Raw genomic sequence first — 72,089 nt, 5'->3', positions numbered from 1 at the left:
AGAGAGTCAGGACTTGGGTGAACCCCTGGATCCATCCTCAGACCTCTCAGTTATGATTAATAAACCTCTTTTCCCCCTGAGCTAGTTTGAAATGGTCTCTTCGCTTGCAACAGGAATTCTTCCCAATTTCACACTTGATGTTAATGATAGATGGGAACAGCAGCCAATGTCCAAATGCAGAAGCTGATTGCCCCATTTCAGTGGTTGCAAAGCCTTCTTCAGACACACTTCAGAGCTAAACTGCCTGGCTTCAGTCTCACCGTTGCCATTTCCTAGCTGTATGATGTTGGGCCTGTTACTTTAGCTTCTCTAGGCTTCCATTGTCTCATCTGTAAAATAGAACTAATTATATAGTTCCATGCTCATGGGGCTGGCATGATGTTAGTTAACGTTACATTCTTAGCATAATGACCAGCACGGGGTAAGATCTCCCTGAGTGTCTATTACTTATCATTATTTTATTACTTATTCCTATTACTTATCATTATTTTATTATTTTACCTCCAAAAAAACCCCTCAAACTACTATTATTATTTTTATCCTCATTCCCACTTTGTAGACAAGAAGACTGAAAAGGATTACGTGACAACCCATTTAGTAAATGATATTGACGAGATAACTTCAAGCCTCCTGATGAAATGATCTATAACTATCTTCCCCAAACCATAATGCATAGACTGTTACAATGTTGTCTTTTATTATTTAGTTGTTTTATTGCTACACCAATTTTAATGTGTATATCCTCTTTCTTGGTTTGAATGGATCCCACAAAAGCTCATGTGTTGGAAACTTGATCCCCAAATTCTTATGGTATTTGGATGTGCAGCCTTTGAAGGAAATCAGACTAAAGTCATCAAAACTGGGACCCCATGATGGCACCAGTGACTTTATAAGAGAGACTTGATCTAGCATGTCTGCTCTGTCTTGCCATGTGACACCCTCTGCCACAAGAAGGCCCTCACCAAATGTCCATGACATGCTTTTGGACTTCCCAGCCTCAGAACCATGAGCCAAATAAATGTCTATTCTATATAAATTTCTTGGCCCCAGGCTATAAATTTTGTTATAGCAACAGAAAATAAACAAAGACAGTCCACTACCTAAATTGTAAGTTTTTTTTTCTTCTTTTGTGGTGCTGAGGATTGAACCCAAAGCCTTATGCATGCAAGGCTAGCACTCTACCAACTGAGCTGTATCCCCAGCCCCTAAATTGTAACCTTGACATTAGGAATGCTGATTAGTATCTTTAAAAATCCCTCAGCAAGTAGCATGATAGCTCCAGGTAGTACACAAATACCCACTGGTATATTTAAGGGGCTAGAAATTCATTTAATTAATCTTTTTAATGGAGTAGTTTATAAAACAGTATATATTATGGTACCCCATTGTTATCAAAAATTATTTCTCTATGTATTATCCTATATTGTGACAGAAAAAAAATGCCCGAAAAAATTTACATAGAAACATTAACAAGGTTATTTCTGGGTAGTATGCTATGAATACCTTGGTTTTTGTGTGTGTCTAGGATTTTAATCAAGAGGCTCTCAATAACTCAAAATCTGGTAGCTGTGGGGTAAGGGGGTTCTCTCACCTCCATCCTTCCCAGCTACCTGAGGGCTAAGTCCAAGTCATCACCTACCTGAGTACTGAGAGATTGGTTATGATTTGGATCTGGAATGTGTTCCCAAAGATTCATGATGAAAGGATGAAAGGATGGGTTGAAAGGATGGTCCCAAAGGCAACAAGGTCCAGAGCTTTTAGACAATGATTGGATAATGAGGCCTCTGACCTCATCAGTGGATTAACCCATTGATAGCTGCATGGACTCTGGGAGGTTGGACCTACTTGGAGGAAGCAGATCATTAGGGCCATAACCTGTTCATATTCTCCCCAGTTCTCCCCACTCCACTTCTCCCTCTATCTGTCCTTCTAGACTGTCATGAGCCAAACAGCTTTCCTCCTTCATGCCCTTCTGCCATGATGTTTCTGCCTTGGGGCCAGCTGACTATGGACTGAAGCCTCGAAAACACTGCACCAAAAATAAATCTTTCTCCTCTAAGTTTTTCTTGTCAGGTGTTTTGGTCACAGCAATGAAAATAGGACTAACACAGGAATCTTCTTGAAACCAGAGTCTACATTTATCAATATCCCATCTCAGTCCACTTTATATTACTATAATAGAAAACCTGAGACTGGGTAACTTATAAAGGAAAGAAGTCTATTTAGCTTATGATCCATAGGTTGATAAGTTCAAGAAAGCATGGCTGAATCTAGTAAGATCCTTGTGCTGCCTCATAATATGGCAGAAATTGGAAAAGAGATGAGGCTCAGCCATGAGAGAAAAGGAGGCCGAACCTCCCTTGATTGTTAACCCATTCTTGTAAGAAAGACATAAATCTATTCATGACCTCCATGTGACCCAGAAGTCCTCACCTCCTGACACTGCTGTGTGGAGAGATTAAGGTTCTAACACATGGACTTTTGGGGAACACAGTCAAACCATAACAACCACCTTGCATAGGCTCCTGTCCCACTGTCCCTCGGCTGGATCCCAGGATGCTGGAAGGAAGGCCCCAGTTCCAGGACTGTCATAAAACTCCCTTTTGTTTCCCTCTGCTATCTTCTCAGTAAAAGATTGTCAGAAGACATAAAAACCACTTGGACTTTATTTGGGTGCTTCCTCCAAAAGGAGATAGAAGAATCCAGGCAGTCCTCTGAGGGAGGAGAGAGTTTCCATGCAGGTGAACATTCCACATCTGTTACTATCAACATGCATCTTATAATACAGTAAAATATATTTTAAAGCAAATATTTGTCCAACAAAAGAATTGAAACGTGTGGAAAATACACTGCAAAGTGTCATTTGACTATCTCAATCTTGCCAAGCTTGCTGGTATTGAGAATATTCTTTTCCTAGTGTATGTTTACTTGATAGTCGTATTTTCTATATGCTTTCCTAGTACTGGTATTTCTTTGGGGATTTTTAAAAGTTAATCAGCTTTGTATTGTCCATCTGGATTCTTTAATCTACACAACTTTATTTTCTGGGCTGATGGCACACTTATACTCTGGCTAACATAGAACAGCCATAAGAATTTGTAAGCCTATATTACTAAAAGTACTTATTTCTTTTTAATTTTTTTTCCTTTAAATATTTCAGTGAGTCAAAACTCAGGAAACTACAGAGTGAGTCCGAACCCTCTTTATCACTTAGCAAATATTTGCTTGACGCCTACTAGGGGATAGGCCCTAAAGATAAAACAATGAATTAAAACATACACTTATGGCCCTTCAGGATCTTAGAATCTAGTGGACATAAATCCCACTCAGCTCTGGAAGATGTTTCTTTCCTCAATATAGTCCTCCTATGACTATATTGAGGAAAGAAATATAGTCAATATATTGACTCAATATAGTCATCTATGCTAAATTCTCTATATTTTTTTCAAAATCAAAGCTTTTCAAACACACCAAGGAGAGAGGAGACTCACAGGGAATGGTATTAGGAGGGGGAGAAGTATCTTCACATTTTACCTTCCTAATTGTTGGTTGAATGTCTGGTCTTATACCTGAATTACAAAGTCCATGAGGGCAAGAACCATATCTTCCTATTTACAGCTTTATCTCCAACACCTAGAACAGTATCTGGCACTTAGAAGGCACTCTCATCAAATATTGATTGACTAAACCTAGGACTATTACCTGGCAGGTGGTAGGTACTCAATTGTGAAGTGTTAGATGAATGAATAGGTGGTTTTGCAAATGAGCAGACAAGTATGGAGTTGAGTTAATAGTGAACGGGTAGGTGAAAGGGTGGGAAAGCCAATGGGTGGGTGAATGGATGGATGGGGTGGTGGGTGGATGGGTGGCCAAGCAAGTGAACAAGTGGATGTCTGGATTGGTATGTGAATAGGTAGATGATTTAAAAGATGGAAAGACTCAGTATAAATGACCTGGATATTTGTGATAATGTTCAGATGATATATAAACATGATTTTTTTTCCCAGCATGAAGAAATCACAAAAATACTACAAGCATTTGGATGTGTTTATGGATCAGATCCTGGGACATAGGAGGTGTTTGATAAAAGTTCTGAATAAATGAAATTAAAAGAATAAATAAATAGAGAATGAGCTGAGCCATTAGACCTCTTTGTGTATTTTTCTTTTTTTAAATCTACTTCTTTGACTATGAGTGACTATGAGTGAGGATAAGAAAGGGATGAGAGAATAATTGAGGCAGTTGATGTAACTTCAAAAGCAGATTATCAATGGAAACCACAACCACCAGATATTGCACTCTCTCTCGTTCTCTTCCTCCCTCTCTCTCCACTGTCAAACACCAGACTGGCATACATCTCACAGCTGCTTTGTGGGTTGGCTGCCAACACTCATAGCTGCATCCATTCCCCAAGAAAAGCTCTTGACCAATGGGCACCACCTCCACCCACTGGTTATAACTTCCCTCTCCTGGCAATGACATTCATCCAATGACTTACTAAGGCAGGGCTACAGAAAGCCACCCACTTATCTCAAGGGGGGGACAACTACCAGGCCAATTCCAGACTTAACATAGTTATACCCTTGCTTAGTTTCTTCCCCCACCTCACTCTCTTCTCCCTGAAGGCCCCCCAGTCAATGAACCAAGTGACCCTGCATTTTTGTCTCAGCTTCTAACTCTGGAGGTGACAGCCTAAGACAGTCTGAGATGACTTAACCATTACCTGCATAATATTTTCCAAGCACAAAATAAAACTGGGACTTCGTTTAAATGATGAGGGAGGTCTGTGGACGAGGCATCTATTTTCTAGCATACAGGTCTTGACAGTTCAATTCATGGGTCCCATTTCTGTCTCCTGAGACAGCAGGACAGTATTTTCAGGAAGGGTTTATGATACTTGCCTATACCCAGGACCTCTGTTACATTACCCCTATCTAGGAAGAAAGTCAGTGTTTTGGGGTGAGGAAGAGGGAACAAGATTGCATGATGGCCTGAAACTGAAGCTCCTTAGTCACTGGGCACATCCATAGTTAAGTGCTTTCTCTATGGCTTTTCAGTGGTTATAACAAAGCATATGTACCCATAAGCAGATACTGGGGTAAGAATTCAAGTGTAAGTGTCATGTTTGGATGGCGATCCCAGGGAGCACCCCCAAGAGAATGGGGAAGTGAGACGATGAAGGGAGAAGTCAGTAATGTGTTCATGAGCAGGGTGCTGAGGAAGGAATAGAGAAAGCATCATTTTGTAAATGGGCAAGAGTTAAAGGTAACAGAAAGACCCAGGAAATTCTTCCAAGAGACAGAAGGCCCACCTCACCCATTAGCACTTCTGGTCAGCAGGAAGTGACTTGCATATTCCTGAATCTTCACCCCAGGTCATGGGGCTTCTGCAGCTTGTGGGTTGGTACCAGGGGCATCTCCTGGTTTTGCTGCCCTCAACCACTCTCCTTACTTCGGGTGACAACATCTCTGTGCCATTTGGAGAACCACCAACTCTCCCAAGTACATCCTCATGGCCAGGTGCAGAACCTAACCTGGACCACTCAGATGTTGACACCTGGCAATTGAACTCAGAGCAGAGGGGAATTGTATTTGTTTCATAGAAGTGATATAACCAAGTATCACAAACTGGGTGGCTTAAAACTACGTAGTAATTCTAGAGACCCGAATGAAGGTATCACAGTATCCAAACTATAGAACCAGAAAGAATATATACATAATGGAACTTTATTCATCCCTAAAGAAAAATGAAATTATGTCATTTGAAGGGAAACGGATGGAACTAGAGATCATTATGTCAAGCAAAATAAGTCAAACTCAGAAAGGCAAGGGTCATGTGTTTCCTCTCATATGCGGAAGCTAGAAAGGAAAATGGAAAAAAAATAGGTGAGAGAGAGATGTCATGAAAATCAAAGGGACATCAATAGAGGAAAGGTACCAGGAGGTGAGAGGTGGAGAAGGAGAGGGTAAATGCTGAGGAGTGATACTGGCCAAATTATATTGTGATGTTGTGCACATGTATGAATATGTGACAACAAATCCCATCATTATGTACAACAATAATTCTCCAATTTTAAAAATGTGGTAAAAAAAGAAATTAAGGTTTCAGCAGAGCCAAGATCCCTCCAAAACTACAGGGGAAGCACCTTCTGCTTTGGACAGAATGTTTGTTATCCCCTTCCCAAAATTCATATTGAAATCTAATTCCTTGTCAGGCATAGGGGTGCATGCCTGTAATCCCAATGATTTGGGAGGCTAAGGCAGGAGGATCACAAGTTCAAGGCCAAACTCAGCATCGAAGCAAGGCCCCAAGCAACTTAGTGGGACCCTGTCTCAAAAAAAAAAAAAAAAAAAAACATAGAACAAAAAGGACTGCCGATGTGGCTCAGTGGTTGAATGTCCCTGGTTTCAATCCCCAGTACAAAAAAAAACAAAAGTCTAATTTCTAACATGATGGATTTTGGAAGTGGGTTCTTTTGGAGATACTTAGTTCATGAGGAACACAGGAAGAAGGTGGCCGAGGAAGAAATCATATTAGCTTGGGGCCCATCCTCTGCCAGTATGACCTCCTCTCCTCTTGATTACATCTACAAGACCCTATTTCCAAATAAGGTCACATTCAGACGTACTAGGGATGAAAACTTCAGCATATCATTGGTGGGGGACACAAGTCCACTAATAACATGTGAAGCCTGCTGACTCAGGAAACCCATGCATTACAAAAAAGGAGCCTGCGAGGACACTCTAGGTGACGGATTTTCCTTAATTTCTGTGCTTTCCAAACTCTGACTTGGAGATTTTCTTTAATTCTGTGGATCAAGTCCCAATAGCCTTACCATAAGCTCTTTTTAATTTTGTGTTTATTCCCTTTCTGATACCGAGTTGGTTTATATTGCCTACAACAGAATATCCTAAATAGTTAGACCCAATTCTCCAAGACAAGAGGCTCAATTTGTTGCAGACGACCCCACCCCCAACCTCTCCCACATCCCCTTCTCCATCAGCCTTGAAGCTTGGCAAGAAGAGACCAAGTGGCTCCTTTGTAGACTTGGTGAAAGCAAAATGCTTTCTCCAGTCTCCTTTGTTTAATGAGGTGATGCTCTTCCTCTATGTTTTAGTTGAAGAAGCTTTGCTAGTTTACCTGTTTAGACTATGTCAGTCTTTGCCCTACCTTTAACACAGGGTTATTGTGAGAATTAAGTTGGGAAAAGAATGTGAAAACCAAACACGAACCAACAAGTTCTGGGCAATAGTGAATCTTTTATTTGAGGAGAAGCAAGCAGTAAACTTTAGCTTCAGAACACTCTTTTGGTTTATAATCAACCCCTTACCCTGGTTTATTTCCCTGTTAAAATATTTTTTTTATTACCTGGAATTAGGTTTTATTTGTATCAACATACTTGACTTTTGGTCTTCTTCATAGAAGACAAGTTTCACAAAGCAATGACTTGATTTCACTTACGATGCATCTGAAAAAAAATAAATAAGTGAGTGAAGGAACAAATAAAATGAATAGAAAAACAAGCTCCAAATTGGCTGCATGGTTAGCATTGCAGACAGGTTACTTAACCTGGGTTTTAATTTCCTCCTCATTAAAATACGGATGATAAGATCTACCTGGATAAATTATTATAGGAACTCTGATGAATGAAGGCTAGTTTTTCAAAATGTAGTCTGCACACCAGCTGCATTGGCATCACCTGGGAGCTAGAATGCAGATTCTCAGGTCCCCAGACCTAGAGAGTCAGAAACTGTGTTTTAATAAGGTCCTCAGGAGCTTCATATACCTTTGTTACAGTCTGAAAAGCCTTGAACTAAGGTATGTGAAAATGTTTTTTGTAAACCGTAAAGCAATAAACACATGCATATATTTTCAGTTGTGCGCCATATATTCCCACGCAATCTCACTTACCTGTCCAAAGCTGTGTAATCCAAAGGCCTGGCAGAACACTTCAAATTTTAGTAAAAGACAGCACATGATAACAACAAATAATGATCTCAGAGGAGCTCTGACATACTGCTAAAGAGCATATTACTGAGTACAATCTTTTTGGTTAAAACAAAAAAAAAAGATAATCTAATCACACCAAAACCCTTTAAATACCCATAATCTTTGACCAAGTAATCCTACATGTTTAAAAAAAAAAAGTCATAAGGAAGCAATTAAGCACTTGCACAAAGATTTAGCACAGTGTTAGGTTGGAGGGAAATGGAGATAATTTGAAACAGTAGATTCAATGAATTAAAATAAAGTGGGTACATACGAACAATACAAAGCTTTAAAATTACATTAGGAATTATTAAAATATATTTCTATCACAAGTAAATTGGTTGAACAAGATCACGGAGTACAATTAAAAATTTTTGTTGTTGTTGTTTTGTTTCCCCCTCTGCCTTTTGAGACAGAAAAAAGGGAACATTGGTTTTTATCCTACCAAAGAAAATCAGAACGGCTTTCATCTGGGCCTCTTGTATCTGGAGCCGTGCTCCAGACACGGCTGGCCTTTGGGGGGAAATCTGCTTAGTAACAGATTGTCCAGTTCCATGTAATAATTAAAAGGTCAATCTTCACTCAAAGTTAAAATTTCTCCTTCCTCCAAATACTGTTGTCACAGTCTGGCCTCCTGCAGAGCTGGGTCTTAAAGGAAGATCTGCACATTAGGAATGGATGGGAGGGCAGTCCAGATGCAAGGAACAGTCTAAACAAAGGCAGGAAGCACAGAGCTAACCATCCAGGGAGGCAAAGCCCTCACTGTGACAATAAAGTTTCAGACTCCGCCATAAACTGGACCTCTCCCAACCAGATATAATTGGAAAATGGCATGTGTGTGCAGACAGTCTTATGAGCCCTTGGTTTAGAAGTTAAATGGGAGAATTCAAACCCTTAATTTGCCATTTAGTAGCCTGGCAACCCCAGGCAAATTGTTTAAACTCCCTAAGCTTCAGTATCCTCATCTGTAAAATGCTACCTGAAGTTATAAAATAATGCATGCAAAGAATGAGGCACTGTGCCTGGCACATAGAAAGAACTCACCAAAGGCTTACCTTATAAATGGCTGCTTAGGTGACCCAGGACACTGCAGGCTATACCTCACACCCTCCTGGCCATCAAGGATTGGAAGCAACTGGGCCATATGTAATTCCAAGTAAGCAGTTGTGCCTATCTGCCTCCATTCCCACCTCAGGAACTATCTATCCCCTTCCCAGAATGAAGATGCCAAAGAGGTGCTCATTGTGTGCCTTGGGAGCCACAGGGCTAGCCTCAACTCTGAACTGAGCTCAGAAGAAAGACACTTCTTTCAAGTACGTGTTTAAAGAAGACAGACTCGGGCTGGGGATGTGGCTCAAGCGGTAGTGTGCTCGCCTGGCATGCGTGAGGCCCAGGTTCGATCCTCAGCACCACATACCAACAAAGATTTTGTGTCCGCCGAGAACTAAAAAATAAATATTAAAAAAATTCTCTCTCTCTCCCTCTATCACTCTCTCTTAAAAAAAAAAAAAAAAAGACAGACTTTCAGAGACCAGTGGGAAGTGGAGACAACAGACCCCCTTCCAGAATGCTGTGACTTTCCTAGAATAATCTTGGGATCCTCATGAGTTGGTTGGGGAAAGGATACCCAACAACAGCAGATCACATTTCTTACCATTCCACTGGAAGGAGAAGAAAAAGTATGAGAGAAGCAGTGATGTGAGATATTTTTGAAAAATTAGTTACTTTAAATGTTTTAACAAATTAAACCTTGTGTTTGATTATAAGTAACAGTTCCATACTTAAAGTCCTCTCATTCCATATCCAGTTTCCCCCAAAGGCAACCATTTTTAATTCTTTTAGCTTTTTATATAGTCCACCCTCATGACCAGAAAATTCCACATTTGTGAATCTGTCTGCTAGCTAAATTTTATTTGTAACTCCAAAACCCATCCTCACGGTGCTTTTGCTGTTGGCAGAAAAAATCTTGAGTTGCCCCTACTGTGCTCACGTACCACTGAAGCAACACTCTGCTTTCTGCTTTCATGCAGAGGTGACCAGAAGATGGAGAGCCCAAAGTAGTATAGTGTAAGAAGCTCTGGCTCTGGGCCCATTTGGATGGAATTTGAATCCTATTCTGGTCCCTATTAGTGAGGTGACCTCAGGCCAGCCGCTTAACACTTCTAATCCTTCAACATTTTTTAAAAAGGGGCTCAGGCTGGGAATATAGATCATTAGTCTATATCCTGGCATGCATGAGACCCCGGATTCAATCTCCAGGACCATGGGGGTAGGGAATGGGGATCTACCAGGATGAGCTGTTTGTAGGACCAAGAGTTGTAATCTATATAAAATGTGTGTGTGCACACACATGTGCATATTTCCCTTAGGAGCAATGGTCAGTACTGGCTAATTCCGTGTTTGCAGTAACTTTATGAAAAAAACTACCATGAATAATGAGAATTAAACACAGGACACTGGAGAATACTGGAAGTTTCCCTTGATGATCTTGTGGCTGTTTTGAACAACACACACTATCCATGCATCTGGTACATGGGCTCTTTCAATTACCTTCATAATCATGGCATTACAAAGGTCTGCTATTCATTAGCCTCAAACAGCTGTGTATACCTGCTTTGGTTTGAAGAAAATGGTAGTTTATTCTTTCAGCCCAGATTGTGGAATTCTCAGTCAAGTTGGACCTCTACCTACAGCAGAGAGCCTGCCCTGGCAAAGGAAAATGTCTCCGTCTCTCCCGTCAGCAGTTTGCTTCTGGTCTGGGCACATCCTCTCTATCAAGAATCTGTTGAAAAGGCAAAAAGTCATTCATTCAAATCAACATTGTGAATATTCAGGTTATGTTTCCCTAATGCTCCAGCCTCCTTCAGCTCACAATCCACATCTTGAAGTATTGTATATGGTAGTTTGAGCAAATATTTGCCGCTGCGTAACAAGAATCCACCAGCTTTCCTCCCTGCAATGTTTGTCACCTCTTTGCCCAAAGTCCCATCTGCTCCTCACCTCACTTCTGGGTATGATATTCAGGTACATGTAACAGAACTCACGACAGCCACCAAGGGTAGGTTAAGCCTTGAGTGAAAAATAATAACAATACTCACAGAATTTTTGAGGACAACTAAAGAAAGAGACTTGGAGCTAAGCATCAAGAACAGTGTCACAGTGTCTGGGGCTGACGATGTAGCTCAGTTGGTAGAGTGTTTGCCTAGCAAGCCTGAGGCCATGCATTTGGTCCCCAGCACTGCAATGGGAAAAAATTAAAGGGAAATACCTGTAACAATATTTAGAACTGACATGAGGGAGGAATCACCATTGCAGCATGTGACCTTGACTTCACTACTCTTGCTACTGCTACCAGCCAGTGCTGTCACATGCCTTCTGCATCAGGAAGTCAGCCTCGAGGAAATCACAACAAAAATCACTACCATCCTCACACTCACTCACTCATGCCACAGCCACATCAGAAGAATAGAAGCTCACTTACTTCCAAACTAAAGTCCTTTTGTATCTGAATGAAATCGCCTAGGTCACAGGCCTGTGCCCCAGCTGCAAGGGAATGTGAGTTCTGACTTCTGGACTAGGATAAGAACACAGCCCAAGAGGCCCCAGCAAACTTCCAGGGGGCCCCAGCAAACTTCCAGCTGCCAGCTGATGATTGGCTCACAGCATCCCAGCAAACTTCCAGCTTCCAGCTGATGATTGGCTCACAGCAGCCCCAGCAAACTTCTAGCTGCCAGCTGATTGGCTCCTCTGCGGTGATGCTCATTGGGCTGTTTCCCCGCCCTTTCAGACCACGGAGCTACTCATTGGGGGACTTTTTTTGGCTCCGCCCACAGACCCAGCCAATCGGCCTCAAGAGCAGGAGGAGTGGGGGGGTTGAGAGTGGGGGGGTTGAGAGTGGGGGGGTTGAGAGTGGGGGGGTTGAGAGTGGGGGGTTGAGAGTGGGGGGGGTTGAGAGTGGGGGGGTTGAGAGTGGGGGGGGTTGAGAGTGGGGGAGTTGAGAGTGGGGGAGGGGGGGTTGAGAGGCTTGTGGGAAGCCAGTGGTGGCAGTTGGGCTCTGAGGGAATTCCTGAAGAGCTGTGTGGTGCGTGTGTGTGTTCGTTTCTTTTGACAAGTGGCTCCTGAATTGTGCCCAGCCAGACTGCAGCAAACATAGGTATTTCCATGCATATCAAAAAGGACATTCCAAGGGTGGTGGACAGTTATGAATATGACTGTTGTCTTCTACAATCACCCAAATATATTACAGTGAAAAAAGCATTAATGCAGAGCAATGTTTGGAAATTCTATTACTTGCTTAAGAAGCAAAAATAATCTACATGTATAGACTATCTCTGGAAGGTTCCAGAGAAACAGGCAACTATTATCTCCATGGAAAGGAACTTTATAATTAGCAGGGAGGAAGACTTAATTATCACACTTTGTGTCTTTTGCCTGAGATGGATACACTATAACAAAAGAGAAAGGGCAAAGGAAGAGGAAAAGGAAGGAACTCTGCAGGAGACCCAGAGGGAAGGAGAGTCCTCTTGTGTTTCTTGCTTCTTCATCATGAACAAAGGCTCTAGTACAGCCTTTGGTGAAGCTCTTTTTATTCTTCCCTGCTCTTGCTCACCCTCTTCATCCAGGGGCTGCAGATACATCAGGACACACCCTTTCCACCATGGCAAGAAGAACATTTTAGAACTTGCCTGGGCATTGAGAGTGCTGGTTATCCATGCAGTTGGAAAGGAGAACATAGCTATTATAAGCACATTCCGCTTTCAGCAGAACAAAACATGTTCTCCCTGCACATGAACACAGCCAGCCCATTTTGTGCATCCCAAAGTCTTGATGAAAATAAAAAATACTTTTTAGTTGTCTGTTGCATTTCTTACTTGCAGATATTTAGCATGTTTATTAGCTGAAGACTCAATGGAGACCTTTATATTGGGTAGTACCCCATTTGCTTTGTCAAATGAAACCATCAATCAGAAAAAAAAAAAAAAAAAAAAAACCTCCACCTCCTTCAAGCAGTTTTCTCAGACTAAATTATAGAATACATAGAATTTTTTTTTAACTTTAAAGGTTCATCAAAGATAGTGGGACCGCACTAGTGGAAGAAAGCTACTTGGTTTAACAAGTTGAAGCAGCTGAGACTTTCAAAGACCTTCTACTTATTTATATCCCTTTGGTATTCAAAGGCTATGAACTATGACTATATTTCTCTACTCATGTCTGGCATGATAATGTAGGCATGCCTTTTCTTTTTTTTTTTTTTTTTTTTTTGGCAGTACTAGAAATTGAACTCGGGGGTTCTCCACCCCTGAACTACATTCCCAGCCCTTTTTATGTTTTATTTTGTGACATGGGTCTTTCCAGTTTGCTGAAACTAACCTTGAACTTGTGATCCTCCTATCTTAGGCTCCCAAATAGGACAAGATTTTCCTTTTTGACAGTGTTAATTTCCAAGTCAGTTTATCAGTGTATGGGTAACTAATAATAGATACTATTTCATTATTTGCACCATGAACACAGAAGATTCTTTTTTTCCCACTTTTAGAAATTCATTTAATTATAAATGCATTATTACATAACACCAATCAAAACGAAAAGCTTGAATAACAGAATTATATCTAAAAAAATACAACTATGTAATCTACAGGCTACTATATCTAAGGACACAGACTGAAAGCATAAGGATATAAGAATGTTACATATGAAAGTCGGCAAAAGAAAGCTGGGATAGAAAAATTATGGTATGCAACACATTTTAAAACAAAAAGTTATATGAGATAAAATATCTTAAATTTAAAAATTTTTTTTGGAAAGAGGAAAAGTAGTATTGCATAAAGATAAAAGTAGTATTGCAAAAGAGTTGATACACTTGCAACTCACATCATACTTCCAAAAAATGAAAAGGTAAGATGGAGAGATTTGAATAAAGAAATAGAAAGCAGTACTTTAATACTAAGAGCCACCAATCCCCACTTAGTGTAAAGAAAAATAAAGTCATACAAAATGATAATCTCAAAACAGAAGACCTTGAAAAAAATATTTTAAATGATCTGAATAGCAAAGGGAATATTATAATGGATAGACCAACTTGTAGGGAATGAAACCAATGAAATTCGACAGGAAATTAACAGTCTGGACTGAGTGATGATCCTGAAATGAGCTATCCAGGCGCGGTCCAGACTGCCTCACCAGTATTGGCCTTGGGTCACCAGGGGATCTTCCATCCTTAGGTATCAAATCTTCTTGAGGATTTGCATCACGCCTTACTCAGAGATGAATCCTTTTGTTTTTCCCACGTCGCTGATCACAAGCGCTCCAGGGCTCTTTACAAAAATGAAAGCTGTTCTGACCAGGAAACCGGGATTTTCCAGAGCTGCGCACACCCAGGGGGTGGGGGCAGTTGGTGTACCTTGAGGGAAGGAAAAGTGCAAAACTTCAAGCACTGGGCCGATCCCGGGGGCGGGGGGGGGGGGGGGGGGTGCTGGGAAAATCCGAGGTAGTCTAAGAAAAGAGGGATAAGAGGCAGCAGGAGAGGGCGCAGGGTGAGCACGTGTCCCAGGTCCTCCAGCCATCTTGCCCCAAAGCACCCCTTTAACCACCTTTTGCTCTTAAAAAAAAAAATCCGTAGACTGTGCCTGCTCTCCTGGACCGCAAGACTAGGCAAGCCCGGGACTGGGCGTGCTCTCGCCTGCCCGGCTGCGCTGGCCTTGGCGGTGTAGCTGGGGGCCGCGTACCAAGAAGGTGCACCTGGTACGCAGTGCTGGGCTGCCTGCAGACGCCGAGCCTCTGCGGGAGGTCCCGGAGCAGCTTCGCCAGTGCACCCAAGCCACCTCCCCCTGCCTGCCACAACCGAGCCGAACTGCCGCTGCGACTGCTTGTCCCCGCAAGTTCCACCTCGCTAGCGCGGTCCCCAGCCCCGCCTGGGGTGGTATCTGTCCTGGTCTCTAGGGGTGCACCTTTTCACGTGTCGATCTGCAAGACTGGACGCAACAGGCTCCGGGAAAGAAGGTGGGTGCTCAGGGCTTAGAACTGGGGACAGGGGTTCTGGAGGCTTTGATGCGTGCTGCTGAGTCTTGAGACCGCTGTCCCCTTCACTGGTGCAGCCCTCTTCAGTTAAACGGCTGTTGGATTGAAAATAATGTCGTTGGGGTGCGACCACTTTATTTGGCCTGTGCTTCTGGCTGCGCAAAAACTTTATGTCCAGTCCCAGGTACTGCAGCATTAATGGGTAAAGGGCAGGTTTCTGCCCACCAGGCACCCACCCCAGGACCCCGCAGTGCTAGCGACAAACAGAGCAAATGGCCTTCAGACACTGAGCACCACCTGATCCTCCAGGGAAAGCGTGGGGCTTATCTCCCACTACCTACCCTTTTTCCTCGATTTCTCTCTGGCATTTTCTGTGAAGGGCCACTGAACTTCACCAGGAAAGGCACGTCTCCCGTTGCGTTTTGTTTCTTGTTTGGGTCTCCTAAGATATGTTTTCCCCAGCTAAAGTTTGCTGTTCTCAACAAGTAACAACTTGCTGCAGATGAGAAGTTCATTCAAAAACACAAGGCTCAGAACGATAGGAAAGGAATGTGGGGAAAACAGGTTAGAACCAGGCGGGACTTCGTTGTAAGGAAATCACCATCTATTGCCTATACAAGGGGTGTTTTAATCAACAAGGGTCAGGAAAAGACCTGGTGTCTGATTGTCCGTGGAACAGCCGCAAGGAATCACCTTAAAAGAAAGGTCCTTTTCTTTATGTACCAGGAGTCACCTTAAAAGAAAGGTAATTTTCTTTATGTACAAAACATTTTAAAATGAAAGCTCAGAGCATAGTAATTTAGAAATTATAAGGCTCTTGCAGTCAAGCATTTCAATGCCAAGTTGTGAGTTCACCTATGAAGGGGCTGTCTTTATTGTCTCTCCACTGGGTAAAGATTTGTGTTGATAGAAATACCTGGTAAAGGCTGTGAAAAGTTTCACTCTGTGGTTTTAAGCATTATCTTTCCTATTAATTACCCAGGACATTTCCAAGTGTGGTAGGCAAGTAGGAGTAAGAAAGATGTGGATTAATGTCTGGGCTCCACTATCTAACCTGTGTTACTTCAGACAAGTAGCCTAACTTCTTTGAGCCTGAGTTTCCTCATTTAGAAATGGGAATTGCCCAGAGGGTGAAGGAGGTAACTCAAGGACAATAGTTAATGAACAATGCATTACCCAGAAAATAATACTGCAAAGTAATGATGACAGAAGCCAACAGTGAGGCCTCATATAATCTCTTCAGGGCATTGCTTATGCAAGAGGTTGCCCTGTGAACCTCTGCATTGAAAGGTATATGTGTCTATGTATCGCCGCCTTTGAATCCTCTGGTTATAAAACATTAGGAAATACTCTGAACTCTTGATTGATTCAGACATACTAAATCTGTTCTAAGCCTGTTCAGGTTTGCAGAGCTGTTCTATTTAACTAGATTCTCCTGGCGCTAACAAATGTGGAGTTTCATATAAACTCAAAAGTAGTATGACGTGGATAGGTTCAATTTGATTTGTTATAAAACAGTGTTCCTGGGGCTAGGTTATAGCTCAGGGGTAGAGCGCTTGCCTAGCACGTGTGAGGCACTGGGTTGGGTCCTCAGCACCATATAAAAATAAATAAATAAAATAAATGTATTGTGTCCCTCTACAACTAAAAAAATAAATAAATAAAAACTTTAAAAACAAAAAAAAAAAAAAAAAAAAAAACAGGGTCAAAGCTGATAAAACTGTATATGCAGCACAGAGCCTCCTCAGAAGGACATTACCATAGCAGCTAGGCACTGAGCATGTATTGGTCATCTTACTAGTTCCAGGGAGAAACATTCTTTTTTTTATTTTTTATTTTTTATTTTATTTTATTTTATTTTATTTTTATTGGTTGTTCAAAACATTACATAGTTCTTGATATATCATATTTCACACTTTGATTCAAGTGGGTTATGAACTCCCATTTTTACCCCGTATACAGATTGCAGAATCACATCAGTTACACTTCCACTGATTTACATATTGACATACTCATGTCTGTTGTATTCTGCTGCCTTTCCTATCCTCTACTATCCCCCTCCCCTCCCCTCCCCTCCCCTCTTCTCTCTCTACCCCCTCTACTGTAATTCATTTCTCCCCCTTGTATTATTTTTCCCTTTCCCCTCACTTCCTCTTGTATGTAATTTTGTATAACCCTGAGGGTCTCCTTCCATTTCCAAGCAATTTCCCTTCTCTCTCCCTTTCCCTCCCACCTCTCATCCCTGTTTAATGTTAATCTTCTTCTCATGCTCTTCTTCCCTACTCTGTTCTTAGTTACTCTCCTTATATCAAAGAAGACATTTGGCATTTGTTTTTTAGGGATTGGCTAGCTTCACTTAGCATAATCTGCTCTAATGCCATCCATTTCCCTCCAAATTCTATAATTTTGTCATTTTTTAATGCAGAGTAATACTCCATTGTGTATAAATGCCACATTTTTTTTTATCCATTTGTCTATTGAAGGGCATCTAGGTTGCTTCCACAGTCTTGCTATTGTGAATTGTGCTGCTATGAACATCGATGTAGCAGTGTCCCTGTAGCATGCTCTTTTTAGGTCTTTAGGGAATAGACCCAGAATGGGAATAGCTGGGTCAAATGGTGGTTCCATTCCCAGCTTTCCAAGAAATCTCCAGGGAGAAACATTCTAAGTGTGGAAACAAAGTGCCTGTAACCTTCTAGGAGTTTTCTCACCAGAGGAACACTGCCTTGTACATTTCCACAGCCAGAATCCTTACAAAGCATCACTGGAGCTGTTAGAAATGCAGGGGCCCAGGGCCCTACTCCAGATCAGCTGAATGGAATCTGCATTTTATTTTATTTTATTTTTTAAAGAGAGAGAGAGAGAGAGAAGAGAAGAGAAGAGAGAAGAGAAGAGGAGAGAAGAGAAGAGAAGAGAAGAGAAGAGAAGAGAAGAGAAGAGAATTTTTTAATATTTATTTTTCAGTCTTCGGCGGACACAACATCTTTGTTTGTATGTGGTGCTGAGGACTGAACCCAGGACGCATGCATGCCAGGCGAGTGCGCCACCGCTTGAGCCACATCCCCAGCCCGGAATCTGCATTTTAATAAGATCCCCAAGGGATCTGTGTGCCTACAGTTAGAAAAGAAACCCTGATGTGGAAATATGAGTGCATTGGTTTTTCTCAATGTAGGCCTTATGAAAACATGGATTTCTCATAATGATTTAAATGATCTTAAAACAACCAGGATTTGTAGTATCATTTCTTACTATTTAAAAGACACTGACATCTCAAGTTTTAGTCTTGCCAGTTTTGGATTCGAATGTTCCTATAACCCCTGATACATTTTAGTGTTGATACTGCTTAGTTTCTTCCTTTGAACTAAGAGATTTGAAGTTCCCACCCCCATCTGCACTTTGAAGAGTAAGCTTTTTATGTGTCTCACCCTGTTTTAAAATTATTTGGTCAAAAGTGCATTTACATATCAACTTCTATATGATCTAATACAGTAACTTAAGTAAATCAAATACATGGCACTGATTATTAATGGCCTATATCTTTACTTATATGTGTTTAAAGTAGAATGTGACTGACATAGAAATAAGTTTGCTGTGTTTTTATTTATTTATTTATTTTTTGAGCTTTCATGCCAGAAGACACAGATATTTGGGGAAGGATGTGGTAATACAAATTTATTAAAGATAGAAAAAAGTTTTAATGAAATCTTTTTTTAAAGGCAACTTTGTTGAAGTACAATTTGCTTGCAACAAAATACATCAAACTGTATGTCATTTAAAATCTGCGTGTTTTGTTTTAGGTGAATTGTACCTCAATAATGTTGATTTTTTTAAAAAATATACCATGGAGAATTGACTTTTGTTGGAATAGTTCAGAGAAAGCCGAGAAAACTCAATAGAGAAGGAAAGTAAAAATTGATGTATTAAATGGGCAAACAACAAAACATAGCCAAGGGGTCCTGGAGGTGTGGATGTAGAGAGAAAGATAAAATACATAAATTTAGATGATTTAGGTCCATTTTTATAAGACATTTTGTCTCTACTATTAAGATGCTGAATTTAATGTCTGGGCACCTGGAACGCTGTGGAATCTTTTAAAGACCAGGCAAAAATCAAATACAGAAACAAAAAAGTGTTTTGTTCTGCAGGATCTACTAGCCCTTTCCAGTTCCCTTCTCACCTGTTCTGATCTATGTCCTCATTTTTATTCGACAGACACCTGCCTGTGCCACTATGATCTCATCCAGTGACTTTGCATCTGCATCCTGGGAGCTCATGGTCCAAGTTCACAATCCAAATGAAAAGGAGCCAAGAGACATCACACTGAGAGTGTCCGGAGACCTGCATGTCGGGGGTGTGATGCTCAAGTTGGTAGAAAAGATCAGTAAGTTCCTCTTTCTCGATGGTTTCTGTGTAGTAGAAATGCTCTTTGCTACACCACTGCTGCATAGTTGGTCTAGGTTGCCGGATCATGTAATTTCTTCTGGTCATTCATCTCACAGTTGCCTGTAGAGCACGGCCCTCTTCCTTGTTCCCCAATCTCTTCCAGGACAGAGAGAAATAATGGGTCCTGCAGGAACCTCAAACAAAATCTACCACCTTTGTGAAAACTTGAGTCTTTGGTGACAAACTCATGTTCCCAAATAGGTAGAGTGCTGTACTTCCACATGGACAAAGTCCTTGCCACCAGTGATGTCTAAGATGATTTTAGGTGACATGGCATTAAACCACTGTATCAGTTCTCTGTTAATACTTGATTGATCAATGATAAAGTGCATTTGGTGCCGATGTGTCTTTTAACACTGTGTTAATCAGCCTTCTGTCACTGTGACAAAATACCTGAGGCAATCAACTTTAAAAAGGCAAGGTTTATTTTGGCTTGTGATTTCAGATGTTTTAGTCCACAGCCAGTTGGCTCCATTACTTTGGGTCTGGGGTAAGTCCAAACATTATGGCAGGAGCATGTGGTAGAGGTTACCTCATGGTGGCTAGGAAGTGTGTGTGGGGGGGGGAGAGAACAAGCAGGAAAAATAAACCCTTCAAAGGCATGCCCCCAGTGATCTGCTTCCTACAACTAGACCACCTTCTAAATTTTCCACCACCTCCCAGTACTGTCACCAGCTGGGGACAGACCTTCAACATGTGAGCTTTTGGGGGACATTTCAGACTCAAACTATAAAAACATTTATCTATCATCTGCTACTGTACTTGTTCAAACAGAGAAAGTGGTCTCTTGGGTCAGAGTCTTCACATCAGGAAGTCACCATGTCAACATTATTAGGCCTAAAATTTGATGACATTCTATTTCCTTTGTTTATGAAAAGACTTTGGTAATAGCTTCCCTATTTATGCTAATGAGATAAAGCCTTTTTAAGGAAATTGACTGAAATGTGGAAAAGTACATTTATCATAAGGATATGATTCAATGAATTTTCAGTCATGTAACTAATCACCCAGATTAATAGACCATGACCTGTTTCCTAATCTGTTCCCTGACCCAAATCTGATTTCTCCTAGTTGTTAGTCTACTAAGGGTCACTACTATCCTGGCCTCTAACATCACAGGAACAATTTTGCTTGTTTTTGTTCTTCATATAAATGTAATTATACAGGATATACTCTTACACATCTTTCACCCAACATTGCGTCTGAGGTATTCACTCATGTTATTTCATTTTCCTGCTATATGATATTTTTCCTGCTATATAATATTTCATTGTATGAATCTGCCTCAGGTCTCAAGGAAAGAGAGAGAGAGAGAGACAGGGAGAGAGAAAGAGAGAATGAAAAAAACACTTGCTCAAGGAAGGGGATAAGGACTAGTTATCTCCTTCCCAGACCTGGCCCCAGTGACCCACGTTCTCAACCTAGAATCAGCTGTGAAACCTTCAAGAGATTAATCCATTGATGAGATCAGAGCTCCCAGGATCCAATCACTTGCCCAAATCCCCACCTGTAAACACTGCTACGGTGGGGTCCAAGCCTTCAGCATAAAATCTATGGAGACACTTCATATCCATACAAAAACACTAGCAACCCTGTATCTAGCCGAAAGAATGGTTGAATATTGACTACAAGGTTGTTGAAGGGATTCATCTTTAAGCCAGTGTTGAAGGAGAGGAAAGATTCAATATCAGTGCTAACGTTGAGAGGGAGAAAACATGCAACTCTGATTTTGGTGTAGATGTTTTGAAAATGGGACTGTGGTGCTACTAGAAGACTGGGCCATTATTGAGAGAGGGAAATGTCAGCTTTACTGCACTTCTGTGTGGACTTTGGGGGCTGTTGATATTCCCTTGTGATCCGGAGTGTAAGGATCCATTTCCTGTTTTGTTTTGTTTTGTTTTTTTCTTTTTTGGTACCACAAATTGAACCCAGGGGTGCTTAACCTCTGAGCCACATCCCCAGCCCTTTTGTTTCTATTTTTTTTTTTAAATTTTTGAAGCAGGGTCTCAGTAACTTACTTAGGGCCTCACTATATTGCTGAGACTGGGCTTTGAACTAGCAATCCTCCTGCTCAGCCTCCCGAGCCGCTGGGATTACAGGCATGCGCTGCTGCACCCAGAATAAGGATCTATTTCTGTGAGAGAAATAAGATGCATTAAACAAAGGCACGTGCTTTTGGCCTTCCAGAAAGGACAGTGGCACAGAGGGATTTTAGGAAAAATAACTTCATCATTCGTTAAGAACGAAAATGTCATGCTTCTGCTCTTCCTGCTACTTAAATGTAAATGATGGGAGGGTTCATACATTGTTTTCTCCCTGCCAGGCCTTGGTGACTGTAGAGAAGCCAAGGATTGTTGAGCCTTGAGCTATAAAAAGAGATGGGGAGCCAAAGAGGGTTGTTTATTCCAGGTTTTACACACAGTGAAATGGATTCCGGGGGAGTCTGAACCCTGCAGAGCTCCTTCTACTTCTCCTCATTTTGCCTAATTGTGTCTTCCATCTTTGTAGACATAGCTCAAGACTGGTCAGACTTTGCTCTTTGGTGGGAACAGAAACATTGCTGGCTTCTGAAAACCCACTGGACCCTGGACAAATGTGGGGTTCAGGCAGATGCCAAGCTTCTCTTCACCCCCCAGCACAAAATGCTGCGCCTTCGGCTGCCTAACATGAAGACGGTGAGGTTGCGAGTCAGCTTCTCCGCTGTGGTGTTTAAGGCTGTCAGTGACATCTGCAAAAGCCTGAGTGAGTACCCCAGGGGCCCCTGTGCCCTTTAGACACTAGTGTTTGCTGCTTTCTGCATACCCCGAGTGGCTGATTAGAAAACACCGCTTTTAGGGGCTGGGGATGTGGCTCAAGTGGTAGCGCAATCGCCTGGCATGCGTGCGGCCCGGGTTCGATCCTCAGCACCACATACCAACAAAAATGTTGTGTCCACCAAAAAAAACTGAAAAATAAATATTAAAATTCTCTCTCTCTCTCTCTCTCTCTCTCTCTCTCTCTCTCTCTCTAAAAAAAAAGAAAAAGAAAGAAAGAAAGAAAGAAAGAAAACACCCGCTTTATTGGGAAGTACACCGCAAAGTCCAGATACTGCAGCCATCGCAGTGCAGTTAAACCAAATAGAACATCCTTGACCCACATCAGATTCATTTCCATACAGCTTAAAACTGTTTCAAAAAGACATTTGTAGGGTTGGGGTTGTGGCTCAGTGGTAGAGTGCTCACCTGGCATGTGTTGAGGCACTGGGTTCAATCCTTAGCACCATATAAAAATAAACAAATAAAATAAAGGTATTGTGTGCATCTACAACTAGAAAAAAAATTTTTTTAAGACATTTGTAAAGTAAAAAGGAAAAGAAAAGTTGAGAGACTCTCATGAAGTTCAAAGGGCAATCAATAGAGTAGAGGTAAGGGACCAGGTCAGGGAGGAGAGAACAAAAAGGGGGAATAGTGGGGAGTGATATTGGTCCAATTATGTTGTTATGTTTGCATGTGTTTGCATCTCATTTGCATGTGAAAATATGTAACAGTAAACCCCACTATTATGTACAATAAGAATGCGCCAATAAAAAATAGGGGAAAAAGATAAATAAATAAATCAGTTAAATCTAGGGAGCAAAAACTAAAGAAGACCTTCATAGATAGAAGAGACAAACCACGAAGATTGCTCTGCAAATTCATTTCTTCAAACTATGCTCAAATCATTATTAAATAAACCCCCCCAAAGAATTTCTGTTAAACCCTTCATCACTGAAAGAGCTGACGTATCTTCACTTCTTCTTCTTCTGCTGCTGCTGTCTCCATTACTTCACTAACACCTGACTCCAGCAAATAGCTGTGTTCACACAATTTACCAGTGAGATTTATTTTAAGCAGAAAAGTACACTAATTGTGAATGGAAGCCTAATTCCTTATGGATCTGTGTCCCAAAGTAAAACACTCATAGAGACAACACTATTTAACCCATTTCTTCTTTTTGAGATTCCATAAAAGGAGGAAAACTGGGTCTATGAAGGTGCTCTCCTTTTATATTTTTTTGAAGTGTTTATTTTTGATAGTGTTCATATCAAAGAAGTTTGATACTAAGACCAAAACTCAGTTCTTGAACACCCAATACATAATATATCCTTGAGGAATCTGTCTCCTCCATTCAACTGTGAACAGCATCATTCAACAAATGTTTACTGAGCACTTACTATGTGACAGGCAGCGTGTTGAGCGCTGGGGAGACATTAGTGATAAAGATTGCTAGGTATCCTGCCCTCTAGGTGCTTGCATCCTAGCAGGCAGAGGCAGATAATAGCCAATAAGTGTAATAAGAAAATAATAGAGGATGTTTTAAAAGGGGCGACAATGTAGAGAAAAGAGGGGAAGGGTCAGTAGGATTGGGAATGCCAGTGCTGCACAGGGAGGGCCAGTACAATAGCAGGAGGGCAGAAAGCACTTCATGAGCCAGGTGCAGTGGCACACACCTGTAATTCCTGTGACTCTAAGGCTGAGGCAGGAGGATCTTGAGTTCGAAGCCAGCCTCAGCAACTTAGCAAGACCCTATCTTAAAGAGGGATGGGGATGTAGCTCAGTGTTTTAGTGCCCCAGTACAGTAAAACCCAGGAGGCAAGGAAGGAAGTTGACATTTCCATTCATTGTCTTTTTATATCTGATCAACTGAAGCTAAATCCATTTAGGTTGTATAAGGTCCCCCGTCCCCGACCGCCCCGTGTGTGTCAGTCGGGGGCTGTGGAGGGAGGACACAGATCACGGACTTGGAGATAGAGATGCTGCTATTGATTTTTGTTTAATGCTTACATCTTTAGCCAGGCTTTTTGGTTCATCTCTAGGCTTGTGCATAAATCATGCATTCTGAGTGGCCTCAGGTGTGCTTTGCAACCTGTCAGTCAGACATCCCAGGCTACTGGGGAGAGAATCAAGCTGCACTGCTGGGCTCCACTTTGGTACTAAGCAGTGTATGAACTGATTGGATGAGAGAATCTAACAGGAGCCAGTGAACTAATGCCCAGAAATGTTGCCCAGGGACCCTCGGTCATCACATCCCTTGGCTTGTTCCTGGTGTTATAGCCACTCAGTGTGGTAATGGTTATTGGCAATTCTGATCAGCAATAATGCACATATTGGGTGAATGGCAGGGAAGGGGGCTTATCTTAGTCTGGGATCTATGGAAGCAGACGGAGGAGAGAAGTCAAGTATAAACAGCTTCTTAGCAGATGTTATCAGTAAACACCAGGTGTGGGTGGGGAAGTGAGATTGGAAATATCAAACCATCAACCTCAGCTGTGGGCCACTGGGGACCTCAGACAGTTCAGCCGCAGCCTTGGGGCTTACCACCCTAGGGACAATGTGCTTGTGCACCACTGAGGGATGATTTTGGAGAGCATTGCGTGCCCTGCTGGCCTCCAGAGCAAGCCCTCAGGCAGAGACACAAAGGCTCTGGAAGCAGTGAAATGGCCAGCGCCCAGAAGAGGTGGCAGGGTGTGAAAAGACCTGCTGGACAGTGTATGAGATGAAGGTTTTAGGGGTTTGGGGTCCACAAAGAAAAAAGGAGATGGGCCCTTGATTTTTTTTTTTTAAGACAAAAACAAAACAGAGGGAGGCAGGGAAAAGTTGGTGGCAAATGGAAATCACAACAATGGTACAACGCTAGTAGTGGTTGAGGCTGGCAGTGAAGTGTAGGGAGGAGGATATTATGCTACTTCCTTTGCTTTGAATGTATTTGAAGTATTTTCATAATAAATTAAAAAGCAAACTAGAAATTGTATTAGACTGAATCTTCCTCCACTATTGACCCACAGACACACACAGTTTAGAGAGTCTAAAGACAACTATTCCCCTTTTATGTCTTTAAAAGTGATTCAACTTAGTTCTGTTTACTTCCCGGGGATTTCTGGAGATATGGTGTTAAATGCAGAAAATGGCTCTGAGTCTCGAAATGCTCTTTATCCTGTTTATTTTTCTTCTTTTAAAAAAAATTATTATTTATTATTTTATTTTAGATATTAGAAGATCAGAAGAACTTTCCTTATTAAAGCCTTCTGGTGACTTTTTTAAGAAAAAGAAAAAGAAAGATAAAAATAATAAGGAGCCCATAATTGAAGATATTCTCAACCTGGAGAGTTCTCCAACAGGGTCACCAGGTAAGTAAGATTTGTTTTAATTTGTGAATGTAGTTGAAAACCAAAGAGGGAAAATAGGCCTCTCTCTTCCCCTCAAAGGAGGAATAAAATTTTAGGATCAATGAGATGAGGAAGAGCTACCTAGTTAAGTTTGGAAATAACAAAATTTTATTTCAGACCTTTTTGTTTTCAGCAGATAAGCTTAATAATTCATTGTTGTAATTGCAAATCCTGTGTTTCTGAGAATGGAAAATTTTGGTACAGATGTCCATAAACCGAGGATACAGGGATAAAAGAATATTTAAAAAGGAGATATTTTGGATTACTCAAATATACTTTTCTCTTCCTGATTCTATTTTAGTGCAATTCTTTCCTGAATTCAAGTTCTCATGGGGAATGAGGGGAAATTTCTCCAGGTAAAAATTCTGGAGAGGTATCATAATTTTCTTTTTATATCAAAATAATCAAGTTTCTAGCATGCTTGCAATATTGAGGGCTTTCTTGTGCAGTATATTGCAATGCAAAGAATAAAAGAGGTCTGTGTACCTTATGCAAACTTGAGCCAGATAATTAACTTGCTGTATTCTTAAAATTGGCCAAGCACTGCTATGTGATTCAGGAGTACCTGAAACATATTTTGTACCTGTACTCTGTGAGGTCCCCAGTTCTCTAATAGCATCGAGGCTTCTGTTGAAATAAGAGAGTTTTGAATTAGAAAAATGGTCCCCAACATTTTTTATTTGAGGAAACTTTTATATCTTTGAGTTCCCAGAAACTGAATATACAGTAGACAAGGTCTTTGTCTGTATATAACTGATCTCCTAACCATCATAACTCCTCTGATCATTCTAAATGATATAAACATTGAAAGTCAAATTTCATTTTAGTGTAAGGAATGGTAGTACTTCTTTTTTCTAAAAATTCCCACCTGAATCTCTCATGAGATCCATCTTCCTCTTGCTTTGCAGGAAGTCCTGGCTTATACAGTAAGACCATGACTCCTACCTATGACCCCGTCAATGGAACTCTGGCATCCTCCACCATAACTTGGTTCACTGACAGCCCTTTAACAGAACAAAACTGCAACATCCTCGCATTCAGCCAGCCACCCCCGTCACCAGAGGCACTTGCTGATATGTACCAGCCTCGGTCTCTGATTGATAAAGCCAAGCTTAACGCAGGGTAAGGACGTGACTTCTATTTTGCTTCTCTCTTAGTGAGAGAGTTGTCCCGGAGATCAGGGAGTGTTTAAGTTTTAAGTTAATAGTCCTGGGAATTGTGCTTTCGTAGTTGACTTAAGCAGCAAAAAAAGGCATAAATGCAGACTGTGGTCATTTCAGTACCTTTCAACTGTGATCAAATCTGTGTAATTGGGTAACTCAATGGATTGATATATGTAAATATAATTCTCTTCTGCTCCAGGTGTGCAAAGTGTGCTTTATGGAATGTTGGTGAGTAGTTTATGAGTATGTTGGCTTTCATGAACCAGTTGGGGAGATCCAAGGTGGTCCACCTGGCTCACGTTGTCCCTGTAGGCCTTCTAAGGGCAAGTCCGGGGCCTCTGTTTGAAATGTTCTCAGAAAATACACCCACACGGTTTCTCAAACCACCATTTCTTTTATTTTCCATTGCCCACCAGACAAAGTCAACCTTTTCAACAGCAGTCACTCTCCGTAAGACCTGACTCCCATGGGTGTCTCTGTATCCTACTGTGACCTCCTGTCCCTCAATGTGCTTCATGGGGGGACTGTTTCTGTCACTGCTCCACCTCCTGTCTCTACTTCTCAGTCTCTGAAGGCTCAACCATAGGCCTCTTCCTGAGTATCACTAATCCAGGTTGATCAGTCACTTCCCTGACATATATTACTCCACTGTCACCTTCTTCCTTTATTATAAGTCTTGATCATGGCCTCCCACCCCCCAACCTGGCCAAAGATTGTCATCTCCTTTAGAAAGGAGATTATATCTTGATTATTCTTGCTATTCCACAAGGAGTAATAGAATGGGAGTTCAGGCCACTTCTGTTCAGTGGTATTCAGTGATGCTCAACCCCACAGCATTTTGTTACCAACTTTTAGTCTCCATCCCTCTACCCCTCCCCATTACCCAGCTTTTATTTTTCAACTTGAAAATGAGACCATCAGTACAAGAACCACAAGCCACATAGAAATATTTAAAATCTAAATTTGGGGTAAATTAATTAAAATTAAAATGAGGCATTAACCTCATTTAATGCTCAGCAGCCACAGATGGCTAAAAGTGAATACATTGGACAGCACAAATATGAATATTTCCCTCAATGCAGAAAGCATTAGACAGTAAGATAGGCCTAGCTTTGGAGTGAACTACCTGGTACCAAGGCATTTGGGACAGACTGCCATGCTGGCTTCACCACATGACTGCGACTTTGAACAGATCGCCTAACGTCACCAAGACTCAGTTTCCAGGCAGGTGCCATGATATATGCTTGTAATCCCAGTGGCTCAGGAGGAGGCTGAGGCAGGAATATCACGAGTTCAAAGCCAGCCTCAGCAAAAAAAAAAAAAAAAAAAAAAAACAAGGCACTGAGCAACTCAGTGAGACCCTGTCCCTGTCTCTAAATAAAATAAGAAATACAAAATAGGGCTGGGGATGTGGCTCAGGGGTCGATTGCCCCTGAGTTCAATCCTCAGTATCCAAAAAAAAAAAAAAAAGACTCAGTTTCCACATCTATAAAACTGAGATAGATAATAAAAACTGCCTTTTTACTTCAGTGGATTACTTTAGAGTGTTAATGAGAATGAGAGAAAAAAATATATATATGTATATATAAAACTGCATTTTAAAGTGTTTTAAGGTGACATATATTTAGATGTCATATATACCTCATCTTTACATATACATGTCATGTGTGTGTCATATGTACATAAATGCATATAGTGTATGTCATATATTCATATCTATCACCTTAAAACACTCTAAGATAAAATGTAATTATAAGCTATTATTATGTGCTTACTAGTTTTTTGCAATGTTCTTATTCTGCCTCTTTTCAAGGGTGTATTATGTGTGTGTGTGTGTGTGTGTGTGTGTGTGTGTGTGTATAGTAGTATAATATATAACATAATATAATGAGTACATATGTAAAATTGACTGGCTTTTAAAACCCCTCCTGTTGTTTTCTAGTTGGCTAGATTCTTCACGCTCCCTTATGGAACAAGGAATCCAAGAGGATGAGCAACTGCAGTTACGATTTAAATACTACACTTTCTTTGATTTAAATCCTAAAGTAAGAAAACTTTTCGCAAGAAAATATAAAACTTTTCTCTCTGTGTCCTCTCTCTCTCTCTCTCTCTCTCTCTCTCTCTCTCTCTCTCTCTGAATGCATGGAAGTGTAAAACTGAGTCATTTCATTATCAAAATTAGGACCGATTTGTGGGGTCTCTGGATCTCAGCAGGGTTAGACGACACACATATACTGGTTTCTTAGTTTTCATCTCTTGGTTTTCGGGGGCAGGTCAGCTGTCCCTGAGTTAACAGGAGTCTCCTGGAATCTTTATGGCCTAGCACAGTGGCCCCTGCCCCCCACATTCACAGGAATGAAGAGATAAGAGCAAATGTTTCCCAGCATTGGAGTCCTGATGCCACAGGAAGGAAAGGAGCTGTCAGAGGCCAGGGTCAAGGGCAGGTTCCCATGCATGTCAGAACCACGAGGTGGTGCACACAGGACTGCAGCACTAAGAAGTCTCTGAGAGAAAGTGTCATCTGTACGAAAACTCTAGCTGGCCACCCCCTCACTCTCAGTGCACACCTCCCCCCTGAAATGTATTAGGACACCGAATCAGGGGGGAAATAAGTGCTTTGAAATTCTGCCCTTTCTGTGCTCCAGATGAGCCATTTGTGGGGCTGCGAATCAGCCACTAAATGGCAGAAAATGTAAGCTGGGTGACAGGTCCTCTGAGTGCACAGCCTGAGTGCATCTGTTTCTCCTTCCTTCTTGCTTCTTGCTCTTTTCCTGTCTCCATGGATTTACCTCTTCTGGATAGTTCTTATAAGTGAAATTGTACGATATTTGTCCTTTTACATCTGATTTCATTCAAGGTTCATCCATGTTGTATCATGTATCAGAATTTCGTTACTTTTTAAGGCTGAATAATATTCCATGTGTACATATATCTGCTTATCCATTGATAGGCCCTCAGGTTGCTTCCTTTTTTTGGCTATTGTAGATGATGCTGCTGTTGACTTTGGTATACAAGTATCTGTTTGAGTACCTGCTTTCACTCTTTTGGGGTAGATCCCTAGGAGTGGAATTGCTGAATCATATTCTGTGTTTAACTCTCTAAATACCACCAAACTGTTTTCCATGGAGCCTGCACCATTTACTGCACAAGGGTTCCAATTTCCCCACATCCTCACTAATGCTAGTTCTTATCTTGTAGATTAGAGCCATCATAGTGTGTGTGAGAGGTATCTCATGTGGTTTTGTATATTTAATCTTTAATCCATCTATCATTTATATTTTTGGATGGTGCAAAGCATCATTTTTAAAAAATATTTTTTTCTTTTTAGTTGTCAATGGACCTTCATTTTATTTATTTACATGTGGTGCTGAGGATGGAACCCAGTGCCTCACACATGCTAGGCAAGTGCTCTGCCACTGAGCCAGAATCCCAACCCTCTAAAGTACATTTTTTTGTTTGGGGTTTTGTTCTCCAAATAACTGGGCATTCTCAACATGTATGGTATTTAATTATTCCCTTCCCTACTTGCATACAATGTCACTTTTGTTTTACATTAAATATGGATACATAGATCTATCTCCAGATATCACCCTAACATATACTTTGTCACTATGCTGATGCTATACTATATTAATTGTTTTTAAGATCTGGGAGGACAAATGCCTCCCCCAATATTGTCCTTCTTTTTCAAAATTTTATTGGCAATACTTGAACATCGTATCTTCCAGCTTAACTGAGAATCAGCTTAAAGTTTCATTAAAAATTCCCGTCAGAGTTCACTGATCAGCTTGGGCTCCCTCTTCATCACAGTACTTACAGTGTAAACTATTTTTGTTGTCTGTTTTTACTACCCATAGAAAAATAATAGAGAGATGGGAAATAATGGAATCTAAGACAGGCTAGTTTGGCTCTTTGAAGAAGCTCTGGAAAATATTTAGAGAAAATTAAGTTCTGAGTTCAGGACCAAAATGAGCAGGAGCAATGGAAAGACAGAGCTGCTCTTCTCAGTTACCTGAACTAAGGTTTAGTGCATCTGATTCACAGAGAATGGATTCAGTTATTCCAGAATTTTTGTATTGTAGAATATGAAAAAAAGCCTTTATATATACATATACACACACATCTGTTTATTTCTCTAGTATGATGCTGTCCGAATAAACCAACTCTATGAACAAGCCAGGTGGGCTATTCTCTTAGAAGAAATTGACTGCACAGAAGAAGAAATGCTGATCTTTGCAGCACTACAGGTAGAGATCTTGGGTTCTCATAACTGGAAAGAAACTAGGTTTCTTCTGCTTAAAGCTTCCCATTCTTTATACTATGTGTTTCTTTTGCTTTTTTTTTTTTTTTTTTTTTTTTTTTGATGCTAGGGATTGAAACCAGGGGTGGTGCTTTACCACAGAGAAATGTGCCCAGCTTTTTTTATTTTTTACTTTGAAACAGGGCCTCACTAAGTTGCAGAGGCTGGCCTCAGCCTCCCGAGTCACTGGGATTACAGGTGTGCACCACCATGCCTAGCATTGTTTGTTTCTTTGGTGAAAGAAATAAAAATGAGGAGAGTCCATTTAAATTTAAGATGTTCCTCATAGTCCACATATACGCACATCCTATGTAAAGCATTCATCTTGCAAATCTGATCTCTCCTCTACCACCAGTCCCATCAGTGATGGGAAAGAATCAAGTTTGAACAGGACTAACTATAAGTCTCAGAATTAGTCCAATTAAAATGTCATTTTCCCTGCATAGGCAGGAGACTCCCTTATAAGAGATGTGCAACATTCCAGGGGAATTGATTGAAAGAAGAAATGACTAATGGTCCTTTCACATTTATAACATTTCTAAAATCTCTATTTTCGTTTCAGTATCACATCAGCAAATTGTCGATGTCAGCTGAGGTACAGGATTTTACAAATGAGTCTGAAGTTGACGAAGTGGAAGCTGCCCTTTCTAATTTGGAAGTGACCCTAGAAGGTGGAAAAGCAGACAGCACTTTGGTATGAACTTTCTTCTGTTAGCCCAGCATTGTGGTTTTGTTCCTACTGACTGACAGGTGGGGATGGATGCTTTAAAATTAGAAAGAAGAGAATATGTTATCTTATTTTGAAAAAAGTGGGGGGGGGGGAATATGCTCTTCATGGGACAAGCTTAAACTTAGCAAGAACTGACTAGCTTTTATCGAGTTAGTTCTACAAGGGACTATAAGATATTTTCATCACAACTAATGACAATACTTTTTGTATTGTCTTCCTTCCCGGGTGTAAGTTGGCATGGCGTGAGGAGAAGGCTGCTGAGAACTCCACTTCACTAACATGGAACATGGCATTGATCTCTTAAGTCTAAAAGAACCACCCTGTCTGTGGCTTGGGGCAGCTGTGAGAATAGAGGCAATGATTTGCAGATCTAGTCTTCTTATCTGTTTACTTGGTTATATATTTCCACTGGGCAAGATTGACAGAAATTAGGACCTTTCACTGGGGCATTTTCAAACATTCCTGAACCTTTTCGATTGCAGGAAATAAATAAAACAAAAACTTTCCAGGAAAACATAAAGAAATAAAACTCACGTATGACCCCTTGCTTTTTAACTCTGAAACGTGGCTGAATGGCAGCTTTATAATTATAATCTCCACCCTCCATCCCCAGTTTGATTCATTCATGGAGTGGCACCTTTTGTTTAACTTCTTTAATCATGGGAGTAATTTTCATTTAATCACATTTAATCAGAAAGGTGGGTCCATTGTAATTGGATCTAAATAGGAAGAATGAATAAGAGTGAGTGAACTATATTCTTTCACATTCATTCACTCTGTGTTCTCTTATCGTTAAATGCTTTAACAGGAAAGTGTGTCATGCAAGAGCAAATACCTAAAACAACTAAATGCCAAGGTTCTGTGGAGATGCAGGGCTCTGTCTCACACAGACCCCATGAAATTAGAGATCTTTTTTGTCTCCTTTCTGTGCTGAATAAATGCAAAAGGCAAGTGATCCTTCTTGGATTAAATGGAAAATTCCTTCCTTCCTCCCTCAGTCTGTGGCACTAAACAATAGGCTTCTCAGTTTTAAAACAGTCACCAACCTCATGGCAGAATGAACTTTGAACCCAGTTCTTTTTTTTTTTTTTTAAGAGAGGGAGAGAATTTTTAATATTTATTTTTTAGTTCTCGGTGGACACAACATCTTTGTTGGTATGTGGTGCTGAGGATCGAACCCAGGCCGCACGCATGCCAGGCGAGCGCGCTACCGCTTGAGCCACATCCCCAGCCCCTTAAACCCAGTTCTTTTGTACATAAATCAGTGACTTAGATGTGTAGCCAATTGCTTTATCACAAAATTACAAAATATTTTGCACATAAAAGTAGTCATTTCCGGCTGGCATTGTGGTTCAGTGGTAGCGCATCACCTAGCAAGCTCGAGGCCCTGAGTTCGATCCTCAGCACCACATAGAAACAAATAAAGGTATTGTGTCCAACTACAACTAAAAAGTAAATATTAAAAAAAAAAGTAGTCATTTCTAACTCAAATTTTCAACTTGAATAATGGATACAGAGAACGTTGGTGAAGTTTCTGAATCGTCTTTTTACATAGAGAAAAGTGAAAAACATCTCAATGTACAGGTTAACAAATGAGTGTCAAATTATCACCCAAGTCAACACCTGAATCAAGAAATAGAAATTTACCAGCCCCTCAGGAGCCCCCAATTTATCATCCCACTCCCAACCTTCCCCTCCCCTTTAAAGGTAACTACTGGAAATTTGGCTACTGTGACTAAAGGACAGAGCTTTATCGTTTGATTTTATTTTTATTTTTTGGCACCAGGCATTGAACCTAGGGGCTTTTAACCCCTGAGCCACATCCTCAGCCCATTTTATATTTTATTAGAGTCTTGATAAGTTGCTTAGAGCCTCAATAAGTTGCTGAGGCTGGCTTTGAACTTGCGATCCTCCTGCTTTGGCCTCCCAAACCACTGGGATTACAGGTGTGCACCACTACACCTGGCTATCATTTTGTTTCATTTCAATTCATTCAAATTTAAAAATCTATCTGTGGCAAGGGCTACTATATAGGACAGTGCAGATGTAGAGGATCAGAACCACCTATGGAATTCCTGCTTGTGAAATGTGATCTATTTTCCCTAGGAGGACATTACTGACATCCCCAAGCTTGCAGACAATCTCAAATTGTTTAGGTAAGTAGCTTTTAAGGAGAAAAGGAATTCCCCATAACAAAGCCTTGCAGGTAGAGTTCAGAAGTGTAAATTGCACATCTGTTAGCCAAGTTCATCATTCAAAGGTAAGATTATAGACTTCGGTGTCACATAGTCGACCACGTGCACTAGCCAGGTGACTTGGGGTATTTTCATGCCTCTGAGTCTCAGTTTCCTGAGCTATAAGATGGGAATATAACTCCTGTTAGGTTCTTTGGGAGGATTCAATAAAATTTTGTAAATGAAGCATTTTAACATGGTTACCTGGCTTTTAGTACTTACTCACTAAACAGTGGTGTAAACATCACCAGCATCAGTAATAATGAACATACATACCAGGTTAGCATTTCTAGCAGGTTCCACCCGGTAGGCTCAGGACTCTGACACCATTTGACACAGTACTGTGGCAGAACTTTGATCCTGCCCTTATAGAGAGAGTGGTTAACTTTGTTTATCTCCTCTCCCTTGTGAAAATGGTAGTTGATTTGAAACTGTTAAAAAGGCAGAGGGGCCCTGCATAGTGGTGGGTGCCTGTAATCTCACATACTCAGGAGACTGAGGCAGGAGGATCAGGAGTTCAAGACCAGCCTGGACCACTTAGTGAGACTCTGTCTCAAAATTAAATTTTAAAAAGGCCTGGGTGGTGGGTCAGTGGTGGAGTGCCCCTACCTTCAATGCCCAGTACCAGGGGGGTAAAAAAAAGGCAGAGAAAGTTAACATTTTGTTTTGTTTGTTTTGTTTTCATGGAAAGAAAAACCGCCACCTTTATGGATACCTAGGCATGTTAGGATGAAAGAAATAAGGCCTTTTGAAGGTCTATCAGTTACTTAAGTCACTCAATGGTTTGTTGACTTTTCTTAACAAACCAACACTTCATTGAGGGCAGCTGGCTTTAAAAGACCTGCAAGCTACTTTTGATAATACATGATGCAAACAAAAACTTGGAAAGAAGAACCATGAACCAGGCATAAACGAGTAACAAGAGTCCAAAGGTAACTGTAAGATCAGGCAAAGGCGGGCGGCAATCAAAGGAGGCGGATTTAAAAAGGCCACTGAATGAGGCTTTATTGGGGATATCACTCCCAGGCGGAACTCGATCAGACAGACAGTGGACAGGAGAAGGGTCTGAGGAGAAACCCCGTGGGAGCTTGACTGGACTGGGATTTTATGGGGCTCACGACAGGAAGGGGTTGGGACAGGAAAGGGGATTTTTAGGGTCCCTTGTCCCGCTGGGGTTGGTCAGGGGAGCTGGCTGAACTCCAGGATTGGCCAGGGGTTCTGTTGATTGACAGGCGTTAGTTAGGAGATCCCGCTGATTGACAGGCGTTCCCCCCCCCCCCAGTATTTGCCACTGGATTTCCACAGTTTGTTTGTTTAGGTTTTTTGGTTTTTGTTTTTTTACTGTAATTGTAGGTATGGCCTCAAACAATAAGGTCATTCATTTATTATCTGTCATATAAATATTTGTAACCATAACTGACTTATTGGTATTGTCAAGAGTGGCAAAGAAAAAATAATTATTTGAAACCACAAATATGCCTTGATATAATATTCATAATTGTTCTATAATGAAACTGAAAGGCCATACTCTCTTTGTAGAATAAACCTAGCTCTTCATAACCAAATGATGACAGGACCCTTCCTGAAGGTGTTCTAGATGTTTCAGTGAAGGAGATGATAGGTTGGAGTTAAGTCCTCACATCTGCTTCACCTATGCTACCCGAATAGCGTTTGGTGTGACAGTTACACTCAATTCACAAAATTGCCATTGTATCTGACCCATGGGCACTTTATCTACCAGAGGTCTCAAGACCCCGGATGTAATGTATAATACAATTCATGGGAGGAAGACATGAAGAAAGAAAGCAGAGGGGGAGTGGGAGATAAGAGGAGAGGAGGGGAGGGGATTGGGAGAATAGCTCTATTCCTAGGAAGAATGTGGACACTAGCAGGTCCTTCATCTCCCTGGGCTTCTTTCCTTTTCACAATGAGAGTATTGGACTAGTACTTTTATTTATTTATTTATTTTCATTTGCAATAAAGCTCTTTCTTTTTTTCAAAATAAAATCTACAGAACCCATCCACATGTGGGCTTCGGTTTCCAACCACATGACATCAGGTCTAATGCAATCCCCTATCCTGCTATAATGACATAGAAATGCTGGAGGAAATAAAAGAATCGTAAATACAATATGGATCATAAAGAAACTGAGAAATGTCAGGTTTTCAGAAAATCAGGAGGGGACCCGATTCTCCAAGTGAAGCCTCAGCCACACAGGAGGATTTAAGGGCATGGATAGAGGTTCTCCTGGCTTGGGGCTGATACTTTATTTCCATGTAGGGATAGGAAATAAACGTTATGGCCTACATGAAGCAGGAAGCCTGGTGAAGCACCTGCCTAATAGTGCAGACTTTCAGTAGCTGTTTTCTCTATTTAATGGGGAATAGAAAAATTACCATCAGCCCAAGAAAGCAGGAAGGAAGTTCATCCTTGCACTGAGTTCTGTGCGGGAAATGAAAAGTCTACCTTGAGAAATCAGAGCCAAGTCTTATGACACACACAGATGTAGGTATTAATTGAAATGTCTTATACGATAAGGGAAAATTAAATAGAAACTGGTCTGGGATCACAAAATCTAGGAAGCCTTAGCAAATGCAGCTGTAAAAATATTCAGAAGGAAATATCCACAACCAGGAATGCACACACAGGGTTCTATAGAAAACATTAATTACCTAAAAAATGAGGTCCTGCTGGACGCAGTGGCACATACCTGTTATCCCAGCAACTCTGGAGGCTGAGGCAAGAGGATTGAAAGTTCAAAGCCAGCCTTGGTAACTTATTGAGAACCTGCTTCAAACTAAAATTTTTTAAAAAAGAAAGAAAGAAAGAACTGGGGGCCGGGCACAGTGGCACATGCCTATAATTTCTGCGGCTCAGGAGGCTGAGGTAGAAGGATCACAAGTTCAAAGCCAGCCTCAGCAAAAAGCAAGGCAGCAACTCAGCGGGACCCTATCCCTAAATAAAATACAAAATAGGGCTGGGAATGTGGCTCGGTGGTGAAGTGCCCCTGAGTTCAATCCCCAGTACCAAAAAAATAATAATAATACTAAAATAAAAGTTAAGGGCTGAGGCTCTAACTCCGTGGTAAAGTACTTGCCTCGCATGTGTGAGGCACTGGGTTCAATCCTCAGTACCACATAAAAATACATAAAGATACTGTGTGTTCATCTACAACTAAATAAATATTTTAAAAAATAATAAAACAAAAGTATTTTTTAAAGGAAGCACTAGGGATGTAGCTCAGTGGTACAGTACCCCTGGATTTAATTAATCCCCAGTGCCAAAATATTTTCTAAAAATTAAAAATAAGCTCCCAATAAAAATGAGAACCATAGGCTGGAGTTGTGGCTCAGTGGTAGAGTACTTGCCTTACACGTGTGAGGCATGGCTTCAATTATAAGCAGCACATATAAATAAATAAATAAAAGTCCATCAACAACTAAAAAAATATTTTTAATAAAGATGATGACCATGGAGATAGTCAAAGAAGTTTAAGATCTTTTGATACTCTCAAAGATCAATTAAAATGGAAAAGAAGGATTTCATTCTTGATTTGTTGTTTTTCTGGGTTCTGGGGATTGAACCTGGGCCTCCAGAGTTCCAGGAAGTATGCTATACCACTGAGCTATATCCCCAGCCCTCTTTATTTTTGAGACAAGTCTCATTAAGTTGCTGAATCTGGCCTTGAACTTAGGATCCTTCTTCCTCAGCCTCCCAGGCCTGTACCACCATGCCCTGATGTACTTAATTCTAAAGAGAAATAATTAGATACCTAGGATTAAACTAAGACTTTGGGATCTTCATCTTTTGGTTATAAGATGTGTTTTTAGATTTTATTTTGAAAATACCATCAGACACTAAGAATCTGAATATTAAACAAATAGTCTTTTGAGTTTTTTTCTGCAGAATTATATTAGCTACATCTCACAGCATGATAAATACTGTTTTAATATAGTAGTTTTTCTTAGTCCTGGTTGTGTTAATTCTGTAGAATGATCTTCACATTTGTTTCATATTTTTTACACACTATTCCCCTTTAGTACATTGAGGTTTTTGTTTGTTTGTTTGTTTTAAGATGAACATATTCTCCCTTAACTTTGTACTAAGGCTAACACATTTAGCTAAGGGAAGACTAGTACTGACATATTAAAAGACTTGACCTGCTAAGCATGGTAAATAGACATGCCTATAATACCAGCAATTTGGGAGGTTGAGGCTGGAGGATCCCAAATTTGAAGCCAGCCTCTGCAACTTAGCAAGACCCTGTCTCAAAATAAAAAATAAAAAGGACTGCAATGTAGCTCAGTGGTTGAACATCCCTGGATTCAATCCCCTGCTACTACCAAAAAAAAAGAAAAAAAAAAAAAAAGCAAAGACTTTCCCAAAATTCTGCAGGAGAACATTAACATCATGCTCTTTCTCTTTCTCTCTCTCTCTCTCTCTCTCTCTCTCTCTCTCTCTCTCTTAATACCAAGAACTGAACCCAGGGTCACTTTATCACTGAGCTATATCCCTAGTCCTTTTTATTTTTTTTATTTTCAGACAGGGCCTCAAACTTTCAATCCTCCTGCTTCAGCCTCCTGAGTTGCTGGAATTACAGGCAGGCACCACCACACCCAGCCTCCTGCTCCCATTTTTGAATACAGAAGTCTACTCCCAGCATGAGATACCTGGTCTAATCCCAAAGGCCAAGATTGTTCTGCTGAACCAGCTATAACTCTTACTTTCTTTTCTTTGCCTATCTATATACTCTTTTCTACCTCCAGCTCTCACTCATATTAACTATTCTGAATAACACAACCATCAGGCCTGCTGTTGGCAATCCTGACCTTGTCTAGCCCAAGCCACAAACTTTTCTGACCCTAACAGATGCCACTATAGAACATCTTTCTCCAAAATATGTTCTATTCTAATTTATTATGGATGACAGCAGAATGCATTACAATTCATATTACACAGAGCACAATTTTATATATCTCTGGTTGTACATAAAGTAAAATCACACCATTCGTGTCTTCATACATGTACTTAGGGTAATGATGTCCATCTCATTCCATATCTTTCCTACACCCATGCCCCCTCCCTTATCCGCCCTCCCCTTTGCTCTATCTAGAGTTCGTCTAATCCTCCCATGCTTCCCCCACCAACCTCATTGTGAATCAGCCTCCTTATATCAGAGATAACATTCAGCATTTGGTTTTTTGGGATTGGCTAACTTCACTTAGCATTATTTTCTCCAACTCCGTCCATTTACCTGAAAATGCCATGATTTTATTCTCTTTTATTGCTGAGTAATATTCCATTGTGTATATATACCACATTATCTTTATCCATTCATCCACTGAAGGGCATCTAGGTTGGCTCCACAGTTTAGCTATTGTGAATTGTGCTGCTATAAATATTGATGTAGCTGCGTCCCTGTAATATGCTGTGTTTAAGTCCTTTGGGGTATAGACCAAGGAGTGGGAGAGCTGGGTCAAATGGTAGTTCCATTCCCAGTTTGCCAAGGAATCTCCATATTACTTTCTATACAGAAATGAGCTCTAGACTTTGGTGATCTCCATGCTTTCCTGGGCATTTTCTGTTTGTTTCTCTTAAGGGTTAGGAGAAAACTGTGCAGAAAAAGTGGCTTACTTTTGTTATGTCTGTTAACATGAGGCTTGTACTGATGGTATCAACCCTTCTCTTCAGCTCCAGGAAGTATGCAGTGAATTCAAATGTTGCCCGAGTCACATGGGACAAATTACATCAAAGTAATTTGTCAAGTATTTCCCTTGAGCCTTATCTCAGGCACTGAGATAAGCACTTCATAATGCTGTGTGAATTTGAAATTGCCCTCATCACAGAGGGGCAGTACAGGACCAGGCAGGTGGGATAGCTTTCTCAGGAACACAAGATAAGGCTGTAGCAGAGCCACAATGTGGATCCAAGAGGTCTAACTCCTGAGCCTTTGTATTAACTTGTGCCTAGCAAAGCCACACCCTGTTACTAGCTTTTAGAAATGAGTTAGTGAGGGGCTGGAGCTGTAGTTCAGCGGTAGCACACTTGCCTGGCATGTGTGAGGCACTGGGTTCGATTCTCAGCACCACATATAAATAAATAAAAATAAAGATCTATCAACAATTAAAAAAAAAGAAATGAGTTAGTGAGCTGGGCATGCAGCTCAGTGGTAGAGCACATATTTAGAGAGAGAGAGAGAGAGAGAGAGAGAGAGAGAGAGAGAGAGAACGAGCAAATTGTTATTAAAAAAAAAAAAAGAATATGTTGCCCACGGGGTCTTGAAAGCACCTGCACTGTGTTTTGCAGCTCCGGATAGTGACTGAAATGTTGACTGTACTTTAACTTGCAGGCCAAAGAAGCTATTATTAAAAGCTTTCAAACAATATTGGTTCGTCTTTAAAGACACATCTATAACCTACTTTAAAAATGCGGAACTTGAACAAGGAGAACCCATAGAAAAACTCAATCTTAGAGGTAAGAGCATCCCTTCACTCACAGTGGTTTGCAGATAGAAGGCAAGATTCCCACAGAATGCTCACGGTTTACTTCTGGAGGGACCTCTGATATCACCATATTCCATGTGGCAGCTCCTCTTCCAGATGGAACGTGAACATTGGGTGTGGTCTAGTCAACATGGATATTCATATTCTGCTGCCCCTTCTTTCCGACTGTGTCCAGAGTCTGTGAAGTGTGAGAGTTGGTATCCATGAGACACTGTAAGATCCTGAAAAGCTTTCTAAGTTTAAGAACAGTCTGGGCTGGGGCTGGGGCTCAGTGGTTGTTCATCTGCTTAAAATGGAGAAAGCATTAGGTTCAAGCCCCAGCCCCACATCAATGATGGGTGTGTGGCACATGCCTATAATTCCAGCAACTCAGGAGGCTGAGGCAGGAGGATGGCAGGTTTGAGGCCAGTGTTGACAACTTATGGAGACCTTGTTTCAAATTTTTTTAAAAAATAAAAAGAACTATGGATGGAGCTCAGTGGTTAAGCACCCCTGGATTCAGTGGCCAGAACCAAAAATAAATAAATAAATAGATTTTTTAAAGCCAAGAACAGTCAAGTATGATTCAATGTCTGTCAGTGCCCATTCTAATCTCTGAAACCATATATTAATTGAAATATTTAATTAACCAGTGCACTTACCTCTCATCATGGTAGCAATCAGAGAACTACCTCTGCTTTGATTTCTTTTTAAGTCCATATCCATAATTGTTCCTAAGAGTTAGGATAGCCATCATCCTCCAGAAAAAAAAAAAAAGAATGAATTCAGCTTTTTTTAATTTAAGAAAATCATTTTTCTTTATCCATGCTTTATTTTTCTTTATCCATGCTAATTCTTTATAAGTTTTATTTTGTTCTCCTCTAATTAATGGCATCACTTGCTCCTCCGTGTTCAGAAGAGAACCAGATGTGAAAGCCTTGGTTTCGGATGCCATGCCTGATATTGATGCAACAGATTCCTCACAACTGAGTTTTGTCCCTGTCTTTTGTATTCAGGCTGTGAAGTTGCACCAGACGTGAATGTAGCAGGCAGAAAATTTGGAATCAAGTTACTAATCCCAGTTGCTGATGGTATGAACGAAGTGTATTTGAGATGTGACCACGTAAGTAAAGCTACAAAACTCTTACCTCACTTTGCCTTTGTTAAGCCTGTGAACAAAACATGTTTCTTGACTTATCCTAAACTGAAAAGATTATTAAGTTGAAAATGCACTTAATTATACCTAATCTACAAATATTCTAGCTTAGCCTACCTTAAATGTGTTCAGAACCTTAGATTAGCCTATAGTTGGCAATATCATCAAGCACAAAGCCTATGTTATAGTAAAAAGCTAAATATCATATATATTTTATTGAATATTGTGCTAAAAATGAAAAACAGATTGTTGTATGGTATGCTTTCACACCATCCTAAAATGGAAAATTCTTAGTTAAATTATACTAGATCAGGGAACATCTATCAGATGTTTTTCTCAAATTAAAGCACAATTGAGTCAGTCAGCTATTGTTTTGTAACAAAAATCACATCATAACAAAATCTCAGTGACATTCAAAAATAAACATTTGTTTCTGGAAGATCTGCAGGTTGGCTAGGAATCTGATCTTCTAAGCTGGTATCAGTTGATCAGATGTGTTTTAAGCCACAAGCCTGGCTAGGCTTATCTCCTTACCAGGGGTTGAGCTGATATATGTGTATTTTTTTATTCTGAGTCCCAGGCTGCCTGAAGGAAGCTCTTCTCATAGTGATGGGAGAAGTGCAAGAGGGCACCTGACAACATGGGTGGCCTCCTAAAGTTTGGACTTGAAATTGACTTACTGTAACTCCCACCCACATTCTATCGACCAAAGCAAATCACATGAGTGTGGGTGGAGGTCAAGGGATGGAAATATATTCAGTTTCAGGTGGGATGCACTATGCAGTTAGATGGCAAAGGGTATGGATACCAGGAGGTTGGAACTTGAGGCCAGTATCTCAATCTACCACACCTACTATTGCTCTGAAGAATTCTGTTTAACTATACCTTTCAGCTGCTGGGGACCACACCTGTTCTCTCTCAAAGTGAAAAATGAGCTCAGACATTAAGGGACATTAGAAAAACTACCACTAACTGATTCAGATCCCATCCATGGCTCTGATTGCTATCTTGTGATTAGAATCTTTACTAAAGTTAGGCCAGGGACAAATAATGCAGGGAATCAGGGAATGATTTTTCTTTTCATTGTCTTCTTTTTTCATAGAGATGAGACATAATATGAAAATAGCAATATGGGACTGGGCTTGGGGCTCAGTGGTAGAGTATTTGCCTATCACATGTGAGACACTGGGTTCAATTCTCAGCACCACATAAAAATAAATAAAGGTCCACCAACAACTAATAAAATATTTTTTAAAAAAGGAGGAGGAGGAGAATAAAGAAAATAACAAGGCTCTCTGGGGAGGAGGAGGAGGAGGGGGAGGAGGAGGGGGAGGAGGAGGAGGGGGGGAGGAGGAGGAGGGGGGGAGGAGGAGGAGGAGGGGGGGAGGAGAAGGAGGAGGAGGAAGAAAATAACAAGGCTCTCTGGTAGTTTGGACTTTCACCTGCCTGTGTGAAATTCAAGTTCCTGTCCTCTAGCCCCTTAGCATCTAGACGGTCAACACAGCTATTGTTGGGTGCTTTAGACGGTTAACAGCCACTCAGAAAGTGCCAATTCACATCTCTCCTTGTGCAGAGAGTGTTGGTTTGGGGTTATGGAGCCGAAGTTCTGTGTTTATAACAAGGTTGACTTTGGACTGGACTTGAACTTGCTTCTCAGCTCTCTGGCTTTATTGCAGGAGAATCAATATGCCCAATGGATGGCTGCCTGCATCTTAGCATCAAAGGGCAAAACCATGGCAGACAGCTCCTACCAGCCAGAGGTCCTCAACATCCTTTCGTTTCTGAGGATGAAAAACCGGAAGTCCTCAATTCAGTTGACTTCCAGTCTCGAAAGCATGGACATGAACCCAGAATGTTTTGTGTCACCTCGGTGTGCAAAAAAACACAAATCTAAGCAGGTACTGCTCATCTTGACGAGACATTCATTTGTGTAAATTCTTTATGTTCTGAAACAAAAACTGATTAGGGTCATTATCAGGAAAAAAAATAGGTTGATGGGGAAATTTGACTATGTACTGGGTATTAGTTAGAAGCTGCTATGAAATTACTGTTACTTTTTTTTTTTTTTTTTTTTGGTACCAGGGATTGAAGCCAGAGGCACTTAACCACTGAGCCACATCCCCAGTCCTTTTTTAAATATATATTTTAAAGACAGGGTCTCTCTGAGTTTCTTAGGACCTTACTACGTTGCTGAGGCTGGCTTTGAACTCATGATCCTCATGCCTCAGCCCTAAGCTACTGGGACTACACAGGTGTACACTACCACACTCAGCTAAATTACTGTTAATTTTATTAATAGGTTGATAGTTCCAGATTGAACTTAATTAGCAATAAAATGATTTAGTTCCTACAAATTGAAAATTAAAATTATGTTTCCAATAAGAGTAGATTAAAAGTTGGGCAGATGAGAGGAGAGAAAGGGGAAATAAAGTTGACCAAATTATGCTGTGTGCATGTATGAATATATCACAGCGCATTCCAATTTTACATATAACTATAGTGCATCAATTAAAAAATAAACAAACAAATAGAAGGAAGGCCAGTAAAGTAGAGGAAAGGGCTCAAAGGAAGGGAGGAGGGAACAGAAGAGAATAGTACTGGGGGTCGAAAATGGAGAAAACTATGTTGCATGCGTTTATGAAGATGTCCAAATGAACCCCACTATTATGTGTAACGACAATGCACTAGAAATAAAATAATTTTAAAAAATTGGACAGATGAGCTTATTGTCCATGGACACACTGGAGACCCCAGAAAAGGGATGTAAAACTCTCCATCTGCATGAAAATTAGAAGCTTATTCATTGGCTGATCTTAGTCCTCCTTCTCCCTAGTGATTTTCATATTTTCTAAGAAAAAGAAGGAGAAAGAGAGAGAAAGTGTGTGTGTGAGTGAATGAGATTGAACAGTCTCTGTGGATCTGCAGTTGGGCCTGGCATTTATTGTTGTCACTGGGAATCTGGAGGGGATGCTGACAGGCAGGTGGGAATGCAGCAGAAGCTGATGTCTCCTCTTTCTTCATAGCTGGCTGCGCGGATCATGGAAGCCCATCAGAACGTGGCCACGATGCCCCTGGTTGAAGCCAAGCTGCGGTTCATCCAGGCATGGCAGTCCCTACCTGAATTCGGCCTCACCTACTACCTTGTCAGGTGATCACGGCGTTCACGTGCCTCTCTCCCTTTCCCTCCAGTGTTAGGTGGTGTTCTGGAAGCCCAGTGTATTCGCACTGAGAATGCAGAACTCTTATTTTAGAATGTTACCCTTTTACAGATGGCCCACATGTTTTCAAATGCTCATAAAAATCGTCCATGAACCAGAACTACCCACCACCCAAACTCAGCAAAATGTTGAAAAGGAAATGTTAAAACATTAAAAATAGATGTTCCTTCTCTTAGGAGAATAACTACCTTTGTAAAACCAGAAGGAGAGAGACAGCTATTGATTTTATGAAATCTGGGATTCCTTTCTTGTCCATCTCCTCTTCCTTACTGTGTATCTCACACTGTGTCTCATGTGTGGCTTTGCACAGTTTTCCAGTTTCCATACAGAGGCCCCTAAAAATCCTGTGTCTTAGGTTCACCCAGCCTTATCAAGTAGCAACCTTGTTTCTGCATCTGAAGTCCTGTAGGTGGTCCATCCATTGCCCTCGTGTATCTGACTAATGAGAACACTGAGCTATAGGGAAAAAGCTTAAGGGACTCCAAGTTCATCTCCTAGGCAGGGGCAGGCCTTGGCCTAGAATCCAGTGTCCTCATTGGTAATCTCCAGCGAGCATGATGGTTCTGCCTCACCATATAATAAATTATTTCCCAAAATGCATCCACAAGCATGCTTGCAAATCAAATTTGATTTTTTTTCATTTAATAAGAAAGGCTGGTGTTTAAGCAAAATTTGCATTTAATCCTGCAGGATAGTGTCACTTTCTCATTTTATAACTTGGGAATTGGAAGATTGGTTTGTATTTTTAAAGCATTGACTTATATGAAAATGTTTTTATTATTTCTTGGCTCTCTCCAAAGACCCTGTTTCTCCCATATCTGCTAGCAGGGAAGTTTACTCAAACATTTTTATTCCCTGAAACACTTCCTTTAACTTCTTTCCCTGATATTTGTCCCCCCAAAAAAGCAACTCTTTCTTCTTTATTTACCTCAGCAAAAGAGCAAGGGAGGACAGAGTCATACAGGACACCAATGTATATGCATGCATGTGTGTTAATACACACACACACACACACACACACACACACACATACACACCTCATCTATAATTCTATTTTATTTTTCTTCATTGGGGATTGAACCCAGGGGTTCTCTATTATTGAATTACATCTCCTGCCCTTTTCATTTTTTATTTTGAGACAGGATCTCAATAAGTTGCTTAGGAACTTGCTAAGTTGCTGAGACTGGCCTTGACTTTCGATCCTCCTGCCTCAGCCTCCTGAATCGCTGGGATCATAGGCGTGCACTACTGCTCCTGTCCCCTCACCTATAATTCTACAAGTCAGCCCCACATAGTGGAGAGAAAATGGACACTTGAGACAAACAGATCCAACTTCCAGTCCCACCTTTGCCCCTGCTAGCTCTGGGACCTCGGGCATTTCATTGATGCACTTGCTCGGTGGACATCCTGAACATGCATTGTTGAGAGAATCCTGTGAAACAGCCGGATAAATTGTAAAGTGCAGAGGGGCCCTGAACAATCTTCCAGTGACCATCACTCCTTTACACTGTTTCCCCCTTCACTTCCCTCCACCTGTAATGTCACCTTCAGCATCTGTTTATGGAGGTGAGGCTTTGAGGCAGCAGTCCCAGGCTGAGTAAAGTTCTGCCTTTTCCCAGATCTGCAAGGACTAGAGCAGACCTCCCGGTGTAGGGTGGCAGGTGGCTGTAGGAATCTCCCCATGCCAAGAAACCTGGACCAGTGCTTCACAACTCCCTGGAGGCTGTAGAGCAACTCAAGGAAGAAAGAAGCAGGTGAAGCAAGAAGTGGGTCAATGCCAGGCAGGGTGGCATGCATCTGTAATCCCAGCAGCTTGGGAGGCTGAGGTAGAGGATCGCAAATGCAAGGCCAGCCTCAACAACTTAGCAAGTTGTCTCAAGATAAAAAGTAAAAAGGTCTGTGGATGGATGTAGCTCAGTGGTAGAGTGCTCCTGGATTCTCACACACAACACAAAGAACAAGGGCGGGGGGTGGTTATCGTGATGTTAAGTATTAAGGTAGCAGAGTAAACAACAGAAGGTGTGGGAATGATTCTAGAAAAGTAAACATTAAGAGCAACATGAAGACATTTTTATAAAAAAAAAAAAAAAAAAGATGTGATGGGGCTGGAGATGTGGCTCAAGTGGTAGTGCGCTCGCCTGGCATGCGTGCGGCCCGGGTTCGATCCTCAGCACCACATACCAACAAAGATGTTGTGTCCACCGAAAAAACTAAAAAAAATAAATAAAATTCTCTCTCTCTCTCTCTCTCTCTCTCTTTCTCTCTCTCTCTCTTTAAAAAAAAAGATGTGACAAGCTGTATGTGGTGACATGCAGGTGTCATTCCAGCTACTCGGGAGGCTAAGGAAGGAGGATTGCAAGTTCAAAGCCAAAATAAGCAACATAGTGAGACCCTGTCTCAAAAAAAAAAGTGGGGGGGGGGAGTGTGGAAAGTGGCTTATTGAACTAGGATTTTTTTTTTCCTTATCTTACCATGTCCCGAACTCCTGATCTTTCCCTCTAAAACCTGCCCCCTCCTTTGCATTACTCTGCATTTCAGCCTATGGCAGACCTTCCCTAGAGAGGCACAGGCCAGGTCCCTTGGAGTCATTCTGACTCAGCTGTCTCTTTTGCACTGACATCCTGTCTACTGCAAATCCCCCTGGCCCGGCTTTTAAAACAAACACACTGTTGTGTCACTGGGGACCAGGTCCAGAGTGATCCTATCTGGTCTCCCTACCTACCCTTGTCCCTCAAGTTCTCAACTTAGCATCCCTACTGATCCTTTTAAAATCTGTGTCAAGCTTACACTTGACCAGCAGCTTAGGAGGCTGAGGCAGGAGGATCTTGAGTTCAAAGCCAGCCTCAGCAATTTATAGAGGCCCTACTAAGCAATTCAGTGAGACCCTGTCTCTTAAAAAAAAAAAAAATTAAAAAGGGGCTAAGGATGTGGCTCAATGGTTAAGCACTCCTGAGTTCAATCCCCAGTACCAAATAAACAAATAAATAAAATCTAGGTCAGACTACGTATTTTAGTCAGGTTTTTCACCATAGTGACCAAAAGACCTGACAAGAACAATTTTAGAAGGGGAAAAGTTTATTTAGGGGCTCTCAGTTTCAAAGGGCCGACTCCAGTACTCTGGGCCAGAGGCAAGGCAGTGCAGTGGTGGAAAGATGTGGCAGAGGAAAACAGCTCAGAACAGGTCAAACAGGAAACACAGAGCCCTGCTCACCAGGTACAAAATACAAACCCCTAAGGCATATCCATAGAGACCGGCCTCCTGCAGCCACACCCGACCTGCCCACACTTTTTCACTCAGTTCATCCATTCATGTGATTCACTGATTAGCTTAAGGCTCTCCTAACCCAATCATTTCGCCTCTACCCTTTTCTCACACATGGGCTTTTGGGGGACAGCTCATATGGAAACCATAACATTATGTCAAGTCTCTGCTCCAAACCACCTCACAGCTTCTGTTGCACTCAGAACAAACACACCAAATCCTGAAAATGGCCTGCAAGACCTTCGCTCTCTGACCTCACATTTCCTCTCCCCTCCTTCACTGTGCCAACCACACGGGCCTCCTGCCAGGTTCTTGAGCATGAAAAAAGAATTTTTCTAAAGTGCTTGGGCCCTCTGCTTGGAAAACTCTTTCCCCAGATATCCACGTGGATCACTCCCTCAGGGGCATCAACTGTTCAATCCAATGTCATCTTCTCGCCAAGACCTTCCCTGACCTTCTGTTTAAAATTATAACAACCATGGTCTGGGGTTGTGGCTCAGCCGTAGAGTGCTCACCTAACATGTGCGAGGCCCTGGGTTCAATCTCAGCACCACATAAAAAAATAAATAAATGATAACAACCTCATTCCCAGTAATCCCCGTCTGTATTCCATTTTCTTTCAAGATCTTATCTGGCGTGTGTATATTTTATATACTCATGATTCTCATTCCCCACTATTCAGGAATATTCTCTCAGTGTAGTTTGCTTTCCAGTGCCTAGAAGGGTACCCAGAACACATACTTGGTGCTAACTTTGTATAAAATGATTCGACTCCCTCTTATTTTACTTTCCTCTGACATCAGTGTCACTTTTTAGTTATCTTCAGGATAGCTTTTATTATCTCCATCTTCCTAGTCCCCATTCCTTCCTATAAAAACATCCTCCTGGGGCTGGGATTGTGGCTTAGTGGTTGAGTGCTTGCCTACCATGCATGAGGCACTGGGTTCGATCCTCAGCACCACATGAATGGTCTCCACCATTTAGTTTTAGTGTCCACCTAAAACTAAAAAATAAATATTTAAAAAAGAAATCCTCCTCCTGAGCAAATCTCTCATTGCCCTTTCTTAAATCATTTAAAAATTATCATTCAGTCTTTAAGAAGTTGTATGTTGAATGACTAGTTGCTTTTATTAATTTATTTTTTTTTTTCAGATTTAAAGGAAGCAAGAAAGATGACATTCTGGGAGTTTCCTATAATAGGTTGATTAGAATTGATGCAACCACCGGGATCCCTATTACGACATGGAGATTCACCAACATAAAACAGTGGAATGTCAACTGGGAAATCCGGCAGGTACAGTAAAGTTCCGGTGTTCAGTGTAAATGTGTGTTCCCTCAGAATCGCAAATTATTCAGATTTTTAAAAGGTGTTCTTATATTTAGAACCAAGAAATCACAGGTATGTGGTAATTGTCTGTTAAAATAACCATACGTGGACTCAGTTGGTAGAGTGCTTGCCTTGTGTGCACAAGGCCCTGGGTTCAATCCCCAGCACCACAAAAAATAAAATAAAATAACCACATGCAATTCTTGGCAGTTTCCCAACAAGTACAGGCCACATTTCTTGAATTACACTGCAAGTTGGTTTAGTGTCTATGCAGACTTCCAACAGATAGATCTAAAACTGCAGAGCAGTCCGCCGAGAACTAAAAAATAAATATTAAAAATTCTTTCTCTCTCTCTCTCTCTCTAAAAAAAATAAAAAATAAAACTGCAGAGCAGCTGGGTTAATTTCCATGGACTCAGCATAAGGGTTATATAAGATTTAGGCTAATCATTACCTAGCAGAAGCTACTTGAGACAGAAACACGATGCAAAATAAATCCAAAGAAGGCCTTGTCTCACTAGTTGCCAGGAGATGTAACTGGATTTGGATCCATACACTCAGTCGCCGTCTCTGAGAGCATAGCAGACCCACAGGGGAAAAACCCACTAGAGGAGCAAAAGAGATACAGAATGACTGAGAAAATATTAGCCTCTGCAATGGACCCTCAAACCCTCTGCCTGAATTACAACTTCTCATCAACTCCCATCCCAGGAACCACCTTCAGACCAAGCCTACATCATGGAAAAATTCTAGATGAAATTACAGGCACCTTAGTGTCCTGCTGATGTAGAACCATCTGATGTTGCTGACATAGTATCTGTCTCCCTCTTTCCTTCAGTATTGTCACTTGTCCAGCAGAAAATCATCATTATAGAGGAATAATTTAAATACCCATTTTTTTTATTAAGACCTCTAGATTATTCTCAGCAGTACTACCAACCACCTGGGCATGCACGTGTAGAAGGAAGCCCAAGATAAGGAGACCTCTAAAATCTTCAATGCACTTAAGATCTCCTTGTGGAGAGGAAGGGTGTTAGCATACCAGTCTCCAGACCACCCAAAACCAATTAAATCCATCTTTCTCGGAATGGGGCTGGGAATCACCATTTTGAAAGTTCCATGCATGATTCCAGTGGGAATTCTGTGGGAATAAAAACCAGTGAAGTCTCCAAGTCTTCTAGTGCTTGAAGTTTATGACTTTCAGCTGGGAAGAGCTAGGGGGCAGTAGCTATAGGAGATTCAAGCAGGCCTTCTATTTTCCACGGAAGAGTTTGCAAAACATCCTGCCCTCTACACAAGAGTGCTTGGGAAGTTCTTATATCTAAATGTGCAGATGCCTAAGAGGGAAAATATGCCTGTGCTGGGAGATGTTTAACCCGGTGTAAATCAGTTGACACCACAAGGGGGCGCACAGAGCAAAGACATGTCAGTGGAAGACATGTCAGTGGAAGCGGTGGTTTTCTGTGCTCTTTTAGGGGAACATACATCTGTCAGTCACTTCAGTATCCACCTCAGTGGTCCTCCACTCCAGGGCCCAACTCCAGTAAAGCAGCTTGTTTCTCACCCATCCTTGTCAGAATTTAAGTTTCTCCACGCCTCCCTCTTCCAGGTGATGATCGAGTTTGACCAAAACTTCCAGGTTGCATTTACGTGCCTGAGTGCGGATTGCAAGATTGTGCATGAGTACATCGGCGGCTACATTTTCTTGTCCACTCGCTCCAAGGACCAGAATGAAACGCTCGATGAAGACCTCTTTCACAAGTTGACAGGTGGTCAGGACTGAAGTGAAGCAGACCCTGCTGGGCCTACACAGACAGGTCGGGTCCTTCCTGCACCAGTGGGATCTGTGGCTTGTCCAGAGTGTAGATTCTAGGCTAACAGACAACATACCTTCACCGTCAAACACCCAGATCCTCACCTCAATTTCAACATGCTGCCAGCATGTCTCTTTCCTTATGGTACCCTCTGCTACCAGCTGTAGAAGGGCCTTTCTTATTTCATGGGTGGGTGAGGGACAGGGTGCTACTCTTAGACTGCTCTGGGGCCCAGCCAGCATGTGGCTATGGTTCCGTGACTTACACACATGCCATGTGATAACTCCACGTTGGCCTTATGTTTATCTGCTTCTTTGCCAAGTCAGCAAAAAGGGTAAAAATCATGTGTAATAGGATTCCTATTCCATAGACTCAGGTATGAAAGGTCTTTCCTTAATGAAATTAATTTTAACTTGCATCTTGTCAAAATGGCCTAGGGAAAACACACACACACACACACACACACACACACACACACATTTTCCTTGGAGGTCAAAAAGTCGAGGGAGGAGGGGCAGAATTACCTAGTGGTACTGGTTGACAATTGGGGCTCAGAGCAATAGCCCTCAGTGTCATCCATCCACAGTGACATCTGCCAAAGTAACCACTGACCCATCTGATATTAATCTTTGGTCAAAAATCCAATTTCATTCCTAGAGGTCCCTTAGATACATTAAAGTCCTTCTTGAAGACATGAATGACAGAAGGAGCTTGATGTCGCAGCTCCTTTTACTGTGGATTAGGCTTAGGAAGAACCATGAGTTCTGTTCATGAAAACCACGTCCTGACAGCGAGATCCCAATGGGACTTCATCCCAGATGGTCAGAAAGAGAAGGACAGACTTGTTCTCAAAGACCACCAAGTTCAAGGTATGGATGAATGGCGAGCCCCGGAGCTGTTGGCTGGACTGGACGGAAGGAAAGGGCTGTTCTTCCCGTTCCTCAGCGAGCTCCTGGATTTTGTGTCTGTGTTTATAGGATTTCTGGCCTTTTCCCTAAAGGCCTTTAGATTTGGTCAATCACAAGCCTACAATAGACTCCCTTTTTTCCTCTCTCTGCTTTGCAGTGTGACCTCCCTGCTTTGAGACTTCACCATGAGCCAATTAATAGCTGCCTGCCTGAATTTGTATCTTCTGTTTTGGTTTATTAAAGGTGGGTGGATTCTGAGAAAGTGAAAAACAAGACCACAGGTAAAGGGAAATATCAGAGACTGTTTTATTCTGTTTTTATAAAATGTTCTCCCACTACACAAAGAACGTGAGTTGGAAGAATAAGACAACTGTTCAGGTTCCATCTTGCTGTTCTTTTGGGATGCACCCTCAGGGGTCCTGGCCAGAGCCCAGATGCCCACGAGCTTCAGCTGTTGCTCTATTTTCCAACAAAGTCATCTGAGAAGGGAGAGCTCAGCAATTCTGGGAGCCACACAGAGATGGCCTTGGCTAAGGACACCATGGCCCTGAGCCAGAAGCTGCCTTCCTGAAATTCCTGTTGGCCTCTCCCTGGAGGTGTAGGCACATAAAACCTCCCAGGCACCGACTGAATATCTGAGGACTAGCTTAAAGCCCAGAAGTGCTCTGTGACCACGATTAATGACTGACTTTGGAATGCTTTATGTAGAAATGAGTGCAAGGTGTCCTGTGTTGAACTTGATGTCCGCCCTTTCGAGTCCTGGCTCTGTTGTTTGAGAAATGAGACAGGTCTGAGATTAGGGTGGACCTTCCATTAAAATATCATTCCTTGATTTCACTTTACCTGTTTGCTGTCAAGGAAACCTCAGCCACATTATCAAAAGTTTAGTACAGTCTTCTTCCTTAGCATACCATAGTTGGCTGTTCTTGCCATGAAAACACTCAAAGGAATTGACTGGGTTTGACACACTTTCTGTTACAGTTTGGAGGGACACATTTCTTCTGTATTACACAGCAGCATTCCAAAGGAACAGACAAGTGTAACAAGAAACACTTAAATGATGTTGTTCAAAGAGCAAACTAAGGACTGATTTTATTGTTTTGTTTTTAATATTGGGTCTAAAAGGTCATCTGATGCCGGTTGCAGTGGCACAGGCCTGTAATCCCAGTGGCTTGGGAGACGGAGACAAAGAGAATCGCAAATTCAAAGCCAGTCTCAGCAACTGCAAGGCCCTAAGCAACTCAGTGAGACCCCGTCTCTAAATAAAATACAAAATAGGGCTGGGGATGTGGCTCAGTGGTTGAGTGCCCCTCAGTTCAATCCCCGGTACCAAAAAAAAAAAAAAAAAAGTCATCTGACTTTCCATGAACAACATTTAATGTGTGTCTTTCAATACCATTTGATACTACCCTAAATGCGGGTTATTTTTTATTATTTTGTATGACTTTTTAAGTAAATGTTTGCATTGATTTGAATATAGTCCAGTTATGTCCAATCTAGTTAGTGTCTTTTAGAAGGTGAATGTTTTCTTTGTTATGAAAGAGGAATGCAACTTTCAGGGCCAACCTGCGCCTCTCCTCACCATCCTGATTCCAGCTCATTCTCCCGGGGGTGTGGGGGGCAGACGATCACATGGGGCCTCAAAAGTCCATTTGAAACCCGCTGTGTAACTGCTGCCCTCCATTCTTTTCTCACTGACTCGACCACCAGATTTCCTGGTTTTTCTCCTGCCTTACCATGGGCTCTCTTGTCTCTCTGTCCCTCTCTGGGTCTGCCTCTTTAAAAATAAACAAATAAATAATCTCCAGAAAGCAAAGAAATAAACACCCAGGAGGAGAAAGGAAGAGCCAAAGGTCTCTAATTCTGCTGTGGAATGTTGAGGGTACTTCTTCCTCTTAGTAATAGGAGGTTGCTAATGGGTAAATAGTCTGCACCTCTTTGGGCAGTTCTCACATTGGCCCAAAGAGGGTAAGAACAGCTCAGTGTTCTCATTTACAAAGGAGAATCCAGTCTCAGAAAGTGACAAAGCTTGCCCAGGGTCACACAGCCAATGAACAATGGAACCAGGATCCAAAGCCAGATTGTGTCTTATCCCAGCAAACCCTCCCCTTCCTCCTGCAGCCCTGCTCAGCCTTGAAACTCTCCCTTCCTATCTCTCCATCCCCAGTTCAGGGGCTCAGTGTTCCCACCTCAGGGTCACAGTGGTGGGAAAAAGCCAGGGTACAAGGGAAAGCGGCTGGCCACGGTTGATTGGGGGAGGTGGAGGCAGACCAGAAAGGTCTGATAGGCAGAGAAATGGGGTACGGAGAGAGTACTTTATGTTTTTTTTTTTTTAATTATTATTCCGGGCAAGTTTCATGTTCAGTCCCAAGCCCCAAAAAGTAAAGAAAGGAAGAGTCTTTTCATTGGAAAAGTCATCTTTAAATCAGAGGCACTAGAGGTCAAAGCATTGTGTTTTCTGAAATTATGTAAAAATTGTTTTGAATTCACTAGAAAGATTTCCTTTTCACTTTTATATTCGATATTTCTGTATTCATTTTCATTATTTTCCCACATAAATGTGACTTTTCTGACTCCTCCCCTCCCGCTGTCACCCCAGAATCTCTCGGTGGGCAGAGAGATGGGAAGCATCCTTCTTTGCTCTTTTGTCCCTCTTCCCCCTATTGATGCCTGTCTCTAAGTGGATGGAACCGTAGATGGAATATCTGGAGGTCAGCGCCGGGCTCTCACTGTGTCAGGGTTTCTCTCCCTCTTTGGATTTGACTGAAGCCATGTGGAAATACTGAGTGCCATGTGAAGGGGAAGGGGGGCTGGGTGTGGTGGCGCACATCTGTAATCCCAGAAGCTCGGGAGGCTGAGACAGGAGGATCGTGACTTCAAAGCCAGCTTCAGCAAAAGCGAGGCACCATGCAACTCAGTGAGACCCTGTCTCTAAATAAAACACAAAATAGGGCTGGCGATGTGGCTCAGTGGTCAAGTGCCCTGAGTTCAATCCCTGGTACCAAAAAAAAAAAAATGGGGGTGGGGGTGGGGGATGGGGTGAGGTACAAAAAAAAAAAATGGGGGGAGGGAGATCATGGCTCTAGTTCTCTGTTCTCACAAATGCTCATGCTGGCCTTGCTGTCCCTGAGATGGGAAGTTCTCAGACTACATTTGTGAGAATACTTTCTTGCTAACTGAAGGGTAGAACCCTCACAATTATGCCAAAACTGAGCCCAGAGTTCCAGGGAACCCAATTTGGAGGCCCCCAAAATACTTTCAGGAATGTCCTGACATTGGCCCAAACTTGGAATGTTGAATTGAAACTCAGTGCAGTGGTTTGGATATGTAGGTTTGTCCCCACCAAAATTCATGTCAAGATTTATTGGTCATGCACACCTGCAATCCCAGCTCGGGAGGCTGAGGCAGGAGGATTGGAAGTTCAAAGCCAGCCTTGGCATCTTAACAAAGTCCTAAGGAACTTAGTGAGACCCTATCTCAAAATAAAAAGTAAAAAGGGCTGGGGATGTGGCTCAGTGGTTAAGCACCCCTGGGTTCAATCTCCAGTACCAAAAAATGAAAAATAAAAATTTGTTGGCCAAAATAGTGGAAGTGAGGCATGTATGGCCTTTAAAAGGTGTTTAGGTCATGGGGACTCTGCCTTCATTGAAGAATTAATGCAGTTCCTATAAGAGTTAGTTATTGGATAGGAAGGGCAGCAGAATAGAATAGACAATATGATTGATGTATGTACATTCCATGTATGTATTATATATCAAAATGCATTCTTCTGTCATGTATGACTAAAAAATAAATAAAATTTTTTTAAAAAAAAGAGTTAGTTATTGTGAGAGTGGGTTGTTAGCACGGGATCCCACTTTTGTCCTCTCCTCTCTTTGCATGTACGCACTTGCCCTTGGTTTTCCTGCCATGCATGAAACAGCACAAGGTCTTCACCAAAGGCCTGGTAAATGTTGGCACCATATTCTTGGACTTCAAGAAATTTTAGCCTCTTTTCTTTTACCCTCTCTTTTTTACCTCTTTTCTTTATAGATTACCCTGTCTCAGGTAAATTGTTATAACAACAGAAGATGGAGGAAGGCACTTAGTTAGCTAAGAAGGGGCTGTATAGACAAAAAAAAAAAGAGAGAGAGAGAGAGAGAGAGGAAGGAAGGGCCGGAAGGAGGGACAGACAAACACATGAACAGAATGGGAAACAAAGGTCTCTCTGTACACTCACTAATGCTCCGGATTAACAAATGTGGGAAAGAATACAAAGATTCTTCTAACAGATTTGCCTGTTCCTCTGACTCACTGGGTGACCTTGGAAAGACTCAGAATTCCCCTGCATGCCACAGCTCCTTCAGCTGGTATCAAGGGAGAGTCCTGTAGCCACTCCTCAGCCATCCCACTGAGGGACACTGCGGGAACACAGCAGATACTGTTTCTCTTTCTCACCCCTGGAAGTTAGGAGGTGAGGTCTTTGGCTGCACCCAGAGGTCCCTGGCATGCAAAACCGGGCCCCAGGGAGGAGGTGGAGCCCTCTGTGAGGAGAGCAGAGAGGCCTCTGGGGAGGGGAGGGTTCAAACCCCAAGCCTGTGTCCTCTGATTCAAGAACGATGTCATCATAAACGGTCTTGGTGGCCCTAAACAAGGCCTGCAACAGGGAAGCAAATGAGGTTCAATGATGTGATGTGTTGGCAGCCCAGGACCTGGTTGGGGCCCAGCACCTGGCTGGCCAAAGAAACCCCACTGTGCCACCATGAAGAGAGCAAGGACACTCTTCCAGGAAGCGCCACATTATAATGATGGGGTATTCTGGGAACAGGGAAGACCTGACTGGAGATAGAGGTCTGTTCAGGTGCCTACGAAGGGGCCCTGGATCTCTAAGCTACCAGTGAACTGTCTGAAATGTTCCTAAAGAACTGAGATTGGCAGCCAGGCTGGCCCAAATGACCCTGTGTTATCTAAAATAAAAAAGTTTGCAGAATCGATGTTTCTTTTCCAGGCGTTACATACATCCAACTTCAACGTAGAAACATCCTCATTGCTGTTGAGGGTCACGGGTCAAGTGTGAAACCCACACAAACTGCAGCTTAAGGACTTGCTACTCAAATTACCGTCCTAGGGCCAGCAGACTTTGTCAGAATGGAGCAGGCCCAGGATCAGGATGGTGCAAGCAAGGCACTCAGGGGACCTTCAAAGAGGCCCTCATGTCAGGGTTGTGCTAGTGCCAACAGGAATCTGTCCTCTGGGTCAGGCCACCTAGTTATATAACTTATATTTCCTGGTAAGTTGACAGGCTGGCACAGCAGGCAAACATACCCCAGGGCAAGAGAGATACTAGGAGGTTCAGTGGCTCTTGGAAACCAACACGAGAGTGAGGGAAATCAGCTTCCACTTCCCCCAAATAGTAGTCTCAACAATATCACTAATATCATATGATTAAAAGAACTAGAAAGCTAATGTATGAAAGCTAATGTATGACCTGTGCTTCTCACAAGTCCTCTCCATTCATTCTCCGGGTCAGGAAAGTACTATCTGCCCATTGCACAAATTAGGAAATGTAATTATGAAATATGTATGTAAGGGGCTGGGGATGTGGCTCAAGCGGTAGCGCACTCGCCTGGTGTGGGGAGCCATTCTGACACGTGATTGGGTGACTCCCGTTAAGGGCCTGAGGCACTCTGGCTGTGTCGGAGTTATCCCGACCCTTTCCTGATGAGAGAGCCCATCCGTGTGGGGGTGTGCGTAACCACTGACCCTGGAGACCCAATCACTGACCCTGACCTTGGAGTACAGCCCCCCCTCAACCTTCATTGGATGGAATTCTCCCCTGAATCTCTTGTCTCCCCAAATAAAAGGCTACTCCCCGGCGTGTTCGCTCTCTCTCTCTCCTGCTAGCCCAGAGTAATCCTCGCTGCCCTGCTGGGCGGCTTGAGGCGGGAGCCAGGGAGGCGAGCCGTCTCGGACCTAGCATTAAAATAAGGTACTGTCTGTGTGTTTTATTTTGATCTCTTCTAACTAACTGAATGCCAGAACCTCATTAATGAAACCACTGCGCAGGCCGCGTGGTAGAGCCTGGCATGCGTGCGGCCCGGGTTCGATCCTCAGCACCACATACCAACAAAGATGTTGTGTTCGCCGAGAACTAAAAAAAATAAAATAAAATATTTAAAAAAAAAAAGAAATATGTATGTAATATGTAAATATGTACCAACATTAAGATCAAGGGGAGCACTGATTTGCCTATTCCCATGGTATAAAGACTCCCAAAACAGAGCCAGGCACAGTAGTGCACACCTGTAATCCCAGAAGCTTAAGAGGCTAAGGCAGGAGGATTCCAAATTTGAGGCTAGCCTCAGCAACTTAGCAAGGCTCAAAGCAACTTAGACCCTGTTTCAAAATTTTCCACTTCAATCTAATGTATGAAGTATGATATGTCAAGAGCTTTGTAAAGTTGTGAACAACCAATAAAAAAAATTAAAATTAAAAAAATAATAATAATAATAAAAATAAAAAGAAGGGCTGGGATTGTGGCTTAGTGATAAAGCACCCCTGGGTTCAATTCCTGGTACCCAAAAAAAAAAGTGTCCCACCCTCCCACTTCAGCAACATAACGTGGGTGAAACACAGACTTGGGAGGGCATGATAAAACCCAGCACTCCCGCAGAGATGAACCAGCCCCAGCACACACTAGAACTGTGCACAGACACCAGCTAGTCCACGGAAAGCAAGGATTTGACCAGGATCTGAACTGCGCTCCTGAGCCCTCCTCTGATGTCCCAGGTGAAAGCAAGGCCTCGTGAGCTAAGAAACCTAGATTGTCTTTGTGAAAATACCCCTGAGCTGGTTTTTTGCAAAGCATATTTGGGTAACACCTACAAAAACTCCATAGATATTTTCCTTCTGACTTATACCAGATCTCAAATGCCAAAACATTTTCTGCTAAATAACTCCTCAGACCCCAATTGTTGACCCATTTATCCAGTACAACACCTGCTTGCAGGTCTGGGTCTGAGGAGGTGTCCAGGGGGAGAGGAAAGAGCTCCTCTGCCTTTTTCCCCACAGAGAGAACGCCAAGCCACGAGTCACCCCCGTCCCCGTGACTGGGTGGCCCAACTCTCCCTAGCAATAGCATACACACGGTTGATGCCAGATCCCACCACAGAGAGGCAACTCCTCCTCAGGGACTGAGCTCTGTTTGTAGAGGCCAAGTGCCATGTTTTTATCCTGACCTTTTCCTCCCTTTATGAATGATCCTTTGAAGCAGGGAGCTATCAGAAGAGCCAATGCCCCCGGACAAATACATGGCAAGTAGCTACTGAATAATCCATCTCTTGTCACCCAAGCAAAGTTGCCTCTAGGTGAAGGGCTAGAGACACAAAGGCAATGGGGGTTAGGAAACGTCCTGAGCACAGTTGGTCAGCTATGAGACCATGTTTGAGGCCCAGCTGTTTTTAGTATTCACATATTTTAAAAATACCGGGTGACATCATGCGTCTCAGAACTTCATGAAGCCCAGAGGCCAACAGTTTCAACATGCATTAGGGTTCAACATGCATTAGACTGTGATTCTACCAAATCAATTTTTCAAAAACACATATACAGCCGGGCACAGTGGTGCACACCTGTAATCCTAGCAACTGTGGAGGCTGAGGCCAGAGGATCATAAGTTCAAGGCCAACCTGGGCAACTTAGAGAGATCCTGTCTCAAAAATTTAAAAAGGGCTGGCAGGGTTATCTCAGTGGTAGAGCGCCCCTGGGTTCAATCCCCAGTATCACAAAAATAAATACGTACATACACATATTTTTCTATCAGAGTTGTTTTGCCTACAAATGACAGAAAAACCCAGAATAGTGTCTTTAAACAACAGAGTTTTTTCTTTCTTCTACCTAAAGCTCCTAAGATAGGCAAATGTAGACTTAAGTTATTAAATACATGCCAGGGACTCTCATATTTTCATGCACCACATCCAGCTCCTAATCACAAAGTCATCTCGTAGTGGACAAGGCCATTATAGCTCCAGGCATGATGTCACATGACCCCAGTTAGCCTCCAGGGAATTTGAAATACTTGGTCTTTATTCAAAGTAGCCATAGATTCAACTAGAAGTCAAGGTTATTTTACTGACCAAGAAGGTGAGGTTAGATATCAGGAGACAAGTATCAGGTATGAGACTAGCTGCTGAGGACAATAGAGTGAGAGAAGTGACAAACTAGCAACAGTGACAGACTGGGAACAAATAATTCTGTAATGCTACATAATAAGCATGATTCACAATGTCCAATAGAGACGTGAGAACAAAAAGGAGGGAATACTTGTTTTGTTAGAGTCAGCATCAAATATTTCCCAGAGGAGGGGACGTTGAGACTTGGCCTTAACAGATGACAGGATTTGCCAAGTGGAGAGAAGGACAGGAATCAGGCCAAGTTTGGCCGAGGGGACTCAGTAGTAGAAGCAGCAAATGCTCTCACCCATGAGGCGCCAAGGTCAGATTCCCATGGTAGGAAGCTCAGCATGGCAGCTGACAGAGAGGAGGCCACAGTGAAGTTCAGAGGCTGTAGTAATGGCCTGGGGACTCTCAAACACCAGGGTGGAGCTAAGCCGGGGCAAAGAGCAGGAGGAGATTGCACAGCAGTCTCAGAACTAAAACTAGCAAGCATCACGATTTTGGACGACCATATTTTGTACCTACAAAAGCATTTTTCTTTCTTCTTTGCTTACAGAACTTGATTTTTGCTGAGTCAATGTGTCTAGTCCTGTGATGGATCATTATCAATCAAAACAATCCTATTTCCTGATTTCTCCAGCTTCCTTTTCAGATAAGGATGAGAGTATGACCTAGTTCTAATCAATGAGAACCATGATATGGAGATGTCTGTGAAAGGCTTTACTGTCCTGATAAAAGAGAGATGAAGCCTGCTTCACTTTTCACCATTTCCTATTTTTTCCTGCCTTGAATGTGGATGTGATGCCTTGAGGTGCTGCAGCCATCTTACAACCAGAAGGCAACAAGAATGTGGACAAATCAAATACATTAAGATAACAGACCCTAAAAAACAGAAAACTATGTGCCATCATACAGCAGCTGAAGGAAAACCAGTAGCTGTCTGCTTCTGGACTTGCCGTTATGAAAGAAAAATAAGTGAATGTATGTAAACCACTATTAGATGAGTTTTCTATAACTTGCTGCTGAACACATTCCTAACAAATTATTACTATAGACAGTGAAGAAGTGAATTTGCAAATTAATAGAACAGAGGATGAATCTTGACCCTACAGTTTCTAGCTTGGCCAACTGGGTGGACAGAAACCCAATACATAGATAAATACAAAGGGTATCAGAGGCAGGAGAGGTCAGTGGGCACCCAGTGTCTTGGGTGACTTGAAGATCTCAGTCATGCCTAACGTGTGATTCTATGAAGCATTTGTGGACCTTTACAACGCTGCTGCCTCAAACATCTTTGCAACTCCCTTTTGTAAATTCTCAGCAAAGCCTGATTGATTCACCTTATAGGAATATCCTCACTGTTGATGAAACGTTGTATCTCATGAGGATTCAAGTTTTTGAAATATTCAAGCCTAACTAAGTTGTGAGATTGTGATAAAGTATTTTGGTGAATGATTTGATAAATAAAAGTAACCCAGCTGATTGGTGCATGTGTGGGTATCAATCACAAACTTCTCCTGAAAGCAATTTCAGAACAAGTATTACCTCTTTTCAACCCTGGAAGCAGCATTTATAAAAAGACATTGCCTATCACTGGGCATGGTGGCTCACACCTGTAATCCTGGCAACTCAAGAGGCTGAGAGGCAGGAGGATCACAAGGTTGAGGCCAGCCTCCACATAACTTAGTGAGACCGTTAGCAGCCTTTGTCAACTTAGTGACATAGATAATAAAACACCATGTCTCAAAATAAAAAAAGGACTGGAGATGCAGCTCAGGGGTAAAGCACCCCTGGGTTCAATTCTCAATGCCAAAAAAGAGAGAGACATTGCCTACTAAGTAAACTTGCTAAAGATTCTCTTGCCAGGTAATTTTTTTTTTAAATACTTTCAAGAAAATTGGTGATCCAAACATTCTCTCAAGTATTTTTCATGTTCTCAATAGCTTCAAAATAGGAAATTATCTCTTGGGTTCTTTCTCAGACTTAATTTATAAAATTAACCCTAACTTCTGCAGCAATAAAATGAAAGGAATAACATGTGACTTTCCCCTAAGAGGAGTGTGATGAACCAAAGCTGGCCGGCAACTCCTAGAAGCTGGAGTGGTCTCTCATGGATTCCATAAGTATTTGGCATAATTAATAAAACCAATAAACTTAGTATCATTAATACATTATGAGAGATTAATAAGCATGTATTTACAATCTATATTATTTTCAGTAATGACAGAACACTACCACTATTAAAATCTGCTTTTACATAACTGCCTAACCAGGTGTAGTATTGTATACTTATAATCCCAGCTACTTGGGAGGCTGAGGCAGGAAGATCACAAATTCCAGGCCAGCCTCAACAACTTAGCAAGGCCCTAAATAACTTAGCAAAACCCTATCTCCAAAAAAGGTGGGGTGGGGTTTGAAGATGTAGTGCCTCAGGGTTCAATCCCTGGTACCAAATAAATCAATAAAACATTCCTAATGTTCCAACTCTGAGATTGCTATGTCGGGACTTCTTCTTGACACTCCTCAGCATCCACCCTCAGCTCACGGCACATCAGTGTGAGCAGTGTGACATCACCCAACGGCTTCAGCACCTGGCCTCACAGTGTCTTTCTTCCTTCTGTCCCAGTGAGAAATGTGCCCAGCCTCAGTCTCCTAAGCACTGTCCCACTGAGACCTCTGAAGAGCTTTATTCCAGCAGTTTCCTCCTCTCTTCCCTAACATTCACCTCTTCCCGCTTCCTGGTGTGGTCCTGTCCAGCCTATGATGTGTTCTGTTTCTGTGGGGGTTTTAATCAATGGCTGCAAATTCTTTGACAGTCTTCACACGAAGAGGTGGGGCCTATGTTGCCTCCTAGTGAATCTGTGTGGCCCTGCAGCTGGATTGACCAAGAGCATGCAGCAGACATGAAGCATGGGACTTCCCAGCATAGGTAATAAAAGGCCATATGTTCCCTCTCTTACAGCCCTGTGGATGCTACGTAAGAACTTAAATTCCCCTGGGACCACCATACTAGAAAGGCCACAAGTGGGACTGAGAAACTGATGTGACTCCATTTTTGAAAATAAATAAATAACAGCAGCTTCTACCTCAAGGCCTGTCCTAAGGAAGGGGATGTGACCCTTGTCCTTGGAAAAACCCACAGAGCACTCCTAAGCACATACCCACCGTGCTGAGTTGTTTGTCTGTAAATAACAGGAGAGACTCTAACTGAGTCAGGGACACCTGGCTCCCAGATCTCTCCTGTTATTTACAGACAAACAACTCAGCAGGGTGGGTATGGGCTTAGGAGTGCCCTGTGGATTTGCTTTCTGTGACTCAGACACAAAAGGCTCTTTCTTGCAGTCCCTGGAACTTGATCCTGTGCAAGACATCTCCATCTCATCCTCAGTTCTCAGTTCAAAGGCAGGAACCCTTCTTGGTGAGGATCCATAGCAATCCCCCTAGCAACCTCCAATCAGCACGAGACAGGGAAAATACCTGGATGCCAGATGACCCCCCAGTAGTTTATGGTGGTTGATAACATGTTGGGAAACCACATAGTTTCACATGTTCACCCCTCATGGCCTAAACCAATCAGTTCAAACGAATTCTCCTCTTGTACTAACCAATCACCCCTACCCAACTTGTGAATGTGCTAATCAATGTTAAGAGTTGTTGTTTGACTTTCCCACAGTGTGGAATGATTTGCTGAGTGATGTTGTGACGCATAGAGTATCCCCCCCAAAAAAACCTATAAAATCTCACTGAACAAGAGACCAGGACTCACTGCCTGGGACCGCTCCGTCGGAAACAGTTGTGAGTCCAGGCTCGAGCTTGCAATAAAGACTCTTGTGTGATTGCATGGGATTCAGCTCCTGGAGGTCTATTGGGGTCCCACGAATCTGGCATTATAGGACCTCCATCTGTCAGTCCTACCAGAGCCCAGCCTGCTAGCCACCCTCACCAAGGCAACAGACCAGAAGGGAAGCCATCTTGAACTCGCCCACCCACTGGACCGCTGAATATTACCAACAACCTCAGTGGATGCTCTGTGGAGCAGAAGGGCTCCAACCAAATTCCTAACCACAAAATCATGGAATAGGATATAACTACTGTTATTTGAAGCCATTAAGTTCTTGGGTACTTGTTAGACAGCCAAACCACATCTCCCACCTCAACCAATTTTAAAACTCTACCTCATCCCATGTTTCTGCCACATCTCACAGAAGAACTCCTCCAGAGAAGTAAAAAAGCTGATACACACTTGGTCACCTGACTCACTTCTTGCTTGCTTCTGTCCCTACCCCTCACCCCTAGACCCTGGACCAGCACATAAATAACCATGACATACACATCTCCCCCTTTTCCAGTCTCTCAAAACCTGGTTGGCAACATCCTCTCCTCAGTGAAACACAGGCCTCAGCTTCGATGATATGAGTTTGCTCCCACTTTCCTGACTGCTCCTGCTCAGCCTCCCTGGTGCATTCTGTCCCACCTCTAAACGTTGGCTCAGCCCCCTTCTCTCCACTTTGTACACACTTGCCCTTGGTGAGCTCAACCAGCCTTCTAGTTTTAAGTGCCATCTACATACTGATATTTCTCAAATGGAATTTCCCAGCCCCAACCAGAATCCCAGTATTGGAGGTCCAATAGTCTCTTCCATATGTCCTTTGAGGACCTAACAGACATCTGAAATGGAGCAAGGCCTAAAAACGAAAAAAGGAAAAAAGAAAATCAAATGTAGTATGACCCAAACTGAGCCTGTGATTTTCCTACCCTTAATCTATTGTGCTCTGAGATTTCTCTATCCCATTTAATAGCATCTCAGTCCATCCAGTTATCAGTCACAAGCCTGGGTCATCCTTGGTACCTTCTTTTCTCTTATCTCTTTTTTGGGGGTGGTAAGAGGGTACTGGGATGGAACTCAGGGACACTCAACCACTGAGCCACATCCCCAGCCCTATTTTGTATTTTATTTAGAGATAGGATCTCATGGACTTGCTTAGGACCTTGCTTTTGCTGAGGTTGGCTTTGAACTCAGAATCCTGCCTCAGCCTCCCAAGCTGCTGGGATTACAGGAGTGCACCACCAAGCCTAGCTTCTCTCATCTCTTACGTATTAGGTTCCTGTGGCTGCTGTAAAAAATTACCACAAATTTGATGGCTTAAAACAACACACAATAATATTTAGCCATAAAAGGGGATGAAATCTTGGACATTTGCAAACAACAGGGATTTCCCTTGAAAATTACACTTACTGAAATATTCCAGAAAGAGAGAGATAAAAATATGATTGCACTCATATAAGGTATCTAGAACAGGTGAGTCTGGGGATGGAGAGCAGAATGACGTTACCAGAGGCTGGGACAGTAGGGAAGAGGAGTTATTAATGGTACAGAGTTTTTATTAGGGTTGATGAAAGTGTTTTAGGTATGGAGAGTAGTGATGGTTGCATGGTTTATGAATGTATTTAATGCCATTGAACTTCACAAATATTTAAAATAATAAATATTATGTCATCTATATTTTACCAAATAAAAATAATAACAGCAACATTTATTCTGTTAGAGTTCTGGAAGTGAGAGTCCTGAAATCATTTTCACTGGGACAAAATCAAGGTGTCAACAGAGTCACACACACACCACCTCCCGCAAGGGAGAATCTATTTCTTTGCTTTTCCCATCCTCTAGAGCTGCATTCCACACATTCCACGACCCTTCCCTCTATCTTCAAAGCCAGCAGTGTGGCATCCTCTTGGAGTCTCCACAATCTCCTTTTTCTCTAGAAAAATCTCCCTCTGCTTCCTTCTTATGAGGATGCTTGAGATTATGCAGGACCCACCAGCATAACCCAGGACAATCTCCCCATCTCAAGATCTTTACTTTAAACCCATGTGTAAAATTCCTTTGGCTATGTCAGGAACCATTCACACTCTCCAGGGATTAAGATATGGATATCTTTCAGGGCCATTATTCAGCCCACCACACCTCACCTCCAATCCACTAACGGGTCCTGTTCCTCCGACTTTTCAAACATGTTTTAAGTTTGTATACTGGTTTTCACCTTCGCTATCATTACTCTCAAGCCAGCATCTTCACCTCCCCGAGTCATTCATAACACCTTCCTAATGTAACTCTTCAGCTTTGCTCTTGCCTGCAATCGACACAGCCAACAAGGGTGACCTTTGAATACATGAAGGGTGACCTGCTAACACATACCTTGCTCGCATGGTAAAGTCTCTGTGTGCCTCCCACTCCCTCACTGTCTGTAGCCCAAGGATTTGCTCTCTGTGACTCAGACACAGAAGGCTCTTTCTTGCAGTCCCTGGAACTTGATCCTGTGCAAGACATCTCCATCTCATCCTTGGTTCTCAGTTCAAATGTAGGAACCCTTCTTGGTGAGCATCTCCGTTTTCCCCCCATCCCCAATTCCTTTATATCACACCACCTTGTTTATTTCCTTCATATTTCTTGCTGCGCTCTTGTAACTACCCTGTTAATTTATTTACTCATAGTCTGTATTCCCCAACAAAATAAAAGCTCCTGGAAAGAAAGGACTATGTCTTCTCCAGCATTTGGAAGAGTATTGGGGACAGAGCAGACCTTCAATGTATGAATGAATAAATGATGAATGAACTTGACCCCATAATCAAAGTCTGCAGGCATCCAAGCAAATGGATCATACTACCATAACAAGCAACCTAAAACCACAAAGTTTTATTTCTCATGTTGTGTATCTATGGGTTCAGCCCAGGGGAATTCTGGTCTTCCTGGGGATCCAGGCTGATGAAGCAACCACAATCCAAATAGTATCATTTATTTATTTTTTCCAGATGGTATCATTTATCATGCCAGAGAGGAAGAAAGAGTTTTGGAGGATCTTACACCAACAATTGAATGCATTGTCTGGAAGCGACATTCATCATTTTCTGTTTGAATTCATTGATCAGAACAAAGCATAGAAACACTGCCCCTCCCAATCACAAAAGCCAGGAAGTACAATTCTACCAAATAACCAGAAGAGAATTATGTGGTAAACAATGCCAATGACTACTGCAGAGCCTTTTACAAAAAGACTCCCAAACATCCTTCTCTTCTCTCCCTGCCCTCCTCCTCTGTCGCCTCTGCTATCCTCCCGCCATATCGAATTGTCCATCCCTTCAACACATCTCTATGCCACCATACCTCCAGTCTTGCACACATACTGGATCCCCACCTGGGGTGCTCTTCAGAGATAACCACCACCATGCTCATCAGTTAATTTTTGCCTGTTCTTGAACTTTGTATCAGTGGGACCATATGGTACATATTCTGTGTGTCTGCCTTCTGTTGTTAAGCATACTGTTTTGAGACTCATCTGTGTTATTGAGAGTAGCATTTTTCCTTTTTTTCTGTAACTCTGCAGTAGCTCATTGCATGACCATACCATAGTTTATGCGTCCATTTCTCTATTTATTAAAGCGTTTGGGGATTATTTCCAGATTGTAGCATTTATAAATAAATTTGCTGCAAACATTTTGGTGGCTATATGCACTCATTTCCCTTGCGTATGAACCCAGGAGTGTAACTGCTGAGTAATAGAGTAGACATATTCTTAGCATTCATAAGTAGTGCCAAACCATTTTCCAAAGTACTGTACCATTTGGCACTCTCACAAGCAGTGCATAAGAATTCTTTTTGCCCCACATCCTTGAAGAAGCACTTGAAAGCATCAGTCTTTTAATTCTGTCATTTGAGTGGTGCATACTGATATCTCACTGTGGCTTAAAGTTGCATTTTCCTGTTGAGTAATGATGTCCAACCCATGCTCAGATGTTTACTGGACAACGTGCATTTCTTTACTCAACAAAATTCACATTGCACATGCAAGTTATTATAGGAAAGGGGAATAAATAACATTCAAGTTCCATAAGATTCTGAATCACGGCTTTGTTTGTACAACTTGAGCACTTTTATGTTTCCTTAACATATTAGAAATCTAAATAAATAGGCAAATCCTGACTGCTCTTCTATAGAAAATTCAAATAAGGAAATAAAACTGATCAAAAATAGAGAAAGGGGAGAAAAAGAAATAGAGGAAGGGAAGGAAACAGATAATAAACACTCACTCCTGCAGCAACTATCTTAAGCATGTTGTTAGTCAGCTGTTATTATAACAAAATACCTGAGATAATCAACTTGTAAGGGGGAAAGGTTTATTTTGGCTCAAGGTTGTGGGTTTTCAGTCCATGGTTGATTGGCCAGTTGCTTTGGGGCCTGTGACAAGGCGGGAGTATATCATGGCAGTAGCATGTGGTAGAACAGTCCTGATCATCTCATAGTGGCTGGAAATCAGAGAAAGAGAAAGGAGAGGCCAGGGTCCCAATGTCCCCTTCAAGAGCACACTCCCAATGACGTAACTTCTGTTTAGTAGCCCTGCCTCCTACAGGGTCCAGTATCTTCCAGTAGTGCTTGGCTGGCAACCAAGCCTTTAATAATACATGGGCCTTCGGGGGATATTTTATACCCAAACTATGGCACATGCGTTGTATGAGTGAACTGCCAAGACCTTGGGGGAGATAGAGCACTAAACAAGCTGGACTCGTTCCCCAAGCTATCAGAGCTCATGGTTCAGTCCCATATGAACTTGATAGTGTGCACACACTGTGCATGGTTGTTCTGTCTTCTGCCTGTTCTAGACTGGGAGCTGCTTGAGGGCAGGTGCAAGTCTTACTGATTTCTGAGTGTGTGTGTATATATATATATATATATATATATATTGCTAAATCAATTCATTTACTTTGAGGAAAACTGAGACTGTCAGAAGCTTAAGAACACAGTAAGATGGGAGCAGTGTGGGGATGAGAATCCAGCAACCTGTGTCCCAGTTTAAGGTTTGTTTGCTTTTTGTTTGTTTTCCCTCTAATGTGCTGCCTCTGCCTGGGGTAAATTCCAGAATGTGTGTACAGTCCGTGTACTGTCTCGTCTCATGACCTTCAGCCACATGACCTTCCAGTGGTAGACTGGAGTCTGGCCTCTCATTTCCAGTTTGAACATTTCCTCTGCTGCTACAGATTTTTAAGATCTCGAATGGTATCTTTTTACAATCAACACTTACCACAAATTCTCAGGTTGCAATCTTATCAGTAGTAGTACTACTAATGAGTGAACCTCAGTAGGAAAATAAATCCAATTCTCAGCCCATGACTCTGTTTTTTCCTTAAGGTCACTTCCTTACAGGCAGGTTGGTGATATCTGTGAACTCACTTGGTTATCTTGGTTCCTTTCTTGAAAGCCTCTTAACTGCATTCCACTCCAGGGGAGACTGCTCTTCCCAGAGACTTAGGAGACTTATCGACCTGGTACCATCTCCTCCCTCAGTCGCCCTCCCATTCCTGTGGTTTATCTCTAGTGTCAGAGAAGAATGTAGTTTGAAGTTTGCACATTCCAGCTCCAGCATTTGGGGAAAGAACCTGCAGCAGAGCCAGCTGGCATGGGGAGAGCAGGGCTGGGCAGTCACCTGTCTACCTGGGCCAGTTCCCCTCACCCCACTCGGGGCTGCCAGAGTTTTGAAGAGAGCCAAATAGGGCTTATTTTCTGGGGCAACCTGTGTTAGGGCTATTTGTTCCTGAATTTATGGGATGGGATGGTACAACAGGAATCAAAATCACTAGAAACTCTTTCCAGGGCTTGGCTCTCACCAGGTAAATTGACTCAGCCATTCCTATGGGGATAAGCACACATTGCTAATGTTGGATAGGTGTGACCTGGTCAGCTATGTAAATAACCCAGAATGGAATTTTGAGAATGAGTCTCCCTTCCTTCTCACTGCACAACGAGGGTCTCCCCACTATGCGACCTCAGACAAGTCAATATCCCTCTTTGGGGCTCAGTTTTCTCCCTCTGATGATGTGGGGTGATGAGACCAGATAAGTTCTAAAGTGCCTGTTGAAGCCAAGGATCTTTTTTTTTTTTTAAGAGAGAGTGAGAGAGTTTTTTTTTTTTAAGAGAGAGTGAGAGAGGGGAGAGAGAGAGAGAGAGAGAGAGAGAGAGAGAGAGAGAGAGAGAATTTTTAAAAATATTTATTTATTTATTTTTTAGTTCTCCACGGACACAACATCTCTGTTGGTATGTGGTGCTGAGGATCGAACCCAGGCCGCACGCATGCCAGGCGAGCGCGCTACCGCTTGAGCCACATCCCCAGCCCTTTTTTTTTTTTTTTAATTTTTTTTTTTTGAGAGAGAGAGAGAGAGAGAGAAAGAGACTTTTTTTAATGTTTATTTTTTAGTTATAGGCAGACACAACATCTTTGTTTGTATGTGGTGCTGAGGATCGAACCCTGGCCGCACGCATGCCAGGCGAGCGGGCTACCGCTTGAGCCACATCCCCAGCCCCGAAGCCAAGGATCTTAACCGTGGTTTTTATCTAAATCCCAAAAGGAAGGTTAGCCAAGTGTGTAATTACTGGTTCTTTCTTCCCCTGCTGCTGTTTCTATTAACATAGATCTTCCAAGAGAAATTTCCATCCAAGATCCATGAGTGTGCTGGAAAGTGGGCTGCAAAATTCTTTGTGACTCAATTTTCTACCTCCATCATCTTCACCCTCACCTTAGCCTTTCTCAACACTGGGATGTTGGAGGACTTGAATTGCAAATCTTAGGCTCTTGGGTTTAATTTGTCCTATTTTGAGTCCCACTCCATCCACCCACTGGACACTGAAGAACATCACGATCCACCATATCCTCCCATGTCTTTTCCTTTTTACTTGTCAGACATTCTCCTAAGTGCCATACTCTGTCCTCCTCTCTGGGGCTAATGAGATAACCAATGGGGTCCTGTTGTCAGGAAGTTCATTCCTAAGTGTTGGAAGAAACATGTCAAGCACCCAGGGCAGGCAGCCAATATGACCTGAGAAAGAACAACAAAGAAGGGCACCTAATATAGCTTGGGGTGGGGGCTGGGGATGTGGCTCAAGCGGTAGCACGCTTGCCTGGTGTGCGTGCGGCCCAGGTTCGATCCTCAGCACCACATACCAACAAAGATGTTGTGTCCGCCGAGAACTAAAAAATAAATATTAAAAATTCTCTCTCTCTCTCTCTCTCTCTCTCTCTCTCTCTCCTCTCTCACTCTCTCTTTTAAAAAAATATAGCTTGGGGGAAGCAAGGGAGGGCCTGCTTGGGTAAAATCTTGATGGGAGCTATAGCAGGTGCTGTCAGTACCCATCTATGGCCCCATAGCCCTCTGTGGAGTTGCTGGCTTATGTTCTGGAAAAGGCAGATGTGCCCAGAGGTTGAAGCTCCTGAAGCACCCTGGAACCAATCAGAAGCAGAGGCTGGCTTCTCACCACTTGATGCAAGAGACTAAGTCAATCAAGGAAGAGTGGAGGAGCACTCAGGCAGGAGGAACAGCTCAGGGAAAGCCATGGGGGATAGGACCCAGTGTGGCATTGGGTGTGATGTGACATTTGGTGTGGCACTTGGAAATTTCATATACTTCTTGGCATCCTTCCACGAAGGGAACAACACTTCAGTCACCCTTTCCTGACCTCCAAGACATGCTAGAAGAGGAGAAAGGACCCTGCTCAGGATTCTTCTGCAGTCCTGTGCCCAGTGACCCAAGAAGTCAAATCAGTGTATTTTAAGATATATCGCTCAACCATGACTTCTTTCATGATTTGGGTCTATCTAAATATCTGGAGAAATTTCTTTGTGCTTAAGGGGAATATTACAGATTAACTCTGTAATTTAACATGC

The 72,089-nt window shown here is 42.1% G+C and overlaps 1 protein-coding gene and 1 long non-coding RNA gene across 3 annotated transcripts; one reads left to right on the top strand and one right to left on the bottom strand.

Annotated features, from left to right (window-relative positions):
* Positions 1-13,593: 13,593 nt before the first annotated feature.
* LOC308647060 lies at positions 13,594-15,693 on the bottom strand. Its single transcript, XR_014021573.1, has 3 exons — positions 15,348-15,693; positions 14,937-15,101; positions 13,594-14,389 (listed from the first exon to the last, which is right to left on the bottom strand). It is a non-coding gene; the product is annotated as an uncharacterized lncRNA (long non-coding RNA).
* Positions 14,894-53,674, top strand: FERMT1 (FERM domain containing kindlin 1). 2 transcript variants are annotated; one of them, XM_081290844.1, is made up of 15 exons: positions 14,894-14,988; positions 19,219-19,387; positions 21,958-22,191; positions 25,454-25,594; positions 26,542-26,755; positions 28,739-28,841; positions 30,936-31,043; positions 31,659-31,790; positions 33,933-33,982; positions 40,411-40,535; positions 41,560-41,666; positions 43,376-43,597; positions 44,723-44,847; positions 49,332-49,473; positions 51,116-53,674. In XM_081290844.1, the coding sequence occupies exons 2-15, from the start codon at positions 19,237-19,239 to the stop codon at positions 51,287-51,289; spliced, it is 2,028 nt and encodes a 675-aa protein (XP_081146970.1). In that variant the 5' UTR covers positions 14,894-14,988; positions 19,219-19,236; the 3' UTR covers positions 51,290-53,674. The 2 variants fall into 2 exon arrangements, with proteins under 2 accessions (XP_081146970.1, XP_081146971.1); XM_081290845.1 differs by lacking the exons at positions 49,332-49,473; positions 51,116-53,674 and adding an exon at positions 46,132-46,682.
* Positions 53,675-72,089: the final 18,415 nt, after the last annotated feature.

The sequence above is a fragment of the Spermophilus citellus genome (genome assembly GCF_964194105.1).
Source record: "Spermophilus citellus genome assembly, chromosome: 4".
NCBI lineage: Eukaryota > Metazoa > Chordata > Mammalia > Rodentia > Sciuridae > Spermophilus > Spermophilus citellus.
The sequence above is the reverse complement of the archived record's forward strand: the minus strand, read 5'-3'. Positions and strand labels throughout refer to the sequence as shown.

Bases quoted from the DNA above. Each gene is read 5' to 3' on its own strand.
- FERMT1 (XM_081290844.1), top strand. From the start codon at position 19,237: ATGATCTCATCCAGTGACTTTGCATCTGCATCCTGGGAGCTCATGGTC. The intron at 43,598-44,722 runs GTACTGCTCATC...CTTTCTTCATAG, and splicing joins AAAAACACAAATCTAAGCAG to CTGGCTGCGCGGATCATGGA. The intron at 49,474-51,115 runs GTACAGTAAAGT...TCCCTCTTCCAG, and splicing joins TCAACTGGGAAATCCGGCAG to GTGATGATCGAGTTTGACCA.